Genomic DNA, 64512 nt, shown 5'->3' with positions numbered 1-64512 from the left:
AATGCACAGGGATTATCTGCTGGAGCATGCCTAGAAGCTGTGAAATACAATGCCTGTGTCTAAACACTGATAAGGGGGGTGGAGCACAGTGCTCCAGACAGCATGACTTTGTAACTAATTTTGCTTATTTTTGAAAATTATTTTAAAATACTTGCCAGTAATTTTTAAACATTTTTTTATGCAAACTTTTTTTACTTAAAGGGACATGAAACCCAATTTTTTTCTTTCATGATTCAGATAGAGAATACAATTTTAAACAACTTTCCAATTTACTTCTATTATTTAATTTGCTTTCTTCTCTTGTTATCCTTTGCTGAAAGGTTTATCTAGGCAAGCTCAGGAGCAGCTGTTGATTAGTAACTGCATACAATATATATATATCGATTGTGATTGGCTCATCCATGTGTTCAGTTAGAAACCATTAGTGCATTGTTGCTCCTTCAACAAATGATAACAAGAGAATGAAACAAAGGAGATATTAGGAGTAAATTAGAAAGTTATTTAAAATTGTATTCTCTATCTGAATCATGAAATATTTTTTTGGGTTTCATGTCCCTTTAATTAGCCCTTTTAGGATATGCACAGATCTCAACATGTTTTTTTAAGGCACTTTAAATGATTTAAATGCAACATGTGATGTATGTGAATAACCTATGAGCTATTTATGAGAAAACCGTCCCTCTTCAAGTCGATGTTGGGTAGCCGAATTTCTTAAAATGGATAAGTAGTGAATAACTCACAATTATTTGTGGCTGCATTGTGATTACCCAAAATAGCAGCCTATGCACCCCTGTAGAACTGACACTGCTAGTTTACTTTTTGCAAAATCCGTTTTGTTATTGAAATATTATTTCTGAAATTGTGGTTTCTTAATTTGATCCAAACCCTAGAAACAAACAAGTGAATCTTCAACACGTGTGATGTAAGAAAATGTAAACATATTAAAACTACAAAGGATGCCAAGAAGTTGGATTTTTCTTTTCTCCCATTCTAGTGCCTGAAAAGGTCCAGGAAGCTTTCAAGTTTGTTAAGCCAATTGGATTTACTTTTTGATCCTTATAGCTTATAAATTAAGGAGAAAGAGGCCTTATTATTAAGATTTGAGAGGTTGCAACGTTCTCGGTCTGTCATTAAAAAACTTCAGTGGAACAGCTGTGCAAGGTAGTCATGTGGTCATTCTTACACTAAATTCTACCCGTTCAATGGGTTTGTGCCACCTAATATTGGGTATACGACTATCCTTACTCTAGCATAGGCAGACCTAATTTAATAAATTTTAATAAATCAGTTGCTTTTATTCTTGTATGGAACATACAAGAATAATAAAGAAAAACATTTATACTTTATTATGAATTGATTTCTTCACATTGAATGTAAAATAATGTGAAGACTCACCTTGCATCACACATTTTATAACCTCATCAGATTTCTGGGAGGTATTTTTACTAGACATGTGCATTTGAATATTTTGTTAGGCTCCATATGCGGAAAATGGCCACTGCTCACAGCATTCTGCTCTTTTCTGAGCCAGATTTATTCTTGCGAAAGTGCAACACAATAAGATCTGAATTTCCACAGATCTTAGGGGGTTGCACTTTCAAAAAACCTGGCCAAAAAAAAGAACCGAATGCCATGAGTGGCCGCCTTCTTCTGCATATGGATCCGACAGTACAAGTCTAATTTTTACCAACTGCAATAATCAAAAATCATACACCTATCGTTACCCATTTAGTTCAAAATGGAGTGTGAAGAAGTTGATTTATCTGTTAGTTAAAGAACCAGTAATATCAATACTAAACAAAACATTCATGATTCAAATAGATCTTGCAATTTTAAACAATTTTCCAATTTATTTTTATTATCAAATTTGCTTTATTCTCTTCTTATCCTTTGATGAAGCATAAGCCTAGGTAGGGTGATAGAAGCTTAGGAGCGTGCACGTGTCTTTAGCAGTCTGTGGAGGCAGCATTTGCAACATTGCATAATGCTGCAATAAATCATGTGGCAAACACTGCTACCAGATGGCTATAGACCCATGCACGACCCTGAGCTCATCTAGAATTACTCTTTAACAAAAGGATACCAAGAGAAATAAGCAAAATTGATTATAAAAATAAATTGGACAGATGCCCTTCTTAGATTCTTGCACCTAGGCCCTGTGGTTTCTAGTTACGCCTATTGGTATATTTAACATTATTAATCTGACCACCTGTCCGCAATACGTAATAAAGGCACAAATACCTGCAGTTCTCTTTAAAGCTTTTCTCTAATTTTAACTCATTACAGAAGACAATTGGTAAAGCTCTGCATTTTATACTGTATAGTTGCATCATGTGACAGAAGCAGTGCACTTTCACAGATCTATGTTGTTACTGGCTTTTCCACAGCTGTAAATTCCACTTCAGTTTAGCTCACATAATATAGAGCAGTTGTTACTTTTTTGCAGTTTTTTGCACAGTTTAAAAGTTACATAACAAATATAATCTGCAAGATGGCCGCTGCCAGTGTGAAGATGCAGAGCTTCACTAACTGATAGTTGTAAGATGATTATTGAAAAGAAGAAAACACTTTGAAGACAGCTGCAGACACGAGGAAAAAACAATAGCATAGCGTGTAGCAACCATGCTACTGTATTTGTACTCAGCATTTTAAAGGGATAGAAAGGTCAAACTTAAATGTGCATGGGTGCATCTTAATATGAAACATAAGCATTTTTGCAATATACTTTCATTAGCAAAAATGCTTCTAGTAAAAGTTATTACTGAATTTCAACGGCATACGCATATATCCTGTGAGGGCCCGTGCACCAGCATTCAAACACTATTTCTGCGCAAAGAGCTGGCGTGGGGTGCATTGCTTCTGAAGATATAATTTATGTCATACAAGCTACTGCTGACTCTCTGAGCAGGCACAGTGTTTGAATACAGGTGCACGGTCTCTCACATGATATGTGCGTATGCCACAGAAAAAAACAGTAGTAGCTTTTATTAGAAGCATTTTTGCTAATGGAGGCATATTGCAAAAATGCTTCCATTTCAAATTGAAAAGCACACATGCACATTTAATGTTTGACCTTTCTATCCCTTTATATGGTACAATTGTACTAACCACCTTTGAGATGCTATTCAAACAAGAGATTTGTATCTTCCTTAAAATAGCGTAAAACACCTTGTAATTACAAGAGTTGCAAGTCTTGCAATTAATTAATGTAATAGCCAAGTGTAAAAATTGTCTAAATACATTAACACTTTGTTGCAGATGTTTTTTAATATTCTAAACTCTCCTCACTACTTGCTTTATTTGGAGGGGCACATCCAGGGTTGTTACTTTAGAAGACAAAGCTAGCCAGTGTTAAAAAATTGTTTTACAGTACAGTATCTTAGCACTTCTGCAGAGGCTAATCAGAAGCAGAAATGTAGCAAGGTCAGGCTTGTGTAGTCTGCAGTGTGCACTTTCAACTCTCAGAATTGTGAAAGTTAAATTGCAGGAAAAGTGAGCAAAGTAAAAAAAAAAGGCAAGTTTATATTACAATCTTAATGAGATCAATAGCCCTTTAAATGACCTGAATTTCCCTATCACTTTTAAATACACTTTCCTGTGATGTGTTTAACGCAGACAGGTGTAGCTGTAATACTTGAAGCCAATTAACACTTTGCCACCTTAGATTGGATTACAATGATTAGTTGTGGCCTAAATCTTTTGGTGCTGACACGGAGCTTGGCAGCTTATTCAAGGAGTCACATTATAAAGAAGACAGGACGTTCGCTCACTCTGTAGAGCAGCTCTAGCTGGGAACGTGAGCTTCTAGCGGTCCCTAAAACAGGAACATCAAAGGGTTGTTTTGTAGAGAAAGGACTTAAGAGCTGCCACCATGAATGGAACAGAAGGTCCCAATTTTTATATTCCCATGTCCAACAAAACTGGGGTGGTACGAAGTCCCTTTGAATATCCCCAGTACTACTTGGCAGAACCATGGAAATATTCTGTCTTGGCAGCTTATATGTTCCTACTCATCCTCCTCGGCCTTCCAATCAACTTTATGACCCTGTATGTCACTATCCAGCACAAGAAACTCAGAACACCCCTAAATTATATCCTATTGAACCTGGCATTTGCCAATCATTTCATGGTCCTGGGTGGGTTCACAATTACCATGTACAGCTCAATGCATGGATACTTTGTCTTCGGAACAACTGGTTGCTTCGTTGAAGGCTTCTTCGCTACACTTGGTGGTAAGTTTGCATCCTGAAAAATCTCACTTGTGAATAATCCACAGAGAGCAGGTTGGGAAATACATTTTATCTTGGAATGTCCACACTGGTTTATATTTCCTAACAACCTCTCCAGTTACAAAAGTTAAATTAATTAAATCTTTCAATAAAGCTCCCTCATCTCTCATTCTTTAGTGAATGGGTCTCTTCCATAACAGAAGAAATATTGAGGCTTGAGAGGTTGTGTGCAAATCTAGCTCATTGTCTTATACAACATCAAATGCATAGACCATGAACAGTTCATAGGGATTGATTCATTCAGGGGAGGGCTGACAAAAATTAGCATGGACAACGATCATTCAAGCCTATAAACTTAAAGAGATATGAAACCCATGAATCTTTTATGATTTAGATAGAGAATACAATTTTAAAACAACATTCTAATGGACTTCTATTATCTAATTAGCTTCATTCTTTATATATCCTTTGTTGAAGAAATAGCAATGCACTTTTGTGAGCCAATAACACAAGACATCTATGTGCAGCCACCAATCAGCAGCTACTGAGCATAGTTAGATATGATTTAAAAAAAAAGCATATCAAGAGAATGAAGCAAATTAGATAATAGAAGTAAATTGGAAATGTGTCTTAAAATTGCATGCACTTTCTGAATTGTGAAAGAAAAAAATTTGTGTTTCATGTCTCTTTAATAAGTATTTATATATGGAAGACTTTGGGCACTTAAAGGGACACTAAACTCAATTTTTTTTCTTTCATGATTCAGATAGAGCATGATATTTTAAGCAACTTTCTAATTTACTCCTATTATCATTTTTTCTTCATTCTCTTGCTTTCTTTATTTTAAAAGCTGGAATGTAAATCTTAGCAGCCAGCCCATTTTATGTTCAGCACCATGGATAGTGCTTGCTTATTGGAGGCTTACATATACCCACCAATAAGCAAGCATAACCCAGGTTCTTAACCAAAAATGGGCCGGCTACTATGCATCACATTCCTACTTTTTAAATAAAGATAGCAAGAAAACGAAGAAAAATTGATAATAGGAGTAAATTATAAAGTTGCTTAAAATTGCATGCTCTATCTGAATCATGAAAGATAACATTTGGGTTTAGTGTCCCTTTAACCATTGCTCCAGTATCCATTTGCATTATCTACACTATTTATCACATTATCTGCTCATTGTAATGCTATATGTAGTTGTTCTTCTGAAGATTAAACACATGTTCTGTTTCTCTTTAACAGGTGAAATTGCTCTTTGGTCCCTAGTGGTTTTGGCCATTGAGAGATACGTGGTGGTCTGCAAGCCCATGAGCAACTTCCGATTTGGTGAGAACCATGCTGTCATGGGTGTGGCTTTCACCTGGATCATGGCTCTTACATGTGCTGTTCCTCCACTTGTAGGATGGTCCAGGTATGTTTGAAATATTACAAAAGGCATAATAAATAGATCATTGGAATATAATCACCAACAACAGTAAACATGCACCAAGTTCTACTGCAGGTAAAATACCAATGATTTTCTTAATAAATATCCCCAAAAGTTACAATGGAGATATTTTGTTGAGAGATTTTTGACTAATGGATAGAATAATGGTGGGTAATTGGGTATTATCTATCTAAAGGGCAGAGTATCCCATTGTTACCTCCAGACAACACATATATTTTATATTATCTTCCAGAATAAATAGAAAGATCTAAAATCAAATCATATGCACATTAAATACATATAAACTATGCCAAGAACCCTACAAAACATATGCCTGCTGCTGCCCCAGGAACTAGAGAGATTAATCAGTTCACTCAATTGACCAAAAAACACATGGGGCCCCTAATTATCAATGGTGTTGTGGACCTGATCCGACAGTGCGAATCAGGTCCGCAAAACCTCGCTAAATGCGGAGAGCAATACGCTCTCCGCATTTAACATTGCACCAGCAGCTCACACCAGCAGCTGGTGCAACGCTGCCCCCTGCTGACTCGCGCAGGGGTGTGTCAATCAACCCGATCGTACTCGATCGGGTTGATTTCCGGCGATTCCTGTCCGCCTGCTCAGAGCAGACGGACAGGGTTATGGAGCAGCGGTCTTTAGACCGCTGCTTCATAACTAGTGTTTCTGGCGAGTCTGAAGACTCGCCAGAAACACGGGCCCACAAGCTCCATACGGAGCTTGATAAATGGGCCCCATAGAATCAAGAGAGATGGGTAACGCTAACACAAGTTTGGGAAAAGTACAAGGCAAAAAAACTATCTTCTGTTGTGGCTTATAGAAAAAATGGTGTTCCAAATGTATAATCCCTTTACTTAAAGGGACATAATACTCATATGCTAAATCACTTGAAACTGATGCAGTATAACTGTAAAAAGCTGACAGGAAAATCTCACCTGAGCCTTTCTATGTAAAAAAGAAAGATATTTTACCTCACAACTTCCTCAGCTCAGCAGAGTACGTTCTGTGTAAAAAGATATACTCAGCTGCTGCCCAGCTGCAGGTAAAAAAATAATAATAAATAATAATGCTGAGGTCATGAACTCCTTTACTCTTTTACTGTAAACTCATGAGATTTCATAGTAAACTTCCTTACACTGAATAGGGAAATAACATGAGTGTGCATGAGGCTCACTCCTTCCGCTATCCCGGGACAGACATACTGATTTGTTACTTAGAAGTCCATTACAATGGGATGTGGCTACTGAGAAACTTTTGAGGTAAAATATCTTTCTTTTTTACATAGAGATGTTCAGGTGATATGTTCTAGTCAGCTTTTTACAGCTATGCTGCATCACTTTCAAGTGTTTCAACATTTGGGTATAATGGTCCTTTAAAACCACCTCAATATATATATATATATATGTATATATATATATATATATATATATATATATATATGTATATGTATATATATATATATATATATATATATATATATATATATATATATATATATATATAGAGAGAGAGAGAGAGAGAGAGAGAGAGAGAGAGAGAGAGAGAGAGAGAGAGAGAGAATAGAGGTCTCTCTCTCTCTATGTAAATAGAAGACAGCACTCACTGGGCTTGACAAAACAATATTCTTTTTCAACAAGGAATACCAAGAGAACAAAGCACATTTGAAAATAGAAGTAATTTTAAAAGTGTCTTAAAATTACCTGCTCTATGTGAATCATGCAAGTTTAATTTTGACTTTCCTATCCCTTTAATTCTGACTTTTATATCCCTTTAACATGTAAAAATGAATCTCTTATTGACAAGGTAGTATTCCATAACATTGTCTCATTGTTTCAGCTTGTATGTTCTTTTCAGGCTTTTTGACAACATGAGACACTTCTTTTTACCGATATAGGGTTAGATTACAAGTGGCGTGCTAACGTTAGCGCACACTATATAAAAATAATGCACCCACATTAACTTGCGCGAGTATTACAAGTTGAAAGTAAATTTGCCCCAAATAGCATCAAATACAACATAAATACATTACAAAATACATTTACACTACATATACTGTATACATTATCTGATAAATATTATACCTATATATATATATATATATATATATATATATATTAATTACAAAGTTATAAGGGTTCAAAGGTACATGGTATATGACAAGGTGTTTGACTGCAAAGGGCTATAATATACATGTCTAAATATGTTTATGTATATATATATATATATATATATATATATATATATATATATATATATATGTGTGTACACATGTGCATTTATGTATTTAAAAGTGTATTTTTATTCAATATTAAATGTGTTTTATTGTGTATGTACTGTAAATATCTTACATTCCAATGTTCTTCACATAGGAGAAATGTTTTAGAAATGTTCTTTTTTTAATAAAGAAGATACAAGAAAATATAAAATTTTATATATATATATATATATATATATATATATATATATATATATATATATATACACACACACATTCACATTTAAAAATTAATAGAACATTTTCTTTATTTTTAGCTAACCTAATATACCTTGCACACCCATGCTAAGCTAGCCTGATATACCTTGCACACCCATGCTAAGCTAGCCTGTTATACCTTGCATACCCATGCTAAGCTAGCCTGATACATCTTGCACACCTATGCTAAGCTAGCCTGATATAACTTGCACAACTATGCTAAGCTAGCCTATTATACCTTGCATACCTATGCTAAGCTAGACAGATATAACTTGCACACCTATGCTAAGCTAGCCTAATATAGCTTGCACACCTATGCTAAGCTAGCCTGATATACCTTGCACACCTATGCTAAGCTAGCCTGATATACCTTGCACACCTATGCTAAGCTAGACTGATATAACTTGCACACCTATGCTAAGCTAGCCTAATATACCTTGCACACCTATGCTAAGCTAGCCTAATATACCTTGCACACCTATGCTAAGCTAGACTAATATACCTTGCACACCTATGCTAAGCTAGCCTAATATACCTTGCACACCTATGCTAAGCTAACCTGATATACCTTGCACACCTATGCTAAGCTAGACTGATATAACTTGCACACATATGCTAAGCTAGCCTGATATACCTACCTTGCATACCTATGCTAAGCTAGACTGATATAACTTGCACACCTATGCTAAGCTAGCCTAATATACCTTGCACACCTATGCTAAGCTAGCCTAATATACCTTGCACGCCTATGCTAAGCTAGCCTAATATACCTTGCACACCTATGCTAAGCTAGCCTGATATACCTTGCACACCTATGCTAAGCTAGCCTGATATACCTTGCACACCTATGCTAAGCTAGCCTGATATACCTTGCATACCTATGCTAAGCTAGCCTAATATACCTTGCACACCTATGCTAAGCTAGCCTGATATACCTTGCACACCTATGCTAAGCTAGCCTGATATAACTTGCACACCTATGCTAAGCTAGCCTGATATACCTTGCATACCTATGCTAAGCTAGCCTAATATACCTTGCACACCTATGCTAAGCTAGACAGATATACCTTGCACACCTATGCTAAGCTAGCCAGATATAACTTGCACACCTATGCTAAGCTAGCCTAATATAGCTTGCACACCTATGCTAAGCTAGCCTGATATACCTTGCACACCTATGCTAAGCTAGCCTGATATACCTTGCACACCTATGCTAAGCTAGCCTAATATACCTTGCACACCTATGCTAAGCTAGACTAATATACCTTGCACACCTATGCTAAGCTAGCCTAATATACCTTGCACACCTATGCTAAGCTAGACTGATATACCTTGCACACCTATGCTAAACTAGACTGATATAACTTGCACACCTATGCTAAGCTAGACTGATATAACTTGCACACCTATGCTAAGCTAGCCTAATATACCTTGCACACCTATGCTAAGCTAGACTGATATACCTTGCACACCCATGCTAAGCTAGCCTGATATACCTTGCACACCCATGCTAAGCTAGCCTGTTATACCTTGCATACCCATGCTAAGCTAGCCTGATACATCTTGCACACCTATGCTAAGCTAGCCTGATATAACTTGCACAACTATGCTAAGCTAGCCTATTATACCTTGCATACCTATGCTAAGCTAGACAGATATAACTTGCACACCTATGCTAAGCTAGCCTAATATAGCTTGCACACCTATGCTAAGCTAGCCTGATATACCTTGCACACCTATGCTAAGCTAGCCTGATATACCTTGCACACCTATGCTAAGCTAGACTGATATAACTTGCACACCTATGCTAAGCTAGCCTAATATACCTTGCACACCTATGCTAAGCTAGCCTAATATACCTTGCACACCTATGCTAAGCTAGACTAATATACCTTGCACACCTATGCTAAGCTAGCCTAATATACCTTGCACACCTATGCTAAGCTAACCTGATATACCTTGCACACCTATGCTAAGCTAGACTGATATAACTTGCACACATATGCTAAGCTAGCCTGATATACCTACCTTGCATACCTATGCTAAGCTAGACTGATATAACTTGCACACCTATGCTAAGCTAGCCTAATATACCTTGCACACCTATGCTAAGCTAGCCTAATATACCTTGCACGCCTATGCTAAGCTAGCCTAATATACCTTGCACACCTATGCTAAGCTAGCCTGATATACCTTGCACACCTATGCTAAGCTAGCCTGATATACCTTGCACACCTATGCTAAGCTAGCCTGATATACCTTGCATACCTATGCTAAGCTAGCCTAATATACCTTGCACACCTATGCTAAGCTAGCCTGATATACCTTGCACACCTATGCTAAGCTAGCCTGATATAACTTGCACACCTATGCTAAGCTAGCCTGATATACCTTGCATACCTATGCTAAGCTAGCCTAATATACCTTGCACACCTATGCTAAGCTAGACAGATATACCTTGCACACCTATGCTAAGCTAGCCAGATATAACTTGCACACCTATGCTAAGCTAGCCTAATATAGCTTGCACACCTATGCTAAGCTAGCCTGATATACCTTGCACACCTATGCTAAGCTAGCCTGATATACCTTGCACACCTATGCTAAGCTAGCCTAATATACCTTGCACACCTATGCTAAGCTAGACTAATATACCTTGCACACCTATGCTAAGCTAGCCTAATATACCTTGCACACCTATGCTAAGCTAGACTGATATACCTTGCACACCTATGCTAAACTAGACTGATATAACTTGCACACCTATGCTAAGCTAGACTGATATAACTTGCACACCTATGCTAAGCTAGCCTAATATACCTTGCACACCTATGCTAAGCTAGACTGATATACCTTGCACACCTATGCTAAGCTAGACTGATATAACTTGCACACCTATGCTAAGCTAGACAGATATAACTTGCACACCTATGCTAAGCTAGACTGATATAACTTGCACACCTATGCTAAGCTAGACTGATATAACTTGCACACCTATGCTAAGCTAGACTGATATAACTTGCACACCTATGCTAAGCTAGACTGATATACCTTGCACACCTGTGCTAGGCTAGACAGATATACCTTGCACACCTATGCTAAGCTAGACAGATATAACTTGCACACCTATGCTAAGCTAGCCTAATATACCTTGCACACTTATGCTAAGCTAGCCTGATATACCTTGCACACCTATGCTAAGCTAGACAGATATAACTTGCACACCTATGCTAAGATAGACTGATATAACTTGCACACCTATGCTAAGCTAGCCTGATATAACTTGCACACCTATGCTAAGCTAGCCTGATATAATTTACATACTTATATCTTGCATACTCATGCTATCTATACTGTGCACCAGTACGCAACGCAGTCAACAGTGGTTTGTACAACACAACTTAAATATTCACAGACACAATACACACCACCACCAGCTATCTGAGCGTGAATACTGGTGCAAGGGCCCTCACAACATATGTGCGTATGCCTCTGTAAGACAGTAATAACTTTTTCTAGACCTTTGAGTCAAGTGCAGGAGAACGCACATTATATTAGACTGGCTTAGTTATGTTAGGCTAGTTTAGCATGGTGGTTTAACTTATATCACATTAATGAGTAAGTTATTTAGAATAGCTTAGCTTTAGTGAGCAAGTTTAATTAAACTGACACTCAAAGAGAAAGGAACTCACCCTTTGTTAGGTTTATAATGTGTGTAATAGAAAGTGATAGATTTTTGTAACCCTTTGACTGCCTTGGAATCCTGCAAGACAATCCCGCACTGATTGGCTAAAATGCAAGTCTGTCAAAAGAACTGAAATAAGGGACAGTTTGCAGAGGCTTAGATACAATGTTATTACAGAGCTAAAACGTGTATTATTATAACTGTTTTGGTTATGCAAAACTAGGGAATGGGTAATAAAGGGATTATCTATTTTTTAAAACAATAAATATTCTAGTGTAGACTGTCCCTTTAAGTGTTCCTGTACAGTCAATAATTCACATCATTAAAAATATTCCCTACAGATATATCCCTGAAGGAATGCAGTGCTCATGCGGAGTGGACTATTACACACTGAAACCCGAGGTCAACAACGAATCCTTTGTCATCTACATGTTTATTGTGCACTTCACTATTCCCTTGATTGTCATTTTCTTCTGCTATGGCCGTCTGGTGTGCACTGTAAAAGAGGTGAGTCCTTATCTTGGTTTCTCACTTGATCTTTATTCCTTAAAACCGAAATAGGCCTTTAATCTTAAAGGGCCATAAAATCCCCAAAGAAATCTTTCATGAATCAGAGCATACAAATTTAAACAACTTTCCAATTTACTTTTATAATTAGATTTTCTTTATTTTCTTGTTAACCTTTGTTGAAAAGACGGAAGGTAAGTTCAGAAGTGTGCACGTGTCTGCAGAACTTTATGTTATAAATTAGCAAGAGCACTAGATGGCAGCACTATTTCATATCATGTAGTCCTCAAGACATGTGCACTCTACCTATCTAGATATCTCTTCAACAAAGAATAAGATGAGAATTACGCAGAGCCTTCACCTAGTCATTGTTGGATATCTAGAGTACTTTTATCCACATAAACAGATTACAATATATCAAAATGGTCAACCTACCTGCAAAACAACACATTGTCCTACATTGTTACTATATAAATATACGATGAATATTTGTCCTTATTTAGAAGCACATATATGAATATGTTAATGCTACTCTCAAAATGCCTTTTCATCTACAGTAATATTGTCTACATGTCTGTCCATTTCTCTCCCTTTCTTCTAAACTCAGGCTGCAGCTCAACAGCAGGAATCAGCCACCACCCAGAAGGCTGAGAAAGAAGTGACCCGTATGGTAATTATCATGGTTGTTGCCTTCCTGATTTGTTGGGTGCCCTATGCCACTGTGGCATTTTTCATCTTCAGCAACCAGGGTTCTGAATTTGGGCCTGTCTTCATGACTGTTCCAGCTTTCTTTGCCAAGAGCTCTGCCATCTACAACCCTGTAATCTACATTCTTCTGAACAAACAGGTACGGATCCTAAAATATGATCTTTGAGATCTTAGCACCAAAGTGCAAAGTGTCACTGATCCTTTACGTCCCTTTATATGCTTTAGTGTGCCCCTGGGGAGGCCGCCTCACACTTTGAAAAGCACTCTAGTAGACCATATTTAGCCTAAAATGTCCCTTCAGGACAGAAATATTTGAACTTGCCTATTTCAATAATCACTTATGTATTTAAAAAAAAAACAGTCTTTGTTAGAAGGTGATGTGTCTAGGGATGGGCGAATGTTTCTAAAAATTTGAAATTTAAAACAAATTTTGATACATTCATTCGTTCAAATCGAATTTCGAATGTTTATATAACATTGTATTTTCGAATTTTCGTTTTCAAATTTTTCAATAAAATTCAAAAATATTCGTTCGAATAATAGAATGTTTAGCTATGTATTCATTCAATTTCGAAATGTAATATTCGAATTTGAATGTAACATTCAAATTCGAAATAGTATTTCTAGTCTACAACTGTGTTTAATAAATGTAATATTCAAATTCAAATGTGACATTCAAATTCAAAATAATATTTCTAGTCTACAACTGTGTTTTATAAATGTAATATTCGAATTCAAAAGTGACATTTGAAAACAGTAAATAACATTCGATAATAGAATTTTTAAGAATATTCGTTCTTATAAACATTCTATTATGTAAATCGAATTTCTACAATAACATTCGTTCTAAAATTCTAATTCGAATATAAACACATTTGCCCATCCCTAGATGTGTCTAGTAAACCGATTTGTATATGATACCTACAAACTCATCCTTAGTCCTATTGACTTTTGGATCCCACACTTACTTACTAGATTTGTGGCTAATATACACTGGACAGATTTATCTTTGGTCTTTGCTGCTTTGCTAATGTAGTGGGTAGTATAAATCCTAAGCACTCCATTCAGAGGTATAACACAATGAAACCTCAAAGGTGCTGGCTATCATGCAAGGTAGCATATGCCAATAGCTCTATGCAAAGCAAAAAGAGAGGTAAATTAGAGATAAGGTGGAATAAAAAATAAATAAATAAAAATGATGAGGTCTCCAACCAGTACACTCTGCACTTTTGCACGCCCACATTTTATTGTCTAGAACTATTCCTGGTTGCGGCCATTTCATTTTTACCATTTCTCTCTTCACAGTTCCGTAACTGCATGGTCACCACACTTTGCTGTGGCAAGAATCCATTTGGTGATGATGATGCCTCATCCGCAGCCACCTCCAAAACAGAAGCCTCTTCTGTCTCCTCCAGCCAGGTTTCTCCAGCATAAGATGCTTGCCCTGGTTTGTCTAAGGGTCCACTGCCTCACACAGCTTCCACCACCCCAGTCCTGTCTCCTTGTTGCTGAAGCAACATTCTGTCCCCCTTACCACATTCTGCCCCAGTTTACAAGTGGTAAGAATCTCTTTTGACCCCTTCCCAGCTGGAATGGTCTTTGGCTTTTTTACTTTGCAATAAGTTGGGGCCCTTGCGGCAGTGAAGGGGTGACATAATGAGAATGGTGTTTATATGATTATGAGTGTAAATATCATAAAAGCAAAAATCCCTTTAGCATGGAAATGCTCCATAGAAGACCTAGTAGCCGGCAGTTCTTGGAGTGGCACAGAGACTCTGCTCAGTCTTATTTTACAATGCAACATGATGATTTTTTTTTTGTAATATACAGTACATATAAATATATATATTTACAGCCATCTAATCTGCTTAATGGCAAGGTTTTATAGCGAGGATAGACAGAAAAAGACTCCTTGCACAGAATCCTGTAATAAAGAGCACTTTGCAAGTAAAAAAAAAAAATACAAAAAAATCAAAATGTCTTTTATTTGTGCTCTAAAGTTTTTGTTCCCTCCTTCATCCTTGACTCAACAATGTTCTGAGCAGAGAGCCCTCCACTGTGAATGGCAGGGAGAAACACCATAAATGTAATACAATAAATGCACAGGTCATTAGACACAGTGTGCTCCTTCCAAACACTGTCTGACACGGACACCATGCAAAACCATGATACAGGATTGCATAGTGTTTCAAGACAACGTAGATGGACTCAAATGGACCACCATGACACAGGAAGATATACTCCTATGAGTCTATGAGCTAGGCAGACATGTCTTCTACAACGTAGCTACACCATGCATCATCTAATATTCCAAGAAAGGCTGAATCTCCTTAATCTGTAACAAATGAATCCTTCTTCCCCACAATGTAGACAACATAGTCCAACCACAGAACAAAGGAAACACCACTTTACCCATAATGTAGATTGCACTACCAGACCGAAAATACGCACTGACAGTCTGACACCGGACCCAAAGTGTTGGCTTGAACAACTAACTGCACACAGCATAAAAAGCACAACTTGACTCAATGACCCGGACTGACATCTTTTTCACTACATGTAGCAGAAACCCAGAGACATTTTCAAGATTTGTGGACTATTTGAATACCTCAAACTACACTTTTACTAACCACTTCCACCTTCCAATAAAGAGCTGCTATTCCTTAATGTTTTGGATGATAATTCCAATGCCACAGTCACAGTGCTATTGAGGTCAGTGTCCGTGAAGGAATCTGTTCATGCCTCACAGTTTTCAGGTCAGTCACTGGTATCTCACACATTTCAAAATGAACACCAAAAAAGGATGAAAAATATGGCTCAATCTGCTCCCTAAGATTATGATATACTGTAGTACATTCATCTCATGCCAGCAATTTATAGGAGCCTGCAAGATCTTCAATGTCCAAGATAATGCTTGACAGAGTAAAAAGGAACAGTGCAGTGTTGCAGAAAGAGTCAATCTATGACTCTGAGGAGACCTTCCCTGTAGAGAAAGACCCTCACATGTTTTGGGCTTATTTTAAGTTGCTAATATTTTTTTCATCCTTACAAGAAGCTGTATTAAACTTTAAAGCAAAGCATCTTCAATCAATGAGCAGTGGCTAACTTGGCTGCACCCGACATTAACCCTTCCACTGCTAGTGGTATCAACAACTCTTGATTGTACTTTGTCACTGCTGGAATGAAATCTTAAATAAAACTGCATAGCTCCCATGTCAGAGACTACAGTTATTGTAAATAAACCCTCTGAAACCACTTGCAAAGTTCAGCAGTAGATGGGTCACCTTGGCAGTGGACGTGTTTCTCCAGTTCAGCAGAGAGTTCACTGCTTTTAACCCTCTCCATACAAGGCAGAAATGGGATTAGTGAGACATTTGTAGATTATGTAAATGGTGGAAAATTTATTTTATTTCTGGTAACAGGTACATTAAATAAAACTGGGAGAGGCTTTTCCCCCCATCTAAATGTATCCCCAAAACAGAAAAAAAACAATTATAAAAGAGGAAAAGTGTGAGATAGAAGCTTTTATATAGAAATGAACAGACGTTTGTGTAGATGCATATACATGTATGAATGCGGACACAAACAGTTTGGCTATATAATTTCTGTAAAGGATTGATACTGGTTATAGTGACTTATAGTCTGTAAAGTAGAACTATTTCCACATAAAAACATTTCCTGCTTAAAAACGTGTCTGTATATGTATGAGGGGGTCTCTGCATATGTACAGTGGTTACATGGTACTGCCAACCGACAACACCGCCCAACACAGAAGACTTCACATTTACTATTTCTTAAGTAATCCTTAGCGGATATCAAAACTTGACATTAATATGTTGACTTTCTAATACATCTAAAGGTAACATACTTTTGGATAAAAAATATTCAAGGGAGCAAGAAATAATTCTAATCAGTAACTTATTGGTGAAAATTAGTGGCAAGACCCCCTTCCTCCCACCTGTCCCTTAAACTGTATTTCCATGAATACATACTGTATCTAACTGGTGTAGAAAGATCACAGAAGTCAGGGATTCTGAAATAAAAAACGTTTTACTTCTGACAAATATTCAATAAGTGTACACAATCAAAGTGCAGAAAACCCCAAAAAAAACAATTCAATTGTAGAAATAACCTGGATTTCACGCCTTTTGCTAACCGTTTTATTTTTATTTACCCCCCCTTTATTTTTGTTGAGGTTAACATACCAAGAATTACAGAGACAATTAGAACAGCGTATTACATATGTAGAAGAGCATATTCTTTCCACTTCAGTTATTAAAGATGTAATCTGTAATAATCTTGCAATACAGGCCTCAAGTTTTTACATAGTATATTATAACCCCTGACAAGAATACAATAGGAGCTAAATATAAGGGAAAATCCTGATGAAAAACAGTGGCTGTTTTTGAATCACCCAAACTGGAATTGCAAAAATAAGGGTATATTGGAGAAGACATAAAAGGGACACTTTTGGACCCAAATGCTAAATATGTTGCGGGTAAAGTAAGAAATTGGGTAATCCTAGCATTACCTGGGTAAACCTGACATTACACAAGTGGCTGTGGGTAAAGCCCGATGTAACATAATAAATCTTCTCATGGTGCATCGAGTCACTGTATTAAACATATATGCACTGTAATTCACACATCTTCACTACCTTTTTTGCCTCCGCATGTGGGGTTGAAGGGGGCAAAACCAACTTGTAAACCTCATTCCCCATGGTTAACTTGGGGTGGATGCCAGATGATTGGCGGGGCGCCTTCCTTTAACCTCCCAGGCAGAGGCAAAAAAAATAGTGTAGATGGGGGAATTACATTACATCGGGCTTTACCCACAGCTGCTTGGGTAATGTCAGGTTTACCATGATTTCCGACTTTACCCGTAACATATACAATTGATGGAGTAGCCAAATTAGGGTTCCTAAAGATATGGTACAGTGAAAGGGGAAAATTAAAGCCACTAAAAGATAGTAAAAATGGAGATGTAGTTTACAAAGGGCCACACAGATGATTAGGAAAAAGGTTGGAAATTCCTCAACTCAGTACAATTTAAAAAAAAAAAAATTATATATATTCTATATTTAACAATATGGGAATTTATGTTAGCATATTAATGTCTAGAAGTAGGCTGCGCTAACTATAGAATAAATACATCACAGAATATTACCCATTGTCTCAGGAATAAGTACAAACTATAGACACTTGTCTCACACTTACAAATAGTGACTGAGAAATATGATTAGAATACCAAGAGAATGCAACTAGCGCTTGATAAACTGCAATATGAGGACCTGTTTAGCAAGTATATGCAGTGGCGTCACTAAGGGTGCGGGGGGTGCGGGCCGCACCTGGGTGACACTGAGTATATGCATGCATGAAAGTCATTATATTACACGTCACATCATCCTGACCATAAACCCACGTGAAAAGAGCAAAACATAAATGCAGCTAAGTAATAGACAGTATATAATGCATGGAGTAGCCAAATTTCTAATATTAGGGAACCTAAAACTATGGTTCAGTGAAAAGGGAGAAATAAAGCCACTAAAAGCAAAAGTTATATAAGGGGATGATATTTACAAAGAGCCACATCAATGAGCAGGAAAAAGGTCATAAAGTGCTCAGCTAAGGACAAAAAATAATAATAAAAAAATAAATAAAAATAATTGAGCACAATTGGGTGCAATAGTAGGTGAGGTCACACAATGCCCCCCTCAAAAGCTCTACTTTAGCCCCCAGTCTTTACCCTACATGTATATTTTTCACAACAGAGCAGTCATTTTACTCCTTGGCTGCCAATGACATACAAATCAATAATTTTACCTCTTTAGCGGCTAGCAGCACATGTAAATAGTTTTTGACCCCCTTAACTGCCCCCAATTTTTTTCTGCTCTATATTTGTACTGCGTTGAGGCACAAGAGGCCTTCGTTATTTTGGTAACGCACGGGGACTTTGTAAACCAGACATTTAAGTGTTCAGTATTTTTGTGAAGATTTTACTGAATTCTTGATAACTGGACACCTGGCAACCCTAGAAGTAAGCCAAGATAACTAATAAATGCTATAAATATATCACAAAATGTGTTCCCCTGATCTCAGAATTAAGCACAAGCTATAGACACTGGGCTTACACTTAAAAATAGTGACTGAGAAATATGATTAGAATACCAAGAGAAGGATAAACCGCAATATGAGGACCTGTTTAATAAGTGCATATACTGACCATGTAACAAAGTGGAAAGAGCAAAACACATATGGCTCCCCTTGGCACTGGGAAATCTGCTGCTTCCCCCTACACAAACTACCTCAACAATTTTATCTCATATATCTCTCATAACCAGAGCTAACAGATTCATGCAGGGGCAATGCCCCCCCCCCCCTCTACAACCTAGGAGGATTTCTTATAAAATGAATAGATAACACATTTGAATAGCACAGAAGTGGGAAGGAACCATATCATAGAACTAGTCCTCTAAATCTGCTTCCCCATAATCCTGCTATTCTAAGCACAGCTGCCATAGCTGGCAAAGGCCAAAAAAGCCCTTTGAAGAGCTTACCTGAAAATAGCAATGTCTAGCCCCGCCTCCTGGGTACCACACTTTCCTTCTGGGCCACTTGTCATGTCACTTTGGCTCCTGTCCCAGGCCTCCCTCAGTCTGTTTTCCCTGTCACGGGTTCTAAGGGAAAATGTTTGGAGATAGACAATGTGTATTTACAAACAAATAAATGATCCTGGTATTTCAGCCACTAAAGAAAGTATTATAAAGGTTGCATCTGGCTATATTCAAATACCCTGGAAATGGGGCCCGCGTTAGAGACCACACACGCAGCCTTATGCTTTGGCTAATGACCGGACAGATGACTGTGCATAGAATCCCGTGAGCACAGTGTCAGTGAGCCTCTTTATCAATGAAACAATGGGATAAATGAGGTCAACCTATGTTGTGTACTTACCAAAATGTGCATAATTTCTGTGACACACTCTGGACACAGGAAATACTCCCCCTAACAGCTAATCTTTTTATTATCACTACCCTTATATATTCCGATTCCATAGTTGCCAACATTTCAAAAATATTTCCAGGGACACTTTGCAGCTATCAATTACCTGCATTGAAATTTTAACCACACCCCCTGCCCTAAAGCTCCGCCCACTTTGCCAAACCCACATAATTAGCATAATTAAGCTCCGCCTATTTATTATGGTGGGAAAAAAAGCTAAATAAAGAACCAGTTTAAAAGATTACATGCCCTTATGTCTCACTCCTGTGCAGACTCAAAATGGATCATTCAAACAAAAGTCACATTCTGTGGCTTTGTATTTAGAAATTAGCAGTCTGACTTTAATATATATACAATATTATATATAACATGGGGAGCAGTTATAGGTGCAGTTAGGGGAGGGGACATATGGAGCAGTTATAGGTGTATTTAGGGGAGGGGACATAGGGAGCAGTTAGGGGAGGGGACATGAGGAGCAGTTATAGGTGCAGTTAGGGGAAGGACATGGGGAGCAATTATAAGTGCAGTTAGGGAGGGGACATGAGGAGCAGTTAGTGGAGGAGACATAGTGAGCAGTTATAGGTGAAGTAAGGGAGGTCACAAGAAGCAATTATTGATCATTAACAGTTATAGCTAGCAGAATTTACACATTTAATATGTTTACATGTAACTGGAATGTAGAAAAAAATACATGTTTGCACAACTCCAAGCTATATTTGTGGCGATTAAAAGGTCTGTACAAGTTGGATTTAGAGGGAGAAAAACATTTGAATGCAATATATTTGTAACCTTTCATATGCCAGACAGAATTACCCTCTGTGCACCACAGCATCTCTGGAAGCAAGGAGTTAATCACTTAGGGGTTGGTCTTGTTTAAGTAAATGAATCTCTCCCCTGTATGTATCACCATTTCACTGAGTTACTCACATGCTGTGCTTTGTAATAGTAAAGGTTAATTAAGTGCCATAAAAGTCCCATATTTGTTCTAATAATTCATCCACCATTTCTATCTCACATGCAGCTCACACGCAATTTAACTCAGACAGCAACAAGTTAATAGGTGACTTTTGTTACCTCCTCAGAACTCTGTGATCTAAAATAAATTATGAGACCCCAGCAGCTGACAGGCATTCCTCCCAAACACTGACACCGTGGGATATGCTCTCTGCATCTTCTGGTGATCACAAGGAATGCATTTTTGTTATGCGCAGCATTCAGTTCCCTGATGCTGTTGTACAGTTTATTTTCCCATCTAAATAATAACTTTCAAGGAAGCACATACAGTATTTGCAAGTTGGCTTCTGTAGTGTACTATATAAATGGTAAATGCTGAATTATTTAAATGATAAATTTGTTCAGAATAAAGTAAAACTATACTTCATGAACAGTAAAACAGTAGCAGACAACGTTAACTGCGAGAATAATTGAAAACTTTATCTGGGGCTTTATTTTTACTTGCATATGAAGGGACAAATATATTGCTGGGGGTGAGGAATAAAAAAGCGAGACAGACACAATACACTTTAAAAAATAAAATACCTTTGTGTATTTAAGATAATAAACTGGCTTACACTGTGCAGATCAGGAGACTAAGGAGTTGTGCTGTTTACCATCACACCAGTTACACGCTGCACGGAGGTATCAATCAGAGGCACATCAACAACCGTTACCCGCGCCAAATGTGATGTCACTGCACAGCCAGCTGACGGGGAGGAGAAACTGACTTTTTTTTTTAATATAACAAACTTTATTAACAAAACACTGTCAGTTAACTCAAGTGATTTATAAGCCACAAAACGGTTGCCGGGACAGTCCGGGACATTTAAATGGCCGGGACTGGGTCCCAAATTCCGGGACTGTCCCGGCAAAAACGGGACAGTTGGCAACTATGCGATTCATTATTTTAAAAGGAACATTAAACACGCACAAAAAACATTGTCATGGGAGCTGCCATGTTGAAATCTAGCTTTCACTGCATTCCAGTGTGGATGTGTTTGCAGCAACTCTCCTTCAAATACCTGCAGTGAAACTTAGGTTCTAAAATGGCAGCCCCCATAATTAGAGGGAGGTGCAGATAATGTATTTATTGTTTATGTCCATTTAATTATGTAAATTAAACAGAAGCAGCTAACATAGCTGCATTTAGCAATTTTACACAGGGAATTATTGCAATAAAATGTTTAATCATCAATTTACAGCAGCAGTAGAAAGTCACCAACACAATCTGTGTAAATCTGATTCAATTTGTTCATTCAGAACAGGGGTTTCCACTCTTTTAAAATGAGCCCATGTTGAAAATATTTTTTTTACTTGCAGGGATGAGTGAGAGCTAAAATGGTTTTAATAGATACTGCATTAAATATTTCTATTTCTATATACACAAACTACTAATGAGCTAATATTTATCAAGATAACTTCTTCAAACCCGAAGTATCTACACAGAAGCAGAGACGCACATGGATATTTCCAGAGAATAAAGAATTTGGATTAGTTGCAGAACACGGAGGCTTTCAATATATTGCAAGTTGCAAGTGAAAGGAGTTGGATGGCAGACACATCTACACAATCATTACACAGGGAGGACACACAGTCCAAAGTAGAGGGGTCACTAATAATTCTTAGTGACAAACATCTTAAATAAAATAACTAGGGACAGGGCCCCTACCAACCCCCCCACATTTATGCAAATGTATGCTAATGAGCATGGAAGGCTCCCTGCCCTATCCCCACCAACCTCCAGGGCCACCAACCTCAAGGGCCAGAGACAGGGCATCCCAAACTCCATGGACTCCACAACAACAGCACACACACCCTAGAGCCCCTACCATCCAGGGCTCCACCCCAGACTCTAGGGCCTTCAGAGCAACAGATGTCTCCATCCAGGCACAGGGTTCCCATTCCAGGGACAGAGCCCCCAATCTAGGACCAGAGCCTTCACTACATTAACTCCTAAGTTACTGATAGGACAGCAGTTATCTCCTGCTCACAACTGCACTAGCTCATTTAGCCGGCTGTGACTGAGCTTAGGCAGCACCCCAGAAGCCATGGCGATGCCACTGTTGGGCCCCCCTATATGCAAGGCCCTCATCCCAGGTCCTATCTGCCCGACTGCTTGGTGCACCCCCTGCGTCCAGTGGCAAAAGGTCAGGTAGGTAAGGCTGCAGGTTACCCTCTATCTGCTGCTCTCTCCTACAGAGCAATCTATTGAGTTGTGGCCACCCTACCAGAAGTCCCCAAAGTCAAATTTATGGTCCTGCTTTTTTCCTGGGGCCACAAAAACTAAAGCAGAGGGCCAAATATGGCCATCCCTGCTATAGCATATAACAAGTATTATCAGGTATAGTAATAAGAGGCTTATAGTGTCCCATTAAAGCACTAGACACAATCTTGCCTGGTTTCTAAGTCTTCTTGCATGAATGCAGACACAAAATCTTGACCAATATTCTTATAAGGATTTAGGAATAGGTTTCAAATCCTCCTTTTAAAAGCTATACTATGTGACACATTATTTGAGGTCTGTTCTCCAGCTTACACCAGATCAGTAAAATCACAATTGGAAATTAAAAACCAGATTGTACAAATCTCTTTTTGTATAATAATGAAGGCTCTAAATTCTGTAACAAGTTTATGTATATTATCTCTTACAAGTAAAAGCTAAATAGATTTATATCATCAAAGCAAATAAAATGAAATTTTATTATTATTATTTTGATTATCTGTTTAAATATTGAAAAATGAACTTTTAGTTTCCATAAAGCAATAGGTGCAGCCATGTTGTAACCTAAGTTTCCTTCTCTGCTGAGGTCAGTTATAAAATTAGTCACTAGAGTGAATGCAACCAATGACTGTATGGAATTTAGCAGTTAAAAAAATATATATAGTGACTCATATATAATTGACCTCAGCAGCGGAAGGTGCATGGCATGTATTTAGTGTTTAATATCCCTTTAAAGCATTGCAATTAACAAAATTAAATATCCTAACTATAAAAGTACTTTACCTGGAAACTTAAAAGTAACAGTGTAGTGTAAAATTGGTTTCCCCTTAATATGTTACTGTTGACTTGTTGTACCAGCTGCAGGGTTTAAAATGTACAGAAAATTGTTCCTTTGGGTTTATTTTGTATATGAAATAACGGCTGCTGCTAATTGAAACCACAACACACTACAATAAGCTGAGCTTGTAGGGACAGCAGATGTCTATCTTATGTCTAATTATTTATACAAAGTCCTCATCTTATTCCTCATTGTTTTTTTCAATGACCAATACTTAAAGAGAACACTGAGAGCATAATTTTATAAAAGCCTTCTTGTTTACATATCTTTCTATAACTGTTACTGAAGTACTGCAATTTTCAGTGTAGGTGAGGATACAAAGGACAACATCAGCTATTTCAAATGTCAAAATAAAGGTAAGTAGTAATTTGTAAACAAATTAATACAATCCAGGAGGTAAAATGCATAATTTGGAACACATTAAAGGGAAATAATAATCACAGTACGCTCTATTTTTAATCAGTAACTTTTAAAACTGGGGTGTTCAACTTTTTAAAATATTTTTATTAGTCTTATAAGTTTAACTGTATTTGTAATGTTTTTATGTGTTTTGTGACAGTTTTTTGTTTCGTGAAACAGTTAACCAGAGCTCTAGCGTAAACCGCAATTGCGCTCACACTTTCAACTTGTAATACGAGTGCTACACCTAACACACGCAAACAGCCGTGATAAGCCCCTTTTCGCTTGCGTGTAACTGTTAGTGCGCCACTCGTAATCTAGCCTTTAATGTATATAAACAAACACTTTATGTAGGTATTGCGATTGTTCCTCTCTCCCTTACAGAGACCAAAAAGCTAATTCTATCACCTAGAGGTTGTCTTCAAAATGCTGCAAGTTGCCTAAAACAGCGATCTGCCTTTCAGCATCTTTAAAACAACCTAGGTGACAGACAGAATTTGATTTTTGGTCTCTGTAAGGGAGTGTGGGACAAACACAGTTTTTTTTAGAAAAAGAGGACTTAAATATTTTATTAAACATACTAATTATGATCATAACATTTTAAGAAAATATCAAACCTGCTCATACCCTAAATAAGAGAAAATGAAACCTTTACCTGTTTCTAACCAGGGTCACTCTGCTTGTGAGATTTACAGCCCCTCCTTACAGACATTGCTCCCAATTTGACTTCTGATTAGAGGTGATTGGAGAGCAGGTGTATAAAGCCTCAGCAGGCCTGGCTTAGGTGTTTTTGTAGTGAGACCAGAACAACATGGCACCTAAGAAAGATGTGACCAGTACAGTTAGTACTGGTGACAAGGCGAGTACAGAAGCTGCCTCAGGTGAGACCGTGCTCTGGAGGGGAGGCTTGTGACATAAGCATAATGCTAATATTAGTAACACTGTGCCCTATTAATGCTTGTGAGGGCCTCAGAAGCTGGTCACATTTAGGTTTTTAGTTGGTGAGGAAATTGAAAACCACTTTTAATTCAAGATAAGGGGCCAAGATCCTTTCAGCTTAGACACTAGTGACTTTTTTTTTTTTTTATTCTAAATTACAACTCCTTAATTTTTATCAAGCAGTGGTGGGTTTTATTTTTTTTCTTCCTTTTTGTTATAAGGTTGGTGCTTGTGGCTCACTGTGGCAGTGTGGGACCTGGAAGCAAGGATTTCCCTGCTTTTCTTGTATGACTGAGAATGAATGCTATGTATGTATGCTTTTGTGACTCTAAAGTAACTGCCTGATCTGCTTTGTGGCCCATAGCAATCTGGGATTTGTGGTTAATAAATGACTGCTTGCCCAAATAGGGGACACCTCCATGTTTTCCTGGCGTTTGTGAGTTACACATGCTGCAGGGTGTGCAGAGAGGAACGTGTATTACAGTGCACATCATGTTGCACCCTGCAGCATGTGTAACTCATAAGTGTCCTGGAAAATATGGCCAAGGTGGCAACCCTATATCTACATTATTGCCTTTTAAATGTTTAAAAATGTTGCTTTAAGTTGGCACGAATAGCTTCAGTACTTGGTCTTAAACTCTAACATAACTTGTGAGCTGCTTACTAACCTACTTCTGATCAAGCAGAAGGCTAGCTAAAGAATGGGGTTAACTTTAAAAATGCTAACCAGTTTCTGTTTACAAACCCACCACATGAGGGCTCAATCAGCATAAGAAACTGATTGAACACAGATGGATTAATCATAAGTGCATCCTTCCCTTGGGCTGAAGTAAGGCTGATGATCTTCTATAACCTGCAGATATAAACTTCTACAAATAGAACAATAGATAATGACTTGGAATATGTACAATAAAGTTATTATGTTCTAACCTAAATAGTCTCTTTAGGGTCCAATAATACAAAGCCCAAAGCAGCAAAGGTTATAAAGACCGCAGCAAAGGTTATAAAGACCACAGCAAATCCTTCAACCCTGTCAATGGTAGTGGAGGTCCTGAAGAAGTCTGAACGCAAGGGAACATCTGTCCAGTCTATTCGCAACCAGATAATGATAGCCCATCCCACAGTGGACCCTGTTCGACTCAAGTTCCTCCTGCGTTCTGCTCTTAAACGTGGGCTAGAGAAGGGAATCCTGATCCGGCCACTTAATTCCAGTGCATCTGGGGCCACTGGCCGATTCAAGGTATGTCGCCTATACATTCATCTTATTACTCATGACATTAAATGCTAAAGGTGTATGACTCCTCCTAGCTAAGAGAGCTATTCTACAAATCTTTAAAATATGAAGAGGCTGTAAACTGTGGAAAATTGGTTTCCTCAATGCATTTACAGTAATTTGTTATACCAGCTGCAGAGTATAAAATATTGGTAATTGCTCCTTTAGGTTAATTTGTGTATAAGGAAGAACTACTCATTGAAAATGTGGCCTATTTAATGGGATGAACTTGCAGAAAGAGCAGACAACCTTATCTTCTATATTTCTATAGACACACATCTCCTTATCTTGACCTATACACACAGGCTGTTTCATAAGGCAACTTAAAGGGACATTCTAGTCAAAATTAAACTTTTATGATTCAGATACGGAAAGCAATTTTAAACAACTTTCCAATTCATGTATCCAATGTGTTTTTTTTTTTTTTTTTTGTTCTATTGGTATTTGTTGAAAGGTAAACCTGGGTAGGCTCTTATGTTAATTTCTAAAACCTTGAAGGCTGTCCCTTATTTCAATGCATTTGGCAGTTTTCACAGCTAGAGGGTGTTAGTTCATGTGTGCCATATAGATAAAATTGTGACAACGCCCATGGACTTACAAATGAGAGGGCACTGATTGGCTAAATGAAAGGTCAGTCAAAAACTGAAATAAGGGGGCAGTTTGCAGAGACTTGGATACAAGGTAATAACAGAGGTAAAAAAGTATATAAAACTGAGAAATGGGCAATAAAGGTATTGATCTTTTTAAACCATAAAAATTCTGTTTTTTTTTTCTTTTCTTTGTCACTCACCACTCCCTCTCTCTCAATGGGCTGCTGATTCTTGTTTACATAGATATTCTTCAGACAGCACAAAAGTGATTTTAGTACAGTTGTTAACGGACAAAATTGGCTATTTAACATAAGGGTGAAGAAGCTATTTGTAAGGAATTTAATACACCAGCGGGTAAAATGGGTAATTGTGAACATTTTAAAGGGGGGGGGGGATTCATTACAATGTCAATGTGTTATCTATTGAGTTAGATACTGATAGCACATTCTTTTAGCCTAACCTAATGGCGCATGTTGTGCTATTGCCTACGTATAAATGTGTTTAAGTCAACTCCAGTGAATCAATAGACTCCTGGGAGCAGGCTGTACACACATTGTGAGCCAATGACACGAGGCATGTGCAAAACCACCAATCAGCAGCTATCTTCCAGTGCTGCACTGCTGATATGTAATAACCTTTTCAGTAAGGGATGTCAAGAGAACAAAGTAAAATTGCCTTAAACTGCACGCTATGTCTAAATCATGCAAGTTTGTTTAAATTTTCCAAACCCTTTAACTTCTAGTTGGCAAAAGTGGAAAAGCCCAAAGGAAAATCCAATAAGACTGGGGAGAATGAAGACCCAAATTCCAAGGTGGAAGACAAAGACAAAAAAGCAGAAAAGCCAAAGAAACCCAAGGCTCAAAAAGAGGAGTCCAAAGGTGAGTGGCATCCAGAACTGGCTCTGAATGGTGTTTGTTTAAATGGCGGCGGCAGCAGCAGCAGGCAACCTCTTCCCTGTAGAAACCAGGGGCAACAAAGTTAGTAGGCCTAGCACAACGCCTCTAGAAATGTGGAAAGGAGGGATATTGTCTGACATGACCAATAATGTAGCACCGTGAAAGAGATGGGAGGATAAGGATAGATAAGAGCGGTATTAACGCTGTGTAACCCAATAAGCCTTGATTCCCTTAAAAGGACATTATACACTAGATTTTTCTTTGCATAAAAATTTTGTAGATCCATTTATATAGCCCATACATTTAAAAAAAAAAAAATACATTTTTTTTGTTTGTTTTGCTTTTTTAAATAACATTGCTCTGATTTTCAGACTCCTAACCAAGCCCCAAAGTTTTTTAGTAAAATACCGACGTATACCTACTCCAGCTTGCTCCTGTTTGTGTAAAGGGCCTTTTCATATGCGGGGGGAGTGGGTGTTCCAGTAACCTTTTAAAAAGCTTAACTTGAAGCTTCTAACTTAAGGTTTTATATTTGTACATATTATTCTTTAAAGTAGTGTCTATTACATGCAGTTATATGAAGATTGGTGTATACTGTCCCTTTAACTATCTACCTATTGTATCACAAATTGATGGGGATGTAGTAAAACCTCTAGTCTGTTTCTGACCAGGAGTACAACTATTTACTATACAACTACTTCTGTTTCTAGGTTTAAAGGAGAAAAAGCCCAAAGCTGCTAAAAAGGCACAGGAAGAGAGTGAGGTGAGTAGAGATGTGCTTTACCAGTAAGGTGTATAACAGGTCTTGCTCTAACTTGACTGCCTGTGATTGGCTTACAAAGTTCTGACACATGTTCTATACCAGGAATCTTCAATTCTAGTCTCAGGAGCCACTAACACGCCAGATTATTGGGCTGTATTGAGCTACAACACTGGTGGTCTCCAATGTAATCCTGAATTGCTGTAGTGTGGTGGAACAAAACTAAGATTAGTATAGTTCATGCTCTTGTGACCAATATGGAAATCCATTGTATCTGTAATATGAATGGCTAAGATGTCCTTTGATTTCTCAATTAGCACTAATGCAATAGGAAGACCTTCCTAGAAAACCTAGGTTTACCTGTTTGTTTTTTTGTTTCCACCCCCCTCACCCTATATTTGGTTTTAATACCAGAAAAAACCTAAACCTGCTGCCAAACCAAAAAAAGAGCCCAGTGAGAAAGCTAAAGTGACAGAGGCTCCTCCAAAGAAACCAAAAGCCCAAAAGGAAAAAGCTGATGAAGCTGAAGTGCCAGCTAAGGTGAAAGAACCTGCCAAACCAAAGAAGGAACCAGCTAAAGCCAATAAGGAAACTAAGGCAGAGACTTCTAAAGCCAAGAAAGATGCCACAGAGGACGCAGGAGGGAAGGAAACCAAAAAGGCAAAGAAGTGACACTGGGGAGCAGAGGGATATTTTAACACTGTATAAAATGTACATTTATCTTATGTAATGGTCTTTAATAAATAGTTCTTATCTGACTTAACCTAATGTTGCAGCCAATACTGAGAAGTTGTCGTCTGACTTTTACAGGACACCTGGGGGGGTCGCGAGAGACTTATTATTCAGAGGTTTTTTTTTTTTTTTTTTCCTTCTTTGCTTGCCTAGGCTTAGGAGCAGAAATGCGCTACTGAGAGCTGGCTGCTCATCGTGTGAATCAATGACAAGAGGCTTATGTGCAGCCAGCAATGTGTTCAGCAAGCTCCCAGTTGTGCATTGTTGCTGGTTCAATGGATACAAAGAGAATACAATTTGAGCATTTTAAACATTCTATCTGAATCCATTAAAAAAAATCTATTTCATATTTTTACTAAAAGATGGTAAATAAAAGTCGGTATGAATCATTCTCTTGCCTGTACCAGACCACAACTGTCTTTTTCTCCTCTCGGCAAATTTTTTTTTTTTTTTGCAACCCCCCCACTAACAGTGTTGTGTCTAGAGCAGTCTCTGCACTCCACTTAAGAAAACTACTCAGAAAAAGCAACTTTTAGGTTTCGGTCTGGTTACAAATGGCTCAGCACTTCATAGATGCTTTTGGTCCAGATGAAATAAGTCAGATGAATAGTGAAGTGGTTGCCAGGGGTTAATATTTGCTGAAATGATGTCAGTATCTGTCAAGTTACTTTGAGGTGAAAATCAGCTTGTCAGTAACCATGGTTACTTGCCTAATCTTGCCCCTCAGCTGATTTATTTCACCTGTGAAAACCTGGCCTGTTAGGGGTAGTTGAGAAACACTGGTTTAGACAGAATATAGATGGACCAGCATTTGTTTACAGTAATAGCTTTATGGTTTGCTAAAGAGACCTAAAACCCAAATCTTTTCTTTCATGATTCAGATACAACTTTCCAATGTAATTCTATAATCTTTCTTCTCTGAACAGCAGGAAGGTACTTTCTGGTGTGTGCACGTGTCTGCATCACTATATGGCAGTATTGTTGTAACAATAGCACTTGATAGCAGCACTATGTCCTGGTATGTGGAGCTCTAGACGTGCACACTACCTATCTAGATATCTATTGAACAAAGCAATTTTGGTAATAGTACATTAGAATTTTTTTATGTCTAAATTGTATTCTCTTTTTAAATCATGAAATGGGGGGGGGGGGGGGGGAATTGTTTCTTGCCCCTTTCAATAAAATTAGTATGGGAGGATAAAGGTAAAAACCGGATCAAATATTTTAAGGCACAGGTTGGATTCTGAGCAATATTGTAGTTGTCAGTAGTGGTGGTGATTTATGGTAATGAAGCATTGATAGAATTAATAAGAGTTAAGTCTTAAAAATATTGTGATAGAATCAAATATATTAAATCTCTTCCCAGATTCTATCTAGTTTATGGGTTTTGCAAGAGTAGGAAGCTGTAGATTTGGGAAGCCATGATTGAGCCTTGGGGTGATCCAACAGATATTACCACATAACCATGTATTGTGTTATTTCACTTTAATGCTGCACTGAGCAGTAAGATGTATGTAAATGTTTTCATGTAAAAATAAAGTTAACTTATTTTCAGCACTCTGTATTCCAGCTTTTTTTTTTTGTGTGCGCAACTTGGCTAGTAACAGCAGGTCAGCTGCTGTATTACTAAATGTTAAGTGATTTTAAATTCTCATTTTTATAAAAAGACCTGGAATGTTAGTGATATTAGAGTTTAAATCATCAATTGTAATGAAGTTGCTCTATAAATTACTTTTTAATATAGATATGAAATTCAAATTCCCAACGCTCGCCTTCTATTTCAAAAGTCAATTTATCTGAGCTTTTTTTAATTGTTCAGCGCTTTCAGCTACAACAAAGGTGCCTTATGGGGAGAGCGCTGATTGGAAAACAATCAGACCGTTAGCTCACAGAAAAATTGACTTTTGAAGTAGGCAGTGGAGCGCAGTGTATTTGAATTTTATATCTATAGTAAAGTAAGTATCAGTGTAACTTCATTACAACTGATTAATTAAACGCCATCTAAAATATCACTAACATTCCGGATCTATATATATATATATATATATATATATATATATATATACTCATGATTTTTTTCTTATTCCCCCCCCCCGTCTTGATTGTTGTCTAATAAGCATAAATGCACTGTAGTATAGCAACAACCCATTGTAAGGAAGATGAATGTATGCAGTAATGGAACAATAACATTTTAAATACCAGTTTTATTAAAAACATACAATCTCACAATATAACATTATACATGATTCACTTATGTACATCTCCACAGTACATTGCATCACCAACACTACCCAGGCAGTGAACAAAGGGTTAATAAAGTGGTATTTATTGGGATTTGGTCTGAATTTCAGACCTTTATATTCCTCTGGATAGTAGATGTGCTTATTATGATTGTCTATTCAGCTCAGGGGAGCATATTGTCAGCATTTGGTAGACAATAGAATTGCCTGAATTCATTTCTGACCTGGCTTGAAAAAATATGATTTTGTCTGAATATCTTCTTTGATAAATCACAGCTGCAACAAATTTTTTCTTTTTTAAAGAATAATAAGATTTACACTGCTAGAGTGTGCATATACACATAATATAAAAAAAAAAGTAGCTGCGTAACACAGATCTATTTATTTTAAACCTTAAAAACACTTGTGTTTTTTTATTTATTTAAACCTATAGCCATATACGGGTAAGGTTAGCCATATACAGCAATAACCAATTAAGAAAAAACAGAATTTATGCTTACCTGATAAATTACTTTCTCCAACGGTGTGTCCGGTCCACGGCGTCATCCTTACTTGTGGGAATCTCTTCCCCAACAGGAAATGGCAAAGAGTCCCAGCAAAAGCTGTCCATATAGTCTCTCCTAGGCTCCGCCCACCCCAGTCATTCGACCGACGGACAGGAGGAAAAAAAAAAACAGAAACCATAGGGTGCTGTGGTGACTGTAGTTAGAGAAAATAATTCATCAAACCTGATTAAAAAACCAGGGCGGGCCGTGGACCGGACACACCGTTGGAGAAAGTAATTTATCAGGTAAGCATAAATTCTGTTTTCTCCAACATTGGTGTGTCCGGTCCACGGCATCATCCTTACTTGTGGGAACCAATACCAAAGCTTTAGGACATGGATGAAGGGAGGGAGCAAATCAGGTTACCTAAACAGAAGGCACCATGGCTTGCAAAACCTTTCTCCCAAAAATAGCCTCCGAAGAAGCAAAAGTATCAAATTTGTAAAATTTGGCAAAAGTGTGCAGTGAAGACCAAGTCGCTGCCTTACATATCTGATCAACAGAAGCCTCGTTCTTGAAGGCCCATGTGGAAGCCACAGCCCTAGTAGAGTGAGCTGTGATTCTTTCAGGAGGCTGCCGTCCGGCAGTCTCGTAAGCCAATCGGATGATGCTTTTAAGCCAAAAGGAAAGAGAAGTAGCAGTCGCTTTTTGACCTCTCCTTTTACCAGAATAGACGACAGAGAAGATGTTTGTCTGAACTCTTTTGTAGCTTCTAAATAGAATTTTAGAGCACGGACTACGTCTAAATTGTGTAATAAACGTTCCTTCTTTGAAACTGGATTCGGACACAAAGAAGGTACAACTATCTCCTGGTTAATATTTTTGTTGGAAACAACCTTTGGAAGAAAACCAGGCTTAGTACGCAAAACAAACTTATCTGAATGAAACACCAGATAGGGCGGAGAACACTGCAGAGCAGATAACTCAAACTCTTCTAGCAGAAGAAATAGCAACCAAAAACAAAACTTTCCAAGATAACAACTTAATATCTATGGAATGTAAAGGTTCAAACGGAACCCCTTGGAGAACTGAAAGAACTAGATTTAAACTCCAGGGAGGAGTCAAAGGTCTGTAAACAGGCTTAATCCTAACCAGAGCTTGAACATCTGGCACAGCTGCCAGTTGTTTGTGTAACAAGACAGATAAAGCAGAAATCTGTCCCTTTTAGAGAACTCGCTGATAATCCCTTATCCAAACCCTCTTGTAGGAAGGAAAGGATCCTAGGAATCTTAATCTTACTCCATGAGAATCCCTTGGATTCACACCAACAGATATATCTTTTCCATATTTTATGGTAAATCTTTCTAGTTACAGGTTTTCTATCACAGAATCCGAAAACCCACGCTTAGATAAAATCAAGCGTTCAATTTCCAAGCCGTCAGCTGGAGAGAGACTAGATTTGGATGTTCGAATGGACCCTGTACCAGAAGATCCTGTCTCAAAGGTAGCTTCCATGGTGGAACCGATGACATATTCACCAGGTCTGCATACCAAGTTCTGCGTGGCCACGCAGGAGCTATCAAGATCAGAGGCCCTCTCCTGCTTGATCCTGGTTACCAGCCTGGGAATGAGAGGAAACGGTGGAAACACATAGGCTAGGTTGAAGGTCCTAGGCGCTTCTAGTGCATCCACTAGAGCCGCCTTGGGATCCCTGGATCTGGACCCGTAGCAAGGAACCTTGAAGTTCTGACGAGACGCCATCAGATCCATGTCTGGAATGCCCCATAACTGAGTTAATTGGGCAAAGATCTCCAGGTGAAGTTCCCACTCCCCCGGATGGAATGTCTGACGACTCAAATAATCCGCCTCCCAGTTTTCCACTCCTGGGATGTGGATCGCAGATAGGTGGCAGGAGTGATCCTCCGCCCATTCTATTATTTTGGTCACTTCTCTCATCGCCAGGGAATTCCTTGTTCCCCCCTGATGATTGATATAAGCAACAGTCGTCATGTTGTCTGATTGGAATCTTATAAATCTGGCCTTTGCTAGTTGAGGCCAAGCCCTGAGAGCATTGAATATCGCTCTCAGTTCCAGAATGTTTATCGGGAGAAGAGACTCTTCCCGAGACCATAGTCCCTGAGCTTTCAGGGATTCCCAGACCGCGCCCCAGCCTGCTAGACTGGCGTCTGTCGTGACGATGACCCACTCTGGTCTGCGGAAGCTCATTCCCTGGGACAAGTGGTCCAGGGTTAGCCACCAACGGAGTGAGTCTCTGGTCTTCTGATCTACTTGAATCACTGGAGACAAGTCTGTATAGACCCCATTCCACTGTTTCAGCATGCACAGTTGTAATGGTCTTAGATGAATTCGCGCAAAAGGAACTATGTCCATTGCTGCAACCATCAACCCTACCACTTCCATGCACTGAGCTACGGAAGGACGTGGAATAGAATTAAGAACTTGACAAGCGTTTAGAAGCTTTGACTTTCTGACTTCTGTCAAGAAAATCCTCATTTCTAAAGAATATATTATTGTTCCCAAGAAAGAAACTCTTGTCGACGGAGACAGGGAACTTTTTTCTATGTTCACCTTCTATCCGTGAGATCTGAGAAAGGCCAGAACGATGTCTGTGTGAGCCTTTGCCTTTGAGAGAGACGACGCTTGTATCAGAATGTCGTCCAAGTAAGGTACTACTGCAATGCCCCTTGGTCTTAGGACCGCTAGAAGGGCCCGAGTACCTTTGTGAAAATCCTTGGAGCAGTGGCTAACCCGAATGGGAGCGCCACAAACTGGTAATGTTTGTCCAGAAAGGCAAACCTTAGGAACTGATGATGATCCTTGTGGATAGGAATATGTAGATACGCATCCTTTAGATCCACGGTAGTCATAAATTGACCTTCCTGGATTGTAGGTAGAATCGTTCGAATGGTTTCCATTTTGAATGATGGAACCCTGAGAAATTTGTTTAGGATCTTTAAATCCAGAATTGGTCTGAAAGTTCCCTCTTTTTTGGGAACCACAAACAGATTTGAGTAAAATCCCATTCCCTGTTCCGCCGTTGGAACTGGGTGTATCACTCCCATTTTTAACAGGTCTTCTACACAATGTAAGAATGCCTGTCTCTTTATTTGGTTTAAGGATAAGTGAGACATGTGGAACCTTCCCGTTGGGGGTAGTTCCTTGAATTCCAGAAGATAACCCTGAGAAACTATTTCTAGTGCCCAGGGATCCTGAACATCTCTTGCCCAAGCCTGAGCAAAGAGAGAGAGTCTGCCCCCTACTAGATCCGGTCCCGGATCGGGGGCTACTCCTTCATGCTGTCTTGTTAGCAGCAGCAGGCTTTTTGGCCTGCTTACCCTTGTTCCAGCCTTGCATGGGTTTCCAGGCTGGTTTGGTTTGTGAAGCATTACCCTCTTGTTTAGAGGATGCGGAGTTGGAAGCCGGTCCGTTCCTGAAATTGCGAAAGGAACGAAAATTAGACTTATTCTTGGCTTTGAAAGGCCTATCTTGCGGGAGGGCGTGGCCCTTTCCCCCAGTGATGTCTGAGATAATCTCTTTCAATTCTGGTCCAAAGAGAGTTTTACCCTTGAAGGGGATATTAAGCAATACTGTCTTGGAAGATACATCCGCTGACCAAGACTTTAGCCAAAGCGCTCTGCGCGCCACAATTGCAAACCCTGAGTTTTTCGCCGCTAATCTAGCTAATTGCAAAGCGGCATCTAAAATAAAAGAATTAGCCAACTTGAGTGCGTGAACCCTGTCCATAACCTCCTCATACGGAGTCTCTCTACTGAGCGACTTTTCTAGTTCCTCGAACCAGAACCACGCTGCTGTAGTGACAGGAACAATGCACGAAATGGGTTGCAGGAGGTAACCTTGCTGTACAAAAATCTTTTTAAGCAAACCCTCCAATTTTTTATCCATAGGATCTTTGAAAGCACAATTATCCTCGATAGGGATAGTAGTATGCTTGTTTAGAGTAGAAACTGCCCCCTCGACCTTAGGGACTGTCTGCCATAAGTCCTTTCTGGGGTCGACCATAGGAAATAATTTCTTAAATATAGGAGGGGGGACAAAAGGTATGCCGGGCTTCTCCCACTCCTTATTCACTATGTCCGCCACCCGCTTGGGTATAGGAAAAGCGTCGGGGTGCACTGGAACCTCTAGGAACTTGTCCATTTTGCATAATTTTTCTGGAATGACCAGGTTGTCACAATCATCCAGAGTAGATAACACCTCCTTAAGCAGTGCGCGGAGATGCTCTAATTTAAATTTAAATGTCACAACATCAGGTTCAGCCTGTTGAGAAATTTTTCCTGAATCTGAAATTTCCCCATCTGACAAAACCTCCCTCATGGCCCCTTCAGATTGGTGTGAGGGTATGACAGAGCAATTATCATCAGCGCCCTCCTGCTCTTCAGTGTTTAAAACAGAGCAATCGCGCTTTCTCTGATATGCAGGCATTTTGGATAAAATATTTGCTATGGAGTTATCCATTACTGCCGTCAATTGTTGCATAGTAATAAGCATTGGCGCGCTAGAAGTACTAGGGGCCTCCTGCGTGGGCAAAACTGGCATAGACACAGAAGGAAATGATGTAGAACTATGTCTACTCCCTTCATCTGATGAATCATCTTGGGCAACTTTATTATCTGTGGCAGTACTGTCCTTACTTTGTTTGGACGCTATGGCACAATTATCACACAATTTTGAAGGGGGAGACACATTGATCTTCAAACATATAGAACATAGCTTATCTGAAGGAGCAGACATGTTAAACAGGCTTAAACTTGTCAAGAAAGTACAAAAAACGTTTTAAAACAAAACCGTTACTGTCTCTTTAAATTTTAAACAGTGCACACTTAATTACTGAATATGTGAAAAAGTATGAAGGAATTGCTCAAAATTTACCAAATTTTCACCACAGTGTCTTAAAGCATTAAAAGTATTGCACACCAATTTTCAGAGCATTAACCCTTAAAATAAAGAAACCGGAGCCTGTTACAGTTTTAACCCCTCTACAGTCCCAGCTACAGCCTTTGCTGCGACTTTACCAAACCCAGGGGGGAATACGATACCAAAAGAAGCCTTCTAGGAACTTTTCCAACCACTTTCAGATCCACACACATGCATCTGCATGTCTTGCTCTCAAAAGTAACTGCGCAGTAATGGCGCGAAAATGAGGCTCAGCCTACAACTGGGAAGGCCCTTCCTGACTGGAAAGGTGTCTAACTCAGTGCCTGACGTTAAAAAACGTTCCCCAAGCTTATAAGTGTGAATTTCAGACATAAACATGTATAAAATGCTCAAATAAATCAATCGATTTTGCCCATAAAAGTGTCTACCAGTTTTATAGCCCATATTAAGCCCTTTATTCTGTTTGAGACTAAGAAAATGGCTTACCGGTCCCCATGAGGGGAAATGACAGCCTTCCAGCATTACAGTCTTGTTAGAAATATGACTAGTCATACCTTAAGCAGAAAAGTCTGCTAACTGTTTCCCCCAACTGAAGTTACTTCATCTCAACAGTCCTATGTGGAAACAGCAAACGATTTTAGTTACTGCTGCTAAAATCATCTTCCTCTCACAAACAGAAATCTTCCTCTTTTTCTGTTTCAGAGTAAATAGTACATACCAGCACTATTTTAAAATAACAAACTCTTGATAGTAGAATAAAAAAAACTACAACTAAACACCACATACTCTTAACCATCTCCGTGGAGATGTTGCCTGTGCAACGGCAAAGAGAATGACTGGGGTGGGCGGAGCCTAGGAGAGACTATATGGACAGCTTTTGCTGGGACTCTTTACCATTTCCTGTTGGGGAAGAGATATTCCCACAAGTAAGGATGACGCCGTGGACCGGACACACCAATGTTGGAGAAATAGTGAGTACAACAAACACACTTATTTTTCAGAGCACTTTTACAATAACTATTTTTGCCTTAACTGGATCCGTTTAAAGGGACACAAATCATTTTTTGTTCTTTCATGATCCAGACAAAGCATACAATTTTCCAATGTACTTCTATTATCAAATTTTCTTATCCCTTGTTGAAAAGCAGGAAGGTAAAATCAAGAGTGTGCCTGCAGCACTATATACCAGCAGTTTTGTAACAATGTTATGTTTCCTGACATGCAGTGCTCCCCAAGTGGATGCAACCTATCTAGATATCTTTTTAACAAAGAATAACATGAGAACGAAGCAAATCTGATAGAAGTAGACTGGAAACAATTTTGAAAAATCTGTCTAAATCATGAGAAAAAAAAAATGTCATGTACCTTTTTAAGGGTCACCTTCCTAGCTATATATGTAACTTCCCAGAATTCCTTTGTGCTTGTCTATTCAGTTTAATAGATTTGCACAGCTCTATGTTCTGTCCAGCAGAGCTTCACAGCATTTATAACTCAATTTTATATACTATGGAAATATCTCTAAAATCTTCCCCTCCCACTGAATTTGCCATTTTGGCAGTAAAATGATAGCCCAGCTATCTCCCCCCCCCCGATCAGATTCCCTTCTATAATATTCTAATACTTAAAATCTTTTAAAGCACCATAGGCTGTTTAATATAAATGGGATTTTACCCTCTTGCAGACAGAGGGCAGCAAAATATTGCAACAACCAAAAGGTTAAACTTTCTGATACAGCTATAAATCATAGGTACGGGGTCATTTCATGTCCTACAATGTCACATTTTATAATGACCCATATGTGTTTTCCCCCTATATCTCTGGTGCATCAGCTGTGGCTTGACACCCAGTGTGACGAAACTACCCCTGTGCATACGGTAGCTGCATAAAAACACATAAAATTGATAACAGGCTGCATTGTGATGCATAAAATGTAAGTTACCAAAAACACCCCTTTTCTTTATTAGAAGACCAATGAATCCTGTGAAGAATCTTGAACAAAAATTTACAGTGACTGGAGAGGGGGCAAGTTTGGTGCGGCACCTCATCTCAAACACAGATATACATGTGGGTAACTACAGTATATACGCATCATGGTAAAACTAAGCACCTGATCAAAATATTCTGCTGTTTAGTCGGTAGCAAATCTTGCAAAGCCAGGCCATAGGTCTCTGCAGCAAAGTGCACCCCTAGCAATGAAAGGGCTAATGTTAATAAATAGTGCATATTAACCCTTTATCTGCCTTGGTGCACTGCATGAAGTGCTTCTCCTTGTTTGTGCACAAATCTCTTCTCTCATCTCTAAGCTTCTCTCTGTGGGAAGTCCACTTTTTTGTTGTTGTCACAACCAGCAGCTAATGTTCTGGTGCATAAAAATCCAAACTGGCAAATATCTGCATTATTAAATAGAGTGAGTACAGGTCACATGACTCTTAAGTGCTACTCTCCGCTGTGTCATACTCTTCATCGCTATATTATGCAGTACAGCCATATTAATGAGGTGTCTAAGGTACAAAGTGAATTATCCCTTTTTACCTGAGATATCTGTCAATAAGGCACTTGCAGAGTGTACATCCAGGGTGACACACTGTATCCTATATGTGGTTTTATCAACAGCAATTAGATCAAGCAAGTGGTTTACCCCTCTGCAGTGCAGTCCATGACTGTGTGTCAGCCAGCATCAGACACTACATGGGACAGTTCTTTTGGGCTATGTATTGGAAGTTCCTTCTTAGATTACCCCCCTGTGTTTTAGTAGAGTCAGTAAACACAAAGTCCAGTATTGTACAAGGATGGAAGCTTCCAAAGAGGAATGGAACATTTTAAAAGGGATGTTCTGGAAAATGAGTGACTGAAGTGCAACAGGAAACAGATCTGGCTACACTTTCCCTCTGTGAGAGGCACGGCTCAGGGACCGTAATGAACACAGCCTGATTTGCCCACATCCCTGGTAAATGGTATCTAGCAGAGCCTGCTAATTGCCACAATATTCATGGAACTCAGGTCAACTCTCCACCCTCTCATTAGTAAGATTGTGCAAGATGTGGTCCAGGGGAAGATACCAAGGAGAGGAGGCTGTCAAAATGAGTATGATGATTGAGGGTCGGTCCTCATAAGTGAAGGTCTAAGGTCCCATCCTCCCAGGTTCCCTACAGAAGAAGATTCAGGTTGGTTCCTTGTTGAGGGGTTTTGATGTTACCACCTCTGCTGATTATTTGCAGAGGGTTTCCCTCCATCACATCTATGCTTCGCTGCAGCTAGTGTAGATATCATCTTCCATCAGGACAATTACTTGCTCAAACTTATGCTGCAGCTGAGCACGTTTAGTGGTTGGATTTGCGTCTAGTGCACTGACAATCTATAAAATGAGAGGACGCACAATTTTAAAGGAGCAGTAGATTATTTTTCTGACACATTTAAAAATTCACTTTAAAACATTAAACAACTTAAGATAGTAATATAAAATGATAAATTGTACATATAAGAAAAACCCTCTGCAATATACTGTAATTATTTATTTTGTTCCCTTTTCCTGTAATTCCATTCTGAAATTGTGAGCTTTTCCGTTCCTGTTAGAATGGAAGTGTAGAAAAACTCTGTTATATTCCACACAGCCATTGGCTGCACACTCTAGTGGCCTATTTATAACTGCCCCTAATTGGCCACAGCAGAGAAGGTAACCTAAGTTACAACATGGCAGCTCCCATTATTTTATAGACCCTAAAATTTTTCTTATTTTGTCACTATTTAAACAGCAAAATAAATCTACATATTATTCTCAGACCAATCTTTTCTTTGAATGCATTATTCTATCTAGCATTTTTTAAGTGTTTAATGTCCCTTTAATTTGCCAGCCTCTGTATCATGTGACCGTCATCAGCTAATCACAGACTCACACATACACTGTGAACTCTTGCACATGCTCAGTAGTAGCTGTCGCCTCAAAACCTGTGAATATAAAAAGACTAAGCCCAATGTGATAATGGAAATAAAAATTACAAAGTCTCTTAAAATGTAATCTTCTGTCTGAATCATGAAAGTTTAACTTAGATGTTAGTGTCCCGTTAAATGGTTATGTCATGTCAGGCTGATTAAGAGTGTTTACACTGAAGAGCACTTGAAAAGTCACTAGATTCTTCTTCAGTATCACTAATTTGCATGTTTTTTATGGAATTAATTTATTATAGAATAGAGAGGCATCACACAATTATTCATCAGTAGGATAACACAAGAACTGGAAAGGCTGGAAAAGTTGTTTGTGAATCTACTCCACTCTCACAATTCATATAATAATTACTGTGTTAAAGGGACATTGTAAAGTAAAATTGGTTTCCCCATAATGTAATCCCAGTTACATGATAAAGTAACTGCAGAGTATAAAATATACAGGATATTGATCCTTTAGGTTTATTTTTATATTTTAAATAACAGTATAAGCTGATTGAAGCCTCAATCCATTGTTCTCCAGAAGCATGCCTATATAAATGGGCTGAACCTGCAGAAATAGCAGACCTCCAAATCTTATCTATCTCTCTATACATCAAGGCTTTATTATCTTATTCTATAGAAACACACCAATGGCACTACCCTTTTTTATATGAATATTAATGAACTACCTTTTATGTCGCTGTTTGGAAATTATTTAAATATCAAACATAAGACGCAATGTTGCTGTGTATTCTGTTCAGTAATCTAATTTCTTTGAAGTATTCCTTATCGTATCTCTCTGTCTTTACACAATGGCCAATACTTACAGCAATTCTTAATTAAATTTGTATTGCCTATCTCTTCAAAAGTATTCATATTTTCTGTATAGATGATGGTTTCAGCTGGCAAAAGTAGCTATTATTATTATTATTATCAGTTATTTGTAGAGTGCCTACAGATTTTGCAGTGCTATAAACATAGGTGTAATATGCAAGGTAGCAGCTGCACTGTTGTAAATGAGCTCTCATGAAGGTGGTCTACAAAGCAGCTGGACTCGTTGGCTTACATGCTAAGGCGGGTTAAGGGGCTGATAAAGGAGAAGAGGAAAGACAATGTTAGCGTTTGGTGAGGTAAGACAATGTTAGCGTATGTTGTATGCATCTCTGGACAGTAGAGTTTGAGAGCATTTGAAACTTTGAAAACTAGGGGAGAGTCTTGTGGAATGAGGCAGAGTTCCACAAAATAGGGGCCAATCTGAAGATGTCCTGTAGCCAGGAATTTGAAGAGGTAAGAAGAGAGGAGGAGATAAGAAGGTCATGAATAGAGCAAAGGGGATGGGAGGGAGAATATCTGGAGACAAGGTTTGAGATATAGTGGGGAGCAGTGCTATTGAGGGCCTTGAATGTCAGTCAGGATTTTGTGTTTTATTCTGGAGGCTACAGGAAGCCAGTGGGATTGGCAGAGAGGTGCAGCAGATGAGTAACAATGTGTAAGGAAGTTCAGCCTGGCAGAGGCATTCATTATGGATTGTAAAGGAGATAGACGGCAGCTAGGAAGACTAGAGAGGATGGAGTTGCAATAGTCAAGGCGGGAAATGATGAGAGAGTGGATATTAAATTAAAAATATAAAGGTTATTGGATATATTTATATATATTTTTTTGACATTTTAGTGAGTAAAACAGAACATTGAGTACACATTAAAGCTGAGAAAGATGTATAGTACAATGTCCTTTTAAGTATACTATTTGGAATTGTACTTTCTAAACCATCAAAAACATTTATCTTAAGGGTTTTCAAATGTATTCCTAGCATGACAACACACCTTATACCTTGCATTAGGTCAACTCAGCACCAATCAGAACACATTTTGGCCTTTGGATAATTCCTAGTTATATATTCTTAAAACTAATTTTTGGCCTGTTTTGAGAAACATATCTTGGCTGTCTTCATGGTATTTTCAGTTAACAATCTTTTTGGTTTAATAAAAAGTTGTACTCAAATTAAGTATGATCACCAGAATGTTCATTTATGATTGCAATGAAGTACTTTGATATTTATAGGGACATTTGATTACTGATATATCCACAATTAACTACTGCTCTGCAAACAAAATATTTTTTTATTGAGATACTTTACAGACACTTTACAGATATCCCAACACTCAATGTGCCACCCTCTGTCCACTCACTTGTGTTCGGTATTTCTTGACATATTTATAGATTTCTGCCATGGCGACATTGGTGTTAAATTTGTTTCGATATTTCTGTTACAAACAAAAAAGAAAATGATCAAAATGACATACAAACTGTTAAGTCGCCTATGACCTAAACAAGTAATTTACATATACAGGGAGTGCAGAATTATTAGGCAAATGAGTATTTTGACCACATCATCCTCTTTATGCATGTTGTCTTACTCCAAGCTGTATAGGCTCGAAAGCCTACTACCAATTAAGCATATTAGGTGATGTGCATCTCTGTAATGAGAAGGGGTGTGGTCTAATGACATCAACACCCTATATCAGGTGTGCATATTTATTAGGCAACTTCCTTTCCTTTGGCAAAATGGGTCAAAAGAAGGACTTGACAGGCTCAGAAAAGTCAAAAATAGTGAGATATCTTGCAGAGGGATGCAGCACTCTTAAAATTGCAAAGCTTCTGAAGCGTGATCATCGAACAATCAAGCGTTTCATTCAAAATAGTCAACAGGGTCGCAAGAAGCGTGTGGAAAAACCAAGGCGAAAATAACTGCCCATGAACTGAGAAAAGTCAAGTGTGCAGCTGCCAAAATGCCACTTGCCACCAGTTTGGCCATATTTCAGAGCTGCAACATCACTGGAGTGCCCAAAAGCACAAGGTGTGCAATACTGAGAGACATGGCCAAGGTAAGAAAGGCTGAAAGACGACCACCACTGAACAAGACACACAAGCTGAAACGTCAAGACTGGGCCAAGAAATATCTCAAGACAGATTTTTCTAATGTTTTATGGACTGATGAAATGTGAGTTACTCGTGATGGGCCAGATGGATGGGCCTGTGGCTGGATTGGTAAAGGGCAGAGAGCTCCAGTCCGACTCAGACGCCAGCAAGGTGGAGGTGGAGTACTGGTTTGGGCTGGTATCATCAAAGATGAGCTTGTGGGGCCTTTTCGGGTTGAGGATGGAGTCAAGCTCAACTCCCAGTCCTACTGCCAGTTTCTGGAAGACACCTTCTTCAAGCAGTGGTACAGGAAGAAGTCTGCATCCTTCAAGAAAAACATGATTTTCATGCAGGACAATGCTCCATCACACGCGTCCAAGTACTCCACAGCGTGGCTGGCAAGAAAGGGTATAAAAGAAGAAAATCTAATGACATGGCCTCCTTGTTCACCTGATCTGAACCCCATTGAGAACCTGTGGTCCATCATCAAATGTGAAATTTACAAGGAGGGAAAACAGTACACCTCTCTGAACAGTGTCTGGGAGGCTGTGGTTGCTGCTGCATGCAATGTTGATGGTGAACAGATCAAAACACTGACAGAATCCATGGATGGCAGGCTTTTGAGTGTCCTTGCAAAGAAAGGTGGCTATATTGGTCACTGATTTGTTTTTGTTTTGTTTTTGAATGTCAGAAAACAGAATTTATGTTTACCTGATAAATTACTTTCTCCAACGGTGTGTCCGGCCCACGGCGTCATCCTTACTTGTGGGATATTCTCCTCCCCAACAGGAAATGGCAAAGAGCCCAGCAAAGCTGGTCACATGATCCCTCCTAGGCTCCGCCTTCCCCAGTCATTCGACCGACGTAAAGGAGGAATATTTGCATAAGAGAAATCATATGATACCGTGGTGACTGTAGTTAAAGAAAATAAATTATCAGACCTGATTAAAAAACCAGGGCGGGCCGTGGACCGGACACACCGTTGGAGAAAGTAATTTATCAGGTAAACATAAATTCTGTTTTCTCCAACATAGGTGTGTCCGGTCCACGGCGTCATCCTTACTTGTGGGAACCAATACCAAAGCTTTAGGACACGGATGAAGGGAGGGAGCAAATCAGGTCACCTAGATGGAAGGCACCACGGCTTGCAAAACCTTTCTCCCAAAAATAGCCTCAGAAGAAGCAAAAGTATCAAATTTGTAAAATTTAGTAAAAGTGTGCAGTGAAGACCAAGTCGCTGCCTTACATATCTGATCAACAGAAGCCTCGTTCTTGAAGGCCCATGTGGAAGCCACAGCCCTAGTAGAATGAGCTGTGATTCTTTCAGGAGGCTGCCGTCCGGCAGTCTCGTAAGCCAATCTGATGATGCTTTTAATCCAAAAAGAGAGAGAGGTAGAAGTTGCTTTTTGACCTCTCCTTTTACCAGAATAAACAACAAACAAAGAAGATGTTTGTCTAAAATCCTTTGTAGCATCTAAATAGAATTTTAGAGCACGAACTACATCCAAATTGTGCAACAAACGTTCCTTCTTTGAAACTGGATTCGGACACAAAGAAGGCACGACTATCTCCTGGTTAATGTTTTTGTTAGAAACAACTTTCGGAAGAAAACCAGGTTTAGTACGTAAAACCACCTTATCTGCATGGAACACCAGATAAGGAGGAGAACACTGCAGAGCAGATAATTCTGAAACTCTTCTAGCAGAAGAAATTGCAACCAAAAACAAAACTTTCCAAGATAATAACTTAATATCAACGGAATGTAAGGGTTCAAACGGAACCCCCTGAAGAACTGAAAGAACTAAATTGAGACTCCAAGGAGGAGTCAAAGGTTTGTAAACAGGCTTGATTCTAACCAGAGCCTGAACAAAGGCTTGAACATCTGGCACAGCTGCCAGCTTTTTGTGAAGTAACACAGACAAGGCAGAAATCTGTCCCTTCAAAGAACTTGCAGATAATCCTTTCTCCAAACCTTCTTGAAGAAAGGATAGAATCTTAGGAATTTTTACCTTGTCCCAAGGGAATCCTTTAGATTCACACCAACAGATATATTTTTTCCATATTTTGTGGTAGATTTTTCTAGTTACAGGCTTTCTGGCCTGAACAAGAGTATCAATGACAGAATCTGAGAACCCTCGCTTTGATAAGATCAAGCGTTCAATCTCCAAGCAGTCAGTTGGAGTGAGACCAGATTCGGATGTTCGAACGGACCTTGAACAAGAAGGTCTCGTCTCAAAGGTAGCTTCCATGGTGGAGCCGATGACATATTCACCAGGTCTGCATACCAAGTCCTGCGTGGCCACGCAGGAGCTATCAAGATCACCGATGCCCTCTCCTGATTGATCCTGGCTACCAGCCTGGGGATGAGAGGAAACGGCGGGAATACATAAGCTAGTTTGAAGGTCCAAGGTGCTACTAGTGCATCTACTAGAGTCGCCTTGGGATCCCTGGATCTGGACCCGTAGCAAGGAACCTTGAAGTTCTGACGAGAGGCCATCAGATCCATGTCTGGAATGCCCCACAATTGAGTAATTCGGGCAAAGATTTCCGGATGGAGTTCCCACTCCCCCGGATGAAATGTCTGACGACTCAGAAAATCCGCTTCCCAATTTTCCACTCCTGGGATGTGGATTGCAGACAAGTGGCAGGAGTGAGTCTCCGCCCATTGAATGATTTTGGTCACTTCTTCCATCGCCAGGGAACTCCTTGTTCCCCCCTGATGGTTGATGTACGCAACAGTCGTCATGTTGTCTGATTGAAACCGTATGAACTTGGCCTTTGCTAGCTGAGGCCAAGCCTTGAGAGCATTGAATATCGCTCTCAGTTCCAGAATATTTATCGGGAGAAGAGATTCTTCCCGAGACCAAAGACCCTGAGCTTTCAGGGGTCCCCAGACCGCGCCCCAGCCCACCAGACTGGCGTCGGTCGTGACAATGACCCACTCTGGTCTGCGGAAGCTCATCCCCCGTGACAGGTTGTCCAGGGACAGCCACCAACGGAGTGAATCTCTGGTCCTCTGATCTACTTGTATCGTCGGAGACAAGTCTGTATAGTCCCCATTCCACTGACTGAGCATGCACAGTTGTAATGGTCTTAGATGAATTCGCGCAAAAGGAACTATGTCCATTGCCGCTACCATCAAACCTATTACTTCCATGCACTGCGCTATGGAAGGAAGAGGAACAGAATGAAGTATTTGACAAGAGTTTAGAAGTTTTAATTTTCTGGCCTCTGTCAGAAAAATCCTCATTTCTAAGGAGTCTATTATTGTTCCCAAGAAGGGAACCCTTGTAGACGGAGATAGCGAACTTTTTTCTACGTTCACTTTCCACCCGTGAGATCTGAGAAAGGCCAGGACAATGTCCGTGTGAGCCTTTGCTTGTGGAAGGGACGACGCTTGAATCAGAATGTCGTCCAAGTAAGGTACTACTGCAATGCCCCTTGGTCTTAGCACCGCTAGAAGGGACCCTAGTACCTTTGTGAAAATTCTTGGAGCAGTGGCTAATCCGAACGGAAGTGCCACAAACTGGTAATGCTTGTCCAAGAATGCGAACCTTAGGAACCGATGATGTTCCTTGTGGATAGGAATATGTAGATACGCATCCTTTAAATCCACCGTGGTCATGAATTGACCTTCCTGGATGGAAGGAAGAATTGTTCGAATGGTTTCCATTTTGAACGATGGAACCTTGAGAAACTTGTTTAGGATCTTGAGATCTAAGATTGGTCTGAATGTTCCCTCTTTTTTGGGAACTACGAACAGATTGGAGTAGAACCCCATCCCTTGTTCTCCTAATGGAACAGGATGAATCACTCCCATTTTTAACAGGTCTTCTACACAATGTAAGAATGCCTGTTTTTTTATGTGGTCTGAAGACAATTGAGACCTGTGGAACCTCCCCCTTGGGGGAAGCCCCTTGAATTCCAGAAGATAACCTTGGGAGACTATTTCTAGTGCCCAAGGATCCAGAACATCTCTTGCCCAAGCCTGAGCGAAGAGAGAGAGTCTGCCCCCCACCAGATCCGGTCCCGGATCGGGGGCCAACATCTCATGCTGTCTTGGTAGCAGTGGCAGTTTTCTTGGCCTGCTTTCCTTTGTTCCAGCCTTGCATTGGCCTCCAGGCTGGCTTGGCTTGAGAAGTATTACCCTCTTGCTTAGAGGACGTAGCACTTGGGGCTGGTCCGTTTCTGCGAAAGGGACGAAAATTAGGTTTATTTTTGGCTTTGAAAGACCTATCCTGAGGAAGGGCGTGGCCCTTGCCCCCAGTGATATCAGAGATAATCTCTTTCAAGTCAGGGCCAAACAGCGTTTTCCCCTTGAAAGGAATGTTAAGCAATTTGTTCTTGGAAGACGCATCCGCTGACCAAGATTTTAGCCAAAGCGCTCTGCGCGCCACAATAGCAAACCCAGAATTTTTCGCCGCTAACCTAGCCAATTGCAAAGTGGCGTCTAGGGTGAAAGAATTAGCCAATTTGAGAGCATGAATTCTGTCCATAATCTCCTCATAAGAAGAAGAATTATTATTGAGCGCCTTTTCTAGTTCATCGAACCAGAAACACGCTGCTGTAGTGACAGGAACAATGCATGAAATTGGTTGTAGAAGGTAACCTTGCTGAACAAACATCTTTTTAAGCAAACCCTCTAATTTTTTATCCATAGGATCTTTGAAAGCACAACTATCTTCTATGGGTATAGTGGTGCGTTTGTTTAGAGTAGAAACCGCCCCCTCGACCTTGGGGACTGTCTGCCATAAGTCCTTTCTGGGGTCGACCATAGGAAACAATTTCTTAAATATGGGGGGAGGGACGAAAGGTATACCGGGCCTTTCCCATTCTTTATTTACAATGTCCGCCACCCGCTTGGGTATAGGAAAAGCTTCGGGGGGCCCCGGGACCTCTAGGAACTTGTCCATTTTACATAATTTCTCTGGAATGACCAAATTCTCACAATCATCCAGAGTAGATAACACCTCCTTAAGCAGAGCGCGGAGATGTTCCAATTTAAATTTAAATGTAATCACATCAGGTTCAGCTTGTTGAGAAATTTTCCCTGAATCTGAAATTTCTCCCTCAGACAAAACCTCCCTGGCCCCCTCAGACTGGTGTAGGGGCACTTCAGAACCAATATCATCAGCGTCCTCATGCTCTTCAGTATTTTCTAAAACAGAGCAGTCGCGCTTTCGCTGATAAGTGGGCATTTTGGCTAAAATGTTTTTGATAGAATTATCCATTAAAGCCGTTAATTGTTGCATAGTAAGGAGTATTGGCGCACTAGATGTACTAGGGGCCTCCTGTGTGGGCAAGACTGGTGTAGACGAAGGAGGGGATGATGCAGTACCATGCTTACTCCCCTCAGTTGAGGAATCATCTTGGGCATCATTTTCTCTAAATTTTGTGTCACATAAATCACATCTATTTAAATGAGAAGGAACCTTGGCTTCCCCACATACAGAACACAGTCTATCTGGTAGTTCAGACATGTTAAACAGGCATAAACTTGATAACAAAGTACAAAAAACGTTTTAAAATAAAACCGTTACTGTCACTTTAAATTTTAAACTGAACACACTTTATTACTGCATATGTGAAAAAGTATGAAGGAATTGTTCAAAATTCACCAACATTTCACCACAGTGTCTTAAAGCCTTAAAAGTATTGCACACCAAATTTGGAAGCTTTAACCCTTAAAATAACGGAACCGGAGCCGTTTTTATATTTAACCCCTTTACAGTCCCTGGTATCTGCTTTGCTGAGACCCAACCAAGCCCAAAGGGGAATACGATACCAAATGACGCCTTCAGAAAGTCTTTTCTATGTATCAGAGCTCCTCACACATGCATCTGCATGTCATGCTTCCCAAAAACAAGTGCGCAATAGAGGCGCGAAAATGAGACTCTGCCTATGATTAGGGAAAGCCCCTAGAGAATAAGGTGTCCAATACAGTGCCTGCCGGTTATTTTACATAGTTCCCAAGATTAAAATAATTCCTCAAGGCTATGAAGTATAAAATATGCTTATAACAGAATTTATGCTTACCTGATAAATTACTTTCTCCAACGGTGTGTCCGGTCTACGGCGTCATCCTTACTTGTGGGATATTCTCTTCCCCAACAGGAAATGGCAAAGAGCCCAGCAAAGCTGGTCACATGATCCCTCCTAGGCTCCGCCTACCCCAGTCATTCGACCGACGTTAAGGAGGAATATTTGCATAGGAGAAACCATATGATACCGTGGTGACTGTAGTTAAAGAAAATAAATTATCAGACCTGATTAAAAAACCAGGGCGGGCCGTGGACCGGACACACCGTTGGAGAAAGTAATTTATCAGGTAAGCATAAATTCTGTTTTCTCCAACATAGGTGTGTCCGGTCCACGGCGTCATCCTTACTTGTGGGAACCAATACCAAAGCTTTAGGACACGGATGAAGGGAGGGAGCAAATCAGGTCACCTAAATGGAAGGCACCACGGCTTGCAAAACCTTTCTCCCAAAAAAATAGCCTCAGAAGAAGCAAAAGTATCAAACTTGTAAAATTTGGTAAAAGTGTGCAGTGAAGACCAAGTCGCTGCCCTACATATCTGATCAACAGAAGCCTCGTTCTTGAAGGCCCATGTGGAAGCCACAGCCCTAGTGGAATGCGCTGTGATTCTTTCAGGTGGCTGCCGTCCGGCAGTCTCGTAAGCCAATCTGATGATGCTTTTAATCCAAAAAGAGTGAGAGGTAGAAGTTGCTTTTTGACCTCTCCTGTTACCAGAATAAACAACAAACAAGGAAGATGTTTGTCTAAAATCCTTTGTAGCATCTAAATAGAATTTTAGAGCGCGAACAACATCCAAATTGTGCAACAAACGTTCCTTCTTCGATTTCGGACACAAAGAAGGCACGACTATCTCCTGGTTAATGTTTTTGTTAGAAACAACTTTTGGAAGAAAACCAGGTTTAGTACGTAAAACCACCTTATCTGCATGGAACACCAGATAAGGAGGAGAACACTGCAGAGCAGATAATTCTGAAACTCTTCTAGCAGAAGAAATTGCAGCCAAAAACAAAACTTTCCAAGATAATAACTTAATATCAACGGAATGTAAGGGTTCAAACGGAACCCCCTGAAGAACTGAAAGAACTAAGTTGAGACTCCAAGGAGGAGTCAAAGGTTTGTAAACAGGCTTGATTCTAACCAGAGCCTGAACAAAGGCTTGAACATCTGGCACAGCTGCCAGCTTTTTGTGAAGTAACACAGACAAGGCAGAAATCTGTCCCTTCAAGGAACTTGCAGATAATCCTTTCTCCAATCCTTCTTGAAGAAAGGATAGAATCCTAGGAATCTTTACCTTGTCCCAAGGGAATCCTTTAGATTCACACCAACAGATATATTTTTTCCATATTTTGTGGTAAATTTTTCTAGTTACAGGCTTTCTGGCCTGAACAAGAGTATCAATAACAGAATCTGAGAACCCTCGCTTTGATAAGATCAAGCGTTCAATCTCCAAGCAGTCAGCTGGAGTAGGACCAGATTCGGATGTTCGAACGGACCTTGAACAAGAAGGTCTCGTCTCAAAGGTAGCTTCCATGGTGGAGCCGATGACATATTCACCAGATCTGCCTACCAAGTCCTGCGTGGCCACGCAGGAGCTATCAAGATCACCGACGCCCTCTCCTGATTGATCCTGGCTGCCAGCCTGGGGATGAGAGGAGACGGCGGGAATACATAAGCTAGGTTGAAGGTCCAAGGTGCTACTAGTGCATCTACTAGAGTTGCCTTGGGATCCCTGGATCTGGACCCGTAGCAAGGAACCTTGAAGTTCCGACGAGAGGCCATCAGATCCATGTCTGGAATGCCCCACAGTTGAGTGATTTGGGCAAAGATTTCCGGATGGAGTTCCCACTCCCCCGGATGCAATGTCTGACGACTCAGAAAATCCGCTTCCCAATTTTCCACTCCTGGGATGTGGATTGCAGACAGGTGGCAGGAGCGAGTCTCCGCCCATTGAATGATTTTGGTCACTTCTTCCATCGCCAGGGAACTCCTTGTTCCCCCCTGATGGTTGATGTACGCAACAGTCGTCATATTGTCTGATTGAAACCGTATGAACTTGGCCCTCGCTAGCTGAGGCCAAGCCTTGAGAGCATTGAATATCGCTCTCAGTTCCAGAATATTTATCGGTAGAAGAGATTCTTCCCGAGACCAAAGACCCTGAGCTTTCAGGGATCCCCAGACCGCGCCCCAGCCCATCAGACTGGCGTCGGTCGTGACAATGACCCACTCTGGTCTGCGGAAGGTCACCCCTTGTGACAGGTTGTCCAGGGACAGCCACCAACGGAGTGAGTCTCTGGTCCTCTGATTTACTTGTATCTTCGGAGACAAGTCTGTGTAGTCCCCATTCCACTGACTGAGCATACACAGTTGTAATGGTCTTAGATGAATGCGCGCAAAAGGAACTACGTCCATTGCCGCTACCATCAAACCTATCACTTCCATGCACTGCGCTATGGAAGGAAGAGGAACGGAATGAAGTATCCAACAAGAGTTTAGAAGTTTTGTTTTTCTGGTCTCTGTCAGAAAAATCCTCATTTCTAAGGAGTCTATTATTGTTCCCAAGAAGGGAACTCTTGTCGACGGAGATAGAGAACTCTTTTCCACGTTCACTTTCCATCCGTGAGATCTGAGAAAGGCCAGGACTATGTCCGTGTGAGCCTTTGCTTGAGGAAGGGACGATGCTTGAATCAGAATGTCGTCCAAGTAAGGTACTACAGCAATGCCCCTTGGTCTTAGCACCGCCAGAAGGGACCCTAGTACCTTTGTGAAAATCCCTGGAGCAGTGGCTAATCCGAAAGGAAGCGCCACGAACTGGTAATGCTTGTCCAGGAATGCGAACCTTAGGAACCGATGATGTTCCTTGTGGACAGGAATATGTAGATACGCATCCTTTAAATCCACTGTGGTCAAGAATTGACCTTCCTGGATGGAAGGATTGTTCGAATGGTTTCCATTTTGGACGATGGAACCTTGAGAAACTTGTTTAGGATCTTGAGATCTAAGATTGGTCTGAACGTTCCCTCTTTTTTGGGAACTACGAACAGATTGGAGTAGAACCCCATCCCTCGTTCTTTTAATGGAACAGGATGAATCACTTCCAGAAGATAACCTTGGGAGACTATTTCTAGCGCCCAAGGATCCAGAACATCTCTTGCCCAAGCCTGAGTGAAGAGAGAGAGTCTACCCCCCACCAAATCCGGTCCCGGATCGGGGGCCCGCATCTCATGCTGTCTTGGGAGCAGTGGCAGGTTTCTTGGCCTGCTTTCCTTAGTTCCAGCCTTGCATTGGTCTCCAGGCTGGATTGGCTTGAGAAGTATTACCCTCCTGCTTAGAGGACGTAGCACTTGGGGCTGGTCCGTTTCTGCGAAAGGGACGAAAATTAGGTTTATTTTTGGCCTTGAAAGACCTATTCTGAGGAAGGGCGTGGCCCTTGCCCCCAGTGATATCAGAGATAATCTCTTTCAAGTCAGGGCCAAACAGTGTTTTCCCCTTGAAAGGAATGTCAAACAATTTGTTCTTGGAAGACGCATCCGCTGACCAAGATTTTAACCAAAGCGCTCTGCGCGCCACAATAGCAAACCCAGAATTTTTCGCCGCTAACCTAGCCAATTGCAAGGTGGCGTCTAGGGTGAAAGAATTAGCCAATTTAAGAGCACGAATTCTGTCCATAATCTCCTCATAAGAAGAAGAATTACTAATAATCGCCTTTTCTAGCTCAACGAACCAGAAACACGCGGCTGTAGTGACAGGGACAATGCATGCAATTGGTTGTAGAAGGTAACCTTGCTGAACAAACATCTTTTTTAGCAAACCTTCTAATTTTTTATCCATAGGATCTTGGAAAGCACAACTATCTACTATGGGTATAGTGGTGCGCTTGTTTAGAGTAGAAACCGCCCCCTCGACCTTGGGGACTGTCTGCCATAAGTCCTTTCTGGGGTCGACTATAGGAAACAATTTTTTAAATATGGGGGGAGGTACGAAAGGTATACCGGGCCTGTCCCATTCTTTATTAACAATGTACGCCACCCGCTTGAGTATAGGAAAAGCTTCGGGGGGCCCCGGGGCCTCTAGGAACTTGTCCATTTTACATAGTGTTTCTGGAATGACCAGATAATCACAATCATCCAAATTGGATAACACCTCCTTAAGCAGAGCGCGGAGATGTTCCAACTTAAATTTAAAAGTAATCACATCAGGTTCAGCTTGTTGAGAAATTTTCCCTGAATCTGAAATTTCTCCCTCAGACAAAACCTCCCTGGCCCCCTCAGACTGGTGTAGGGGCCCTTCAGAAACAATATCATCAGCGTCCTCATGCTCTTCAGTATTTTCTAAAACAGAGCAGTCGCGCTTTCGCTGATAAGTGGGCATATTGGCTAAAATGTTTTTGATAGAATTATCCATTACAGCCGTTAATTGTTGCATAGTAAGGAGTATTGGCGCGCTAGATGTACTAGGGGCCTCCTGTATGGGCAAGACTGGTGTAGACGAAGGAGGGGATGATGCAGTACCATGCTTACTCCCCTCACTTGAGGAATCATCTTGGGCATCATTTTACTAAATTTTTTATGACATAAATCACATCTATTTAAATGAGAAGGAACCTTGGCTTCCCCACAGTCAGAACACAATCTATCTGGTAGTTCAGACATGTTAAACAGGCATAAACTTGATAACAAAGCACAAAAAACGTTTTAAAATAAAACCGTTACTGTCACTTTAAATTTTAAACTGAACACACTTTATTACTGCAATTGCGAAAAAGTATGAAGGAATTGTTCAAAATTCACCAAAATTTCACCACAGTGTCTTAAAGCCTTAAAAGTATTGCACAACAAATTTGGAAGCTTTAACCCTTAAAATAACGGAACCGGAGCCGTTTTTATATTTAACCCCTTTACAGTCCCTGGAATCTGCTTTGCTGAGACCCAACCAAGCCCAAAGGGGAATACGATACCAAATGATGCCTTCAGAAAGACTTTTCTATGTATCAGAGCTCCACACACATGCAGCTGCATGTCATGCTGTTCTTAAAAACAAGTGCGCCATACCGGCGCGAAAATGAGGCTCTGACTATGATTAGGGAAAGCCCCTATAGAATAAAGAGTCTAAAACAGTGCCTGCCGATATTATTTTACAAAAAATACCCAGATTAAATGATTCCTCAAGGCTAAATATGTGTAAATATGATCGATTTAGCCCAGAAAATGTCTACAGTCTTAATAAGCCCTTGTGAAGCCCTTATTTACTGTCTGAATAAAAATGGCTTACCGGATCCCATAGGGAAAATGACAGCTTCCAGCATTACATCGTCTTGTTAGAATGTGTCATACCTCAAGCAGCAAAAGACTGCTCACTGTTCCCCCAACTGAAGTTAATTCCTCTCAACAGTCCTGTGTGGAACAGCCATGGATTTTAGTAACGGTTGCTAAAATCATTTTCCTCATACAAACAGAAATCTTCATCTCTTTTCTGTTTCAGAGTATATAGTACATACCAGCACTATTTTAAAATAACAAACTCTTGATTGAATAATAAAAACTACAGTTAAACACTAAAAAACTCTAAGCCATCTCCTTGGAGATGTTGCCTGTACAACGGCAAAGAGAATGACTGGGGTAGGCGGAGCCTAGGAGGGATCATGTGACCAGCTTTGCTGGGCTCTTTGCCATTTCCTGTTGGGGAAGAGAATATCCCACAAGTAAGGATGACGCCGTGGACCGGACACACCTATGTTGGAGAAATATAAATCGTTTTAGCCCAGAAAATGTCTACAGTCTTAAAAGCCCTTGTGAAGCCCTTTTTTCTCTTTATGTAATAAAAATGGCTTACCGGATCCCATAGGGAAAATGACAGCTTCCAGCATTACATCGTCTTGTTAGAAATGTGTCATACCTCAAGCAGCAAAAGTCTGCTCCCTGTTTCCCCCAACTGAAGTTAATTCCTCTCAACAGTCCTGTGTGGAAACAGCCATCGATTTTAGTAACGGTTGCTAAAATCATTTTCCTCTTACAAACAGAAATCTTCATCTCTTTTCTGTTTCAGAGTAAATAGTACATACCAGCACTATTTTAAAATAACAAACTCTTGATTGAATAATAAAAACTACAGTTAAACACCAAAAAACTCTAAGCCATCTCCGTGGAGATGTTGCCTGTACAACGGCAAAGAGAATGACTGGGGAAGGCGGAGCCTAGGAGGGATCATGTGACCAGCTTTGCTGGGCTCTTTGCCATTTCCTGTTGGGGAGGAGAATATCCCACAAGTAAGGATGACGCCGTGGACCGGACACACCTATGTTGGAGAAATGTATATTTGTGAATGTTGAGATGTTATATTGGTTTCACTGGTAAAAATAAATAATTGAAATGGGTATATATTTGTTTTTTGTTAAGTTGCCTAATAATTATGCACAGTAATAGTCACCTGCACACACAGATATCCCCCTAAAATAGCTAAAACTAAAAACAAACTAAAAACTATTTCCAAAAATATTCAGCTTTGATATTAATGAGTTTTTTGGGTTCATTGAGAACATGGTTGTTGTTCAATAATAAAATTAATCCTCAAAAATACAACTTGCCTAATAATTCTGCACTCCCTGTATATAATTTACACAGACACACACACACACATATGAGATCATTCATGGATGTGAATGTGTATAACAGGTCTGTGGTGGCTATACATGAGACCATTCATGGATGTGAATGTGTATAATAGGCCTGTGGTGGCTATACATGAGACCATTCATGGATGTGATTGTGTATAATAGGCCTGTGGTGGCTATACATGAGACCATTCATGGATGTGATTGTGTATAATAGGCCTGTGGTGGCTATACATGAGACCATTCATGGATGTGATTGTGTATAACACGGCTGTGGTGGCTATACATGAGGCCATTCATGGATGTGATTGTGTATAACAGGTCTGTGGTGGCTATACATGAGGCCATTCATGGATGTGATTTTGTATAATAGGTCTGTGGTGGCTATATATGAGACCATTCATGGATGTGATTGTGTATAATAGGTCTATGGTGGCTATACATGAGACCATTCATGGATGTGATTGTGTATAACAGGTCTGTGGTGGCTATACATGAGGCCATTCATGGATGTGATTGTATAAAATAGGTCTGTGGTGGATATACATGAGGCCATTCATGGATGAGATTGTGTATAATAGGTCTCTGGTGGCTATACATGAGACCATTCATGGATGCGATTGTGTATAATAGGTTTGTGGTGGCTATACATGAGACTATTTAGTGATGTGTTTGTGTATAATAGGTTTGAGGTGGCTATATATGAGACCATTCATGGATGTGATTGTGTATAATAGGTCTGTAGTGGCTATACATGAGACCATTCATGAATGTGATTGTGTATAATAGGTCTGTGGTGGCTATATATGAGACCATTCATGGATGTGATTGTGTATAATAGGTCTATGGTGGATATACATGAGACCATTCATGGATGTGATTGTGTATAATAGGTCTGTGGTGGCTATACATGAGACCATTAGTGGATGCACTTGTGTATAACACGTCTGCGGTGGCTATTAATGTAACCATTCATAGATGTGTTTGTGCATTACATTTATGTGGTGGCTACAAGTGAACATCCATAGGTGTCATTGCAAATAACAGGTCTGTGGTGGCTATACATGTGACTATCCATGGATGTGATTGTGCACAATAGGTCTGTGGTGGCTATACATGTGACCATCCATAGATATGGTTGTATATAATAGATAGGGGAAGTCTATAAAAGTGACCATTTATAGGCATGTTTCTGACCAACCATGGTTTGGCATGATGTGTGAGAATTCTCACCCGTGACTCCTCAGCAAGGTGAGCGTTCATTTCCTGTTCACTAAGCGGGCTCATCTCCTGGATTTGTCTGTAATATCCCTGTACGATCTTTCTGTATACAGGAATCTCCTTGGCATAGAGCAGCTTATTGGTGGGAGAGTCCTGGGGACATGACACATAAATCATTGAGTACCATCATAAAAGGAAAGTTCCTCATACACATAAAAATATCACACAATAACACAAGCACCCTATAAACCTTATCACATACTTCAATTAATTTTACAACCACATTATCATATGTTTACTGTCACGGATACCAGGCTGCCAAGGCCATCACCTCTCATTATATGGATTATTGTGTTCACCCTTTTTCCCTTTTTCTGTTACCATGATTGCACATTGCCCTGAAAGAGCTGATCGCTGCCCCGCTTGGTCCTTTCCTAGCTTGCCAAGGCCCAGCCGGAATCTTATGGAACTACTCGCCGGCTGGGCTCGCTAGAGATTCCAGCTGAACTTTATCCCAGGTCGCTCCAGAGGCCCTTTGCCCCAGAGCTCTGCTCTTTTGGGGACTTGCTATACCTCTGGGGGCATAGACTGGGGTGATTACTAGGAGGGAGCTTACTCGGGAGCCTGGGGTTTTGGACACCTCGCTACCCCATGCTGGTCCTGGGTAAACATTTGCCAGACTGCCGCTCCTGCCCCCAGTCATGGATCATATTGCTTTTTGGACTATAAAATCTGGGGGTCCGGGCTCTCCAATGATACCCAGGAATAGTAGCCGCTCCCTCTGGATCACCCCAAAATTACGACCTAACTCTTGTGGGATCTCTGCATTCCTAGGGCTCCTATAGAGGCGCTAGCCTGTCTGGAAGGGTGGTGATTTCTTGATCAGATAAGGCTCTTATCTGATGGCAATTGTGTATATAAGCTGTGTGTTTGTCCCAATAAAGTCTGTTTCGTGTTTCACCTTAATACTGATCTTGTCTAGTTAGTAGGGTGGGCTACTTGCTATAATCACTTTCCCGCTCTACAGCTACAGGTTCCAGGGTAAAGTAGGATCGTTTTGGCGGAGATACCCATTCGGGGTAGCCGGAGTCCGTCACATTTACAACTGGATTTTACTTCATACACCACACAATGTACCTCTACAAGAAAATTGTCTCAAGCACCACCATTATTGATTGCCATGGAAACACAAACATATCTGCCTCAAACTGTTCCACAAAAAAATGTAAAGGTTAAAAAACTAAACCTATACAGATTACAAAAAAAAACCTTTATAAATTACACTGAATAAAAAAAGTCCCACGCTTGTCACATACTTTATTTTTAAACAATCCTTCACCTTTTTCGATTACTTTATCTAATCTAACATTTTATCTGTCTTCTTTTACTCACTTTTCTGTCTTTACATTTTTTCCCTATCCTTATTTCATTTATCCTTCTCTATTTATTCTTTAACAAAATCCCACATTCTCTTCCCTATTTCATTTCATACTCTTCTCTCTCATAAAAGTGATGCAGCATAATTGTAAAAATCTGACAAGTATATATCACCTGAACATCTCTATGTAAAAAAGGAAGATATTTTACCTCAACATTCCTTCAGCTCACCAGAGTAAGTTCTCTGTGAACCGTTATCCTTCAGCTGCTGTCAACTGCATGTTTAAAAAACAAAACAGCAGCCAATCAGCTTAATTAGTGCTGAGGTCACGGTTTGCTTTACTGTGATCTCATGAGATTTCAAAGTAAACTTCCTTAAACTGAGTAGGGAAATAACATGACTGTGCTGCACATGCCATTTACTTGCTCTCTTGCATGTCCCATGACTAGCATCCTCATTGGCTGCTTAAAGTTCCTTTACAATGGTATGTGGCTACAAACAAAATGTTGAGGTAAAATACCTTCCCTTTTTACCTATAAATAATCAGGTGATTTTCAAGTCAGCTTTTTACATCTCTGCTGCATAACTTTCAAGTTCTTTAACAGTTTGGTATTTGGGCCTTTAAGTATGAGAAGGAAATGCATACATTATAAAAGGGCTCTCAAAAAAATCACAATTTAAAAATGGTTTTAAACAAATAAATGATAAGTTAAAATAAAAACATACATTATTTGTTTAATGTCATTAAACATTGCAACACAATTGTATTTTAAGGAAAATTTAAAAACTATAAAAACTACACTGCACATGCAAAAACGTGTAACGTCAAAAGTGTATCATTTTCCTTATAGTAGAATGAGTTTCCCATCATGAAAACGTAATAAAATGATAAGACTGACCTTTCCAAGCTGCATGTCAGATATTGAGCAGGCATCAATGAAGGCTTGAGCAATAACCGACAAACAGGCATCCATATGATCTGATTTGTCCATGTCAAATACAAATTGAGGATTCTTAAGGATGTTGACCCAGAATCTTAGAGGCAGGCTGCAAAAAAGTTGAAGGGACAGTCTAATTGTTATTGTTTAAAAAGATAGATAATCCCTTTATTACCCATTCCTGAGATGTGCATAACCAACACTGTTATATTAATACACTTTTACCTCTGTGATTACCTTGTATCTAAGCCTCTGCAGACTGCCTCCTTATTACAGTTTTTTGACAGACATGCATTTTAGCCAAGCAACACTGACTCATAAATAACTCCATGGGAGTAAGCACAATGTTATCTAATATGGCACACATGAAATAGCAGTGTCTAACGGTAAAATCTGTCAAAATGCACTGAGATAAAAGGCGACCTTCAAGGGCTTATAAATTAGCATATTCAGCTTTCAAGAAAGAATACCAAGAAAACAAAGCAAATTTGATGATAAAAGTAAATTGGAAAGTTGTTTAAAATTGCATGCCCTATCTGAATCATGAAAGTTTCATTTTGACTTGATTGTCCCTTTAAAAAAAAAAAAAAAAAATAGGAACCTTTTAAGGTGCACATGAAAGAAAGGTTGCTGATGTGGTGTGTCAGAGAGAGGCTCCTGCAGAGGGGTGTCATAGGATGGTTACTGCTGGAGGACATATAACAGGGGGCTGCTGGAGGACATATAAGAGGGGGCTGCTGGAGGACATATAACAGGGGGCTGCTGGAGGACATATAACAGGGGGCTGCTGGAGGACATATAACAGGGGGCTGCTGGAGGACATATAAGAGGGGGCTGCTGGAGGACATATAACAGGGGGCTGCTGGAGGACATATAACAGGGGGCTGCTGGAGGACATATAACAGGGGGCTGCTGGAGGACATATAACAGGGGGCTGCTGGAGGACATATAAGAGGGTGGCTGCTGGAGGACATATAACAGGGGGCTGCTGGAGGACATATAAGAGGGTGGCTGCTGGAGGACATATAACAGGGGGCTGCTGGAGGACATATAAGAGGGTGGCTGCTGGAAGACATATAAGAGGGTGGCTGCTGGAGGACATATAAGAGGTCGGCTGCTGGAGGACATGTAAGAGGGAGACTACAGGAGGACATGTAAGAGGTCGGCTGCTGGAGTACATGTAAGAGGGAGACTACAGGAGGACATGTAAGAGGGAGACTGCTGGAGGACATGTAAGAGGTCGGCTGCTGGAGGACATGTAAGAGGGAGACTACAGGAGGACATGTAAGAGGTCGGCTGCTGGAGGACATGTAAGAGGGAGACTACAGAAGGACATGTAAGAGGTTGTCTGCTGGAGGACATGTAAGAGGGAGACTACAGGAGGACATGTAAGAGGGAGACTACAGGAGGACATGTAAGAGGGAGACTACAGGAGGACATATAAAAGGGAGACTACAGGAGGACATGTAAGAGGTCGGCTGCTGGAGGACATGTAAGAGGGAGACTACAGGAGGACATGTAAGAGGTTGGCTGCTGGAGGACATGTAAGAGGTCGGCTGCTGGAGGACATGTAAGAGGGAGACTACAGGAGGACATGTAAGAGGTCGGCTGCTGGAGGATATGTAAGAGGTCGGCTGCTGGAGGACATGTAAGAGGTCGGCTGCTGGAGGACATGTAAGTGGGAGACTACAGGAGGACATGTAAGAGGTCGGCTCCTGGAGGACATGTAAGAGGTCGGCTGCTGGAGGACATGTAAGAGGTCAGCTGCTGGAGGACATGTAAGAGGGAGACTACAGAAGGACATGTAAGAGGTCGTCTGCTGGAGGACATGTAAGAGGGAGACTACAGGAGGACATGTAAGAGGGAGACTACAGGAGGACATGTAAGAGGGAGACTACAGGAGGACATATAAAAGGGAGACTACAGGAGGACATGTAAGAGGTCGGCTGCTGGAGGACATGTAAGAGGGAGACTACAGGAGGACATATAAAAGGGAGACTACAGGAGGACATGTAAGAGGTCGGCTGCTGGAGGACATGTAAGAGGGAGACTACAGGAGGACATGTAAGAGGGAGACTACAGGAGGACATATAAAAGGGAGACTACAGGAGGACATGTAAGAGGTCGGCTGCTGGAGGACATGTAAGAGGGAGGCTACAGGAGGACATATAAAAGGGAGACTACAGGAGGACATGTAAGAGGTTGGTGCTGGAGGACATGTAAGAGGTCGGCTGCTGGAGGACATGTAAGAGGGAGACTACAGGAGGACATATAAAAGGGAGACTACAGGAGGACATGTAAGAGGTCGGCTGCTGGAGGACATGTAAGAGGGAGACTACAGGAGGACATGTAAGAGGGAGACTACAGGAGGACATGTAAGAGGTTGGCTGCTGGAGGACATGTAAGAGGGAGACTACAGGAAGACATGTAAGAGGGAGACTACAGGAGGACATGTAAGAGGGAGACTACAGGAGGACATATAAAAGGGAGACTACAGGAGGACATGTAAGAGGTCGGCTGCTGGAGGACATGTAAGAGGGAGACTACAGGAGGACATGTAAGAGGGAGACTACAGGAGGACATGTAAGAGGTTGGCTGCTGGAGGACATGTAAGAGGTCGGCTGCTGGAGGACATGTAAGAGGGAGACTACAGGAGGACATATAAAAGGGAGACTACAGGAGGACATGTAAGAGGTCGGCTGCTGGAGGACATGTAAGAGGGAGACTACAGGAGGACATGTAAGAGGTTGGCTGCTGGAGGACATGTAAGAGGTCGGCTGCTGGAGGACATGTAAGAGGGAGACTACAGGAGGACATGTAAGAGGTCGGCTGCTGGAGGATATGTAAGAGGTCGGCTGCTGGAGGACATGTAAGAGGTCGGCTGCTGGAGGACATGTAAGAGGTCGGCTGCTGGAGGACATGTAAGAGGTCGGCTGCTGGAGGACATGTAAGTGGGAGACTACAGGAGGACATGTAAGAGGTCGGCTCCTGGAGGACATGTAAGAGGTCGGCTGCTGGAGGACATGTAAGAGGTCAGCTGCTGGAGGACATGTAAGAGTGAGACTACAGGAGGACATGTAAGAGGTCGGCTGCTGGAGAACATGTAAGAGGTCGGCTGCTGGAGGACATGTAAGAGGGAGACTACAGGAGGACATGTAAGAGTTCGGCTGCTGGAGGACATGTAAGAGGAAGACTACAGGAGGACATTTAAGAGGTTGGCTGCTGGAGGACATGTAAGAGGGAGACTACAGGAGGACATGTAAGAGGTCGGCTGCTGGACGACATGTAAGAGGGAGACTACAGGAGGACATGTAAGAGGTCAGCTGCTGGAGGACATATAAGAGGGTGGCTGCTGGAGGACATGTAAGAGGGAGACTACAGGAGCACATGTAAGAGGGAGACTACAGGAGGACATATAAGAGGTCGGCTGCTGGAGGACATGTAAGAGGGAGACTACAGGAGGACATGTAAGAGGGAGACTACAGGTGGACATATAAGAGGTCGGCTGCTGGAGGACATGTAAGAGGGAGACTACAGGAGGACATGTAAGAGGGAGACTACAGGAGGACATATAAGAGGTCGGCTGCTGGAGGACATGTAAGAGGGAGACTACAGGAGGACATATAAGAGGGTGCTGCTGGAGGAAATTTAAGAGGGTGGCTGCTGGAGGACACCAGAACTGCTTGTGCAATGATAAATGCCGTCAGCGCAAGCTATCTGCATTTATCGATGTCTGGCTACAGCGGATCATGTCCGCCAGACACATGATAAATCAGCCCCAATGTCTCTTTTGGTCCCACTAAAACTAATGAAAACACTATTCACCAATTTAGCTTCATGTGAGTACACATTATATAACACATCACATTATATATACCAGAATACCTGGGTACATTGTGTATTTTACTTACATGTAGGGTCATGACCATTACATATTGTGTAGCATATACAAAATATTTTCTAAGGGAACAGGCAGAGAGAAGGGTCTATGGGGCTATTTATTTGCAAAATCCCACAATTTCACTGCACCTACCAGTTCGTCTTCCAGATGTGTAATGTGTCTGGATCAGAGATCCCTCGCTTTTCCGCTTGCTCCTCCAGGAAATCAAAGAAGTATTTGATAGCTAGCGGTGGTCGGTCCTCATGA

The 64512-nt window shown here is 40.3% G+C and overlaps 3 protein-coding genes across 3 annotated transcripts in view; 2 read left to right on the top strand and 1 right to left on the bottom strand.

The window, feature by feature from the left end:
- Positions 1-3871: 3871 nt before the first annotated feature.
- RHO (rhodopsin) lies at positions 3872-14572 on the top strand. The gene is made up of 5 exons (XM_053688960.1): positions 3872-4232; positions 5475-5643; positions 12179-12344; positions 12952-13191; positions 14358-14572. Exons 1-5 carry the CDS (start codon positions 3872-3874, stop codon positions 14484-14486), a joined length of 1065 nt encoding a protein of 354 aa, XP_053544935.1. The 3' UTR covers positions 14487-14572.
- Positions 14573-25318: 10746 nt separating this feature from the next.
- Positions 25319-29637, top strand: LOC128636334 (protein B4). The gene is made up of 5 exons (XM_053689363.1): positions 25319-25388; positions 26394-26686; positions 28052-28187; positions 28916-28968; positions 29380-29637. Exons 1-5 carry the CDS (start codon positions 25319-25321, stop codon positions 29635-29637), a joined length of 810 nt encoding a protein of 269 aa, XP_053545338.1.
- Positions 29638-39270: 9633 nt separating this feature from the next.
- PLXND1 (plexin D1) overlaps positions 39271-64512 on the bottom strand; it is a 185276-nt gene continuing 160034 nt past the window's right edge. Inside the window, exons 32-36 of the mRNA XM_053720768.1 lie at positions 64399-64512; positions 60327-60474; positions 58062-58202; positions 43453-43527; positions 39271-40694 (exon numbers count right to left, since the gene is read on the bottom strand). The exon at positions 64399-64512 is cut by the window's right edge and continues 50 nt beyond it. Of these exons, the coding sequence (XP_053576743.1) occupies positions 40578-40694; positions 43453-43527; positions 58062-58202; positions 60327-60474; positions 64399-64512 (595 nt within the window). The 3' untranslated portion in view covers positions 39271-40577. The remainder of the gene's footprint in view (positions 40695-43452; positions 43528-58061; positions 58203-60326; positions 60475-64398) is intronic.

Source organism: Bombina bombina, chromosome 7, assembly GCF_027579735.1.
Source record: "Bombina bombina isolate aBomBom1 chromosome 7, aBomBom1.pri, whole genome shotgun sequence".
NCBI classification, from domain to species: domain Eukaryota; kingdom Metazoa; phylum Chordata; class Amphibia; order Anura; family Bombinatoridae; genus Bombina; species Bombina bombina.
The sequence above is the reverse complement of the archived record's forward strand: the minus strand, read 5'-3'. Positions and strand labels throughout refer to the sequence as shown.

Bases quoted from the DNA above. Each gene is read 5' to 3' on its own strand.
- RHO (XM_053688960.1), top strand. From the start codon at position 3,872: ATGAATGGAACAGAAGGTCCCAATTTTTATATTCCCATGTCCAACAAA. The intron at 5,644-12,178 runs GTATGTTTGAAA...TATTCCCTACAG, and splicing joins CCACTTGTAGGATGGTCCAG to ATATATCCCTGAAGGAATGC. The intron at 12,345-12,951 runs GTGAGTCCTTAT...TTCTAAACTCAG, and splicing joins TGGTGTGCACTGTAAAAGAG to GCTGCAGCTCAACAGCAGGA.
- LOC128636334 (XM_053689363.1), top strand. From the start codon at position 25,319: ATGGCACCTAAGAAAGATGTGACCAGTACAGTTAGTACTGGTGACAAG. The intron at 25,389-26,393 runs GTGAGACCGTGC...TAGTCTCTTTAG, and splicing joins GAGTACAGAAGCTGCCTCAG to GGTCCAATAATACAAAGCCC. The intron at 28,969-29,379 runs GTGAGTAGAGAT...TTTTAATACCAG, and splicing joins AGGCACAGGAAGAGAGTGAG to AAAAAACCTAAACCTGCTGC.